We start from the raw sequence: 72,089 nt of genomic DNA, 5'->3' as shown, positions 1-72,089 counted from the left end.
ATTTAAATATAAGTAAAACCAATCAATTGCTAGAGTAAATCTGTTGTCACAATTCTTCTGAAACAAATAGCACCTAACATAAGGCTTTGCCTGGAAGACTTTTGATAAACATGGATTAAATCAGCAAACATTTTAAAATAAATGACTGTTAATGATTTTTGTATCCATCCAGGGTTTGGGTTATCTGTCATATTAGATTATTTTCACCATTTCTCCCTTCTATTGGTCAGGTAATTGAAAATGTTCTATAATCTGAGTTGCCCTAAGAGCACACAAAATGGTAATCAGAATGTCAGGAAGGAAAATGGGTTATCTGCTTTGCAAAATCTGTGTAAGATAACAGGGTTCTCTGGGTTTTTGTTATTGTTGTTGTTGTTGTTAATTTTAAAAAATTTTTATTTATCTTTGAGAGAGAGAGAGAGCACAAGCAGGGGAGAAGCAGAGAGAACAGGAGACACTGAATCTGAAGCAGGTTCCAGGCTCTGAGCTGTCTGCACACACTCCGACGTGGGGTGCTAACCCATGAGCTGTGAGATGATGACCTGAGCCAAAGTCTTAACTTACTGTAGGACTCTCTGTTTTTATGTTAACATGCAAGGTTAGATAACATTAGAGGGCAATCACCTGTAATATTCATGATTTCCTCTAACTTTTAGTGGTTCTAATTTTAAAAAAGGTAGAAAGGAATAACATTTACTTAATACATACAATGTACTTTTGCTTTCACATACATCAGCTCAGGTAATACTCAACCCAATTTTGGGAAGTATGTAATATCATTTCCACTTTAAAAATAAATGAATTGAGACTCAGAGAAGCTGTTGAGCATCAGTTCGCTCATTCAAACCTCAAAACAACTCTGTGAGCTAAGTACTATAACCACCCTCATTTTACAGAATCAGAAAACTGATTTTACAGTGTTAGTGGCTTACCCCAAACCATGTGGAATATAAATGATATGATATGAATAGAAATTAAGGGTTGGAAAAATTGATCAAAGAAAAATATAAGAAACAAAGATCCTTGGGCCATGAAAATAATATAAAAGCTCTAGGACCATGTCTGGTTTTGCTCACTATTTTATCCCACGGCCTGACTCTTAGAAGTAGATGCTCAATAAAAGTATGTTGAATGAAGGAGTGAATACACACATAGTTGTGGTTGCAGCCTATAACACAGAGGATTGTAGCCAATTGTCCTTCATCTTTGCTAAGAACAGCATGGGAGATTTAGATAAGATGAAAAACTTCCTGACACTGAAATGTATTTCTCGAGGATATTAAAATTTATATTCTGAAAGTATGTAAAAATAAGATTTCTCCTGATCAAAATTCAATGAATTTGATATGCTCCTACCTACAGAATAAGGGATTGATTAAGTTCATCCCTCATCCCTTTGAGATAATCATTCATTCTTCAATGTGAAAGACCATCTCTTAGCATATAAAGGAATGGCAAGCATTCCTGAACAAAAGCAGTTTCCAAAAAGAAATTCTTGCCAAACATATTTCATTCAGAGAGTGAGTCACAAAGAGGACGAATGTGTTCCCTAATTGCAGGTCTGTTGATTAAGAAGGTTACAGCAAATCATTTTGGGGTTATTCAAAGCTATAAATTTCACAATTCCTTTAGTTGCATTTATAAAGCTGTTTGAGCTAAAAACATCCATGGTCTCCATCTAATTTTAATGAGAGATTTCCGCACACTTTGTGATCCTCAAACAATAACATGGTCATTTACTAACACAGGTGACTCTTGAACAACACGGTTTGAAGGGGACTACTTACATATGGCTATTTATTTATTTATTTATTTATTTATTTTTGATAAATTCTGGAACAGCGCTATAAATGTATTTTTTTCCTTTTGATTTTCTTAATTACATTTTCTTTCCTCTAGGTTTCTTTATTGTAAGAATACAGTATTTAACACGCGCAACATACAAAATATGTGTTGACTGACCATTTATGTTATTGGTAAGGCAATCAACAGTAGGTTCTTAGTAGTTAAGTTTTGGGGAACTCAAAAGTCATATGTGGATTTTCAACCAGGCATCTTAACCCCTGCATTGTTCAAGGGCCAACCGTGCTGATTTGGAAAAGGTAATGCTTTCAAGGAAATGTGAATATAAAGTGCTGTTATCAAAGCCAGAATCTTCCAAGACTGAATGTGGTTCAGGCATCTTTCACCCCCTTCATCTGGTGCAACCTGGAACAGAGATCACATCTGCCCTGATAGCGATACATTCTTAGGCCTGGCATGGCATCTCCAGGGGGTAGAGCTTCCGAAAAATTTGCTGAATGCATGCATGCATGCCCTTCTGTTGGAAGCTTCTCAATCAGCCAAGCCTGAATCAGAAAAAAGCAGCTGAGGTGTTTCATTGACTTTTAACATATTGAATACGGATCTCATAGGTAATGGAAAAGCCAAGAAGCCTATTTGGGGACAGCCAAGAGACTAGAAAAGGCAAGAGGTGTTCAGGAAGAAGATAGTGCTTGCAGAACCAAGGAGCTGGGCTGCTTGGAGAAAGCTGGGATGACTGGGACCTGGAGTCATTCAGGAGACTCAGCATCTACTGGGCAAATGCCCATCCAAGCAAAGAAATGGGAAGAGAGATGGTGATTTATTCCCTCATCTTGCCCTTCGGTCCTCCACCGTGCCTCTGCACTGGCCTCCTTGGGAGACAGGAGACAAGGCAGCCTTGGAAATATTGCTCCCTGAGCCACAATGCAGGGCAGAGAAGGGAAGAAAATGTACCAGAGAGAAACAGGTGGACAAATCCTATACCTTCTCTTATGCCTTCTGACAGAGTTAGTGTCTTCCTCCTATGCACCCTTACAGTGCATTAGGCAGAGAATTCTTATAACACTCATGCTCGTGTAGTTATGTATTGTTTACATATCTGCCTCAGCTTCTATCTTTTGGTTCCTCTAGCACTAGTTCTGATATATTGCGATTTTTGAATAAAAGATTTTTTTTCCTTTCATAGTTTATTGTCAAGTTGGTTTCCTTTTTTTCTTTGACTAAAAGATTTTTTTAAATGTTTTATTTATTTCTAGGAGAGAGAGAGAGAGACAGCGTGAGCAGGGGAGGGTCAGAGAGAGAGGGAGTCACAGACTGAAACAGGCTCCAGGCTCTGAGCTGGCAGTCAGCACAGAGCCCGACGCGGGGCTCAAACCCACGAACCGCGAGATCATGACCTAAGCGAAAGTCGGATGCTCAACCAACTAAGCCACCCAGGCGCCCCTGAATAAAAGATTTTTGAATGAATGGATAAATAAATGATTGATTTCATTCAATTTCAGGAAACGTTTATTGAGTCCTTCCGTTAAGCCACAAAGTTCCAATTTATTCCACCTAGTTCATCTCATTCACAGAATGTTCTGAAGGCATACTGATCTCCCACTCTCTCCTGTCCCAAACACTCAGTTCTCACCAATCACACTATTGGTTGGCAGTATGTGTGATGATGGATCAGCACAGATAGCTTATTTCCATGGTTCTGAATATGAAAATCCAACCTATAGTAAGTCTGACATTACACATTACACTTGAGACTGTGCGCTTTACAAGGATGAAACATCATGCCCTGTCCACAAGGAGAGCTTGTTCTGGTAGTGACATGGAGAGACCATCAAGAGATCATTTCCATGCCTTTGCTAAGTTAGAGTTAATGTGGAGTCAGAGTCGGCATTTCACCCAGGCTGGAAATTCAGGGAAGCCTCTGGAATCTTGAAAGGTGAGTAAGGTTGAACCAGGTGAAAAGAGAACGGGAACAGCAAGAGCACAAGCAGAGTTGTAAAACTGACTTTGGCACGTTGTCCTATATGACTAGAGATGAAGTGTGGGCATGGAGGCTGGGACACGTCACAAAAAGTATTATAAACATTTACTCTGCAGGCAATGGGGAGACACTCAAGAGATGCTCATTTCTCATGTCTCACTTTGTGTGTAGTGTGGGAGAGAGATTTAAAGCAGATTGGATGCAGTAAAGGGTCATACAAATCCTGCAGAAATGCGCAGACAAGTACCCAGAGACCATTTGCAAGAATGCATTCACATCAGCATCACTTCTCATAATGCAAACCTGAAGATTAACTAAATGTCCACTTTTTAAAGTTTTTGCTAAAAACTTATTTCAAACTTTTATAATATTATGTCAAAAAGTGCTTTTGTGTTTGTGTGTGTGTTTTCTATACTATTTTTGTAACAGATTTCACAATTCAGCAAGGATAGATTCAAGGTCTACAATGCCCTAGGTGATGGATATGAAAGTCAAATCTTAGGACTGTGAAGTAGACAGACAACCCTGTGGGACACCCCATCCAGCTTGGGGCAACTCATTATATGAGACTGCTAGCAGCCAAAGGTTCTCGCTGGTCACAGAACTGCAACTCTTTTTGCCTTGAGATTTATAACATGTGCTTTCTTAAAGTGTAGGGACGTATATGACTTTATCTGACATTCTTTCTCTCATTATAATCATCTTGTGATGATGTGATTGCTTTCTCCCAAGTTCTCACAAGATTCCCCACATAATCAGAAGTAAGTTCTTTTCTTATTTCCAGATAGTAGGAGTTCAATCCACACTCACGGTCGCACTAACTTTTCTATGTAATGACAGAGAGAAATTTTTCAGCCAAAATAAAATTAAGTATTTATTATATATTCTGGAAATGGTGACTATCTTATCAATTTTGTATCTCTGGTGACATGCGTGGCATCTGGCCCATAATACATGGTTAGTTAGTGGTCAGTGAATTTGAAAATCAAGTTATATCTTATAAATTCAATTTCTTAACTGAATAGGCAGACCTCCCCATTTCCAACCATTTTATTTCTCATGTTTGTGCTAATTTTGTATTTTTAAACAATATTTTAAATCTATTCTTACTAGCTAGACATGCTGTGCTATATGCCACAATGATTCCAATGTTCTTATGAGCTATTATGAGTTGAATTGGGTCTCCTAGAAAGAATATTGAAGTCCTAACTCCCAGGACCTGTGATTGTGGCCTTATTTAGAAACAAGGTCTCTGTAGATGATCAAGTTAGGATGAAGTTATTAGAGCGAGTCTTAAGCCAATAGATTGATAATATTACAAAAAGGAGAAATTTGGATACAGACACGCTCACAGGAAGACTGCCATGTGAAGAAGAGATCAGTGATGCTTCTATAAGCCAAGGGTCACCAAAGATTGTCCACCAACAGCCAGAAGCTAGGAGAGAGGCAAGGAACAGTCTCTCCATCACAGACCCCAGTAGCACCACTCTGTCCATACCTTGATCTTGAACTTCCAGCCTCCAGAGACAACTGTGAGACAATAAATGTCTGCCGTTAAAGCCACGCGGTGTGTGGTACCCATTCCTGACAACTTCAGGAAATGAATGCATGGCCCTTTGGGACTACCAATTAGAGTTCTATCTGTACTCCTCACTTTACTTGAATACTTATATACCCATATCCACTTGTGATTGTGAAGTTTTTGATATCAAATAGTATGTCTTAGTCATCCTCATACCTCGATGTCCCCTGCACATGCTCATTACTGATTTCGATTAATCATGCTCTTAATTGACTCTCCCTGACCCCCGTCCATATCAAATGTATTTCCTTGGAACAGTGTGTGGTCCTCTATTATTTTTGGTTCACTGAAACATAGTGACAGCTGTGAGATAATTTCTGCTGCCTTGTGTTAACATTTCAAGCTCATTTTGCTTGAGCTCCTCATTGTTCTGCATTTACAGCTACGCAAGTTCAGCCACAAGTTATGGCTCTCAACCAGCTTCCCTGCTGTTTTCTCATGAGCATAACTGGACACCTCCTGCACTTCCATTTGTTGTTTTTGTTATGTTTTAGTTTTTGCTCTTACCTATTCTCATTACAGAATTGTGATTTATAGTTTCATTTGCTTAACAATCTCTTCTTTCTACTTTTTAAATTAAAGCATCTTAATTTTAAGTCCCTGCTACATGCAAAGCACTGTACTAGATGCTGAAGATGCAAGGATAAATAAAATATGGTCCTCGCTCTCAAGAGATACAGTCAACCACTTTCCTCAAAAATGTTTTCTTCCTAGTTCTCATGGAATGTGATATGCTACTTATCATTTTCCTATCAGAAACCACACACCAGAAGACCAAATTCTTTTATTTTTCTTACTTATATCCTGCTATCCAATTATGTCCTGTAATTTTCTATCTCTTTTTCAAAGTCATGACTTTGGAAGAAGAAATAACATACTATGCCTATAAGTCCATTAACTTCCTATTCAAATCTTCCAAGTCACTAGGAATACATCTCAAGTTCATTTTTGCAGAAACATGTATTTCCAGCTACGAATACAAAAAGCAAATGTGTTGGGTAGTTGAAAATAGGAGAGCCGTTGGCTTTTGTCACACAGCTTTTCATTCTCATCTTATGGCCTACATGTTTCTTGGTGTGGAGTCATCAACCATTATCCACCACTGTGTGTGTGTGTGTGTGTGTGTGTGTGTGTGTGTTTGAGTGGGGAGAGAGTAAATGTAGGTCACTTCCTCCTGAGGTTCTAGCAGGATTCTGCTCAGTGGTTAATACTTAGAAATTCCTCTTATTATTCCTAGAAAAAGAGAACATTGTTTCCTCTTCAAGCAGAGTTTTAAGTCATACTCTAAAGGTGATAATTTTTTTTCTTGTCTTTTTCCTCCAATGTCACATTCATTCATTCCTGCACCTCTCAACACTGGTATTGATTTTCCTGGTACTCCCTTGTACTTCTTTAGAATATATTTTTAGTTTTAGCATGCTTCCTGAATTATCTTCTTTTCATCTTCTCTAGGGATTTTTCATTATCCTTAATATGCTGGAACATAGAGGTACATTCCTGATATCTTTTAACCTTCTTTTAAAAGAAAGATTAGGATGTGTTTAGAGCACACATAATTGATGACTATCTCAGCAGAGAAGACAAACAAAGCACATATTCTACAGGTCACCAGAACAGGATTCTGTTTCCACACAAACCATAACCAGAGGAGACCAACTTTCAAGGCTATCATATAAAGAGATCTCAGAATGCCTGTGTTGAAACAGAAATACATCTGCTCAGCACAATACACATTGAAGGGAACTTCCGAGTAGATATTGTCATACTCTATCATGTAGGAAGACCCCACCTGAGAAAGATATTTTAAAATAATGACATCTCAAAGTCAGGATTTGATTGGATACATGGATTTATAATCCCAAAATTTTGCCTACAGTCCTATAACTTTTTTAACATGACAACATTCGTTTCTTGGAGAAAGGAGATATTTGCTAACTATTCATAATGCCTTCTGCATGAAAGATAATGTCCAGATTTCTTTCCCTGTGCTTCAAGTACTTCTCCCTCAGATAATGCCCTAAATTACTTAACTTCTTTTGGTCATATACACATTCTAGCACTTCAACACTCAGCTGGCCCAGCTGGCCACCCACTTCACACCTCCCCACCTTTCTAAATTCAGCCATTGCCTGAGTATGTGTCCCCAAACCATCTTCTTGAACAGAAGTCTCCTGAGGCTAGTACATGATGCTTTTTCCCACTGGTCCACATGCACAAAGCAATGACGCTTTCTGCTCTAATTAGTGAAGATTGGACTCAAACTATCTGAGTTTCTTCTACTCTTCACTCTTCATTGTCTTTAACATTGCAAAGCCCATTATAGTAGACCTATTCCCAATGGTTTTTCTTGTTTATTTGTGTCCTTTTATGGGAGAGTACACATTATATTGTAGGGTCTTGGAAAATGAAGATAATAACACCTCCAAAATATTCCTTACGTGACCCACACAAAATAAATTGTTAGAAGTAATGATGCCTCTTGTGTGTAGGAATGAGAAGGTCCTTCTCAAATGGACAACTATATTTTGAAGACCTTTTTTAAAAACTGCATTGTACTATCTCAACTATATAGTTTTCAGTCATTATACACAATTGTGCATAGGTGCCTTTTAAGCTAAATCTGATCCATGTACAAATTATAATTTACTTGATGTTCACAGGGTCCCTAACACTATCTATGGAACATGAGATAAATAAATACATATATCATATGATTAAGTAAGAAGCTTATGTTAAAACACTTGATCTTGAGCTCCAAACTCACTGAGACTCTCTCCTCATGTCTCCCATATATCTGAAATTGAATATGGTCATAAAATATTCATGTTTTGTGAGTGTGGTTTCCCTGGCTTGCCATATATTCCCCTGTCTTTGTTCAGCTCCACTAGGGAGCTCTTATTTACTCTTCAAGATACTGTTGAGACAGCATCTCCTTTGTGAATTGTTTCCTGACATTCCATATCCCTCCTAACCACTTGAGAACTGGTCCATCATTGGTACTCTGTAGTTTTTTCTTTTTTCTTTTTTAGGAACGCCTCTGTTGGCTCGCTTCTCTGTCCCAATGTGTTATGTTCTTTTTGAACACAGATACTATGTCTTTCAGCCCATCCATTCATTTATTCAGCTGACAATTTCTTTAGTACATAACCATGTTCAGACACTGTCCCATAGGAGGGAACATGTAGGGAGCAAGAAAGTCATTGGCCTTTGTAAAAGACCCTGTAGTCTAGAGGGGAGGGCAAATAATAAGCAAGAAATAATATTAAAGTGTATGATATCCTCAAAATCTGGCATTATAAGCTCTCAAAAAATGCTGATAAAATAAGTTATTTTTTTCCAGAATCAATAAGCACTTAGAAACATGGGACAGAAGGCACTGCATAAAGTCGATAGTCACATAAAGAAAATATTTTATCACAGGGCATGGTTGGTATGAAGTTATAAAAAGTGGTGATGGCTTCTTGGCACATCTCCTACTTGGTATCAGGCAGGGAAAGGTAGATAATCAATTGTCAAATGCTTCATTCATATTTTTGTTGTTGTTGTTGCCCAACCAATGGTATTTCCCACCAAAATTTAGGAATGTGAGCATGCCGCACTGGCTGCAGCTAGACACAGAACTCCAGCCAGAGAAAAAGAAAGACTCCAAGCCAAACACAAAAACACTTTAATTAGTCGTTTCATTTCAAGATGTTGAAACAGATCCAACTCAAGGAAACCAAGGCCTTCAGAGTCAAAACAGCTTAAAGAAGAGGAAAAAGATGTTTCATTTATTTAGGACTTTGATCTGAATCCAATTTGGAAAGAAAAACCTAAAACCTTTTAGAATAATAAACCTGGAGATAATAGAATGCTGTTTTCATTTATATGAGAAGACATAGGCTATGCATGAAATCTATTTTAAGATCTTTAAAATTTTATAATCAAGGTGGGTGATTAAATGGTTATATTAAATGTTTAGCTAATATTCAGCATTGATTCCCATGAAATATTCTGTTTAAAGTAAGCTGTTTGCATGCCCTTTATTAAAAGCTTGATTTTAAAAATCTTGGGGCTGAATAATTTTCTACTGGCAGATAGTTCTGAAATAGAGAATATATCTGAAAGAATTTGGAATTGGGTTTTAATTTTTTTAAATAGCAAAAAAAAATACAATTGAGGGAAACTTTTAATTCTTAGATTGCAAGAATGAATTGACACTAATATAAATAGAAACTTAGAAGGAGGGTGTTTAAAAATGATCTCCTTCTGCCTGCAAAACCTCAGAGTCTTAGTTTGAAAACTAAAAAATGATAAATATTGATCTTTATTATGCTTGAACTTGGAGAAGAAAAGAAGAATAAGAAAGAAGAGACCTGATCATAGAGGATATTTCAGGTTACTACCCCCCACTCCCCACCGAAAAAACAAAAACAAGAACAAAAAGCCTGAAAGCAATTTATAAAATATTTAGACCCAGGGCACCTGAGTGACTCAGTCAGTTAGGCATCTGACTCTTCGTTTTAGCTCATGTCATGATTTCATGATTTCTGAGTTTGAGCCCCATGTCAGGTGCATGGGGCTCTGGGCTGTCAGCACAGGGCCTGCTTGGGATTCTCTCTGCCTCTCACTCTGCCCTTTCCCCACTCGTGTTTTCTCTCTTTCTCTCAAAATAAATAAATAAAGTTAAAATAATAAATTCAGACCATTCTGATTATTTCATCAACATTCCAGCAGGTGTCAGATTTCAAAATTAATTATAAAAACCTAAAAGGATGATTTTCTGTCTACCCTATCCATTATGTAATTAATTTAAGTTTAAGAAATTATATCAAATACTTCATTTACAGCATCTCTCCTTACATAGCCAGTATCATTCCCCACACTGAAAGACAGACTCTAGAGAATGAAAGGCCTTCCAATATGAGATCTTCATCTTTTTTCACTCATAATGACCATCTTTCAATCATTTGCAGTTCTCCAAATATTCCATGTTTTAATGCTTGCTTACTTTGATATATGTTGTCCCACCTGCCTGGCCTAACTCTTCCTTCAAGCTTTCAATGGCCCTTCCTCTAGAAAACCTTCCTGATCTTTCTTCTTTCTTTCTGCTCTCACAGCAGCTTATAAAAACCTTCCATGCAAACTTATTGGGTTGGTTCATTTACATGATCATTTCTTTTAGTAGACTACAAAAGACATAAACTATGTTCCCTTCACATTTGTCTTTGCAGAGCCTAGGGGGGTCCTATAACTGAATTAATAAGTTGACAAGAGAAATAAGGTGGAATTGGAGACCTCAGACCTTGACCAATATTTTCACCTTGTAAGCTTATCTTCCAACCTGTTGGCCACAAACACTTTCTAAACAGAAGATCTCTCTACATGTTTTACAACACAAAAAGGAAAAGCATATCCAGGCAGAATAAAATTTGCTTCCTACATATCCATTCTACATACAGAATAGATGAAAAAAAAACAGTACCAAAAGAATACTAGTTTATACTTTTCTGAGGTAGAGATTACCTCAAGTTAAGCACAGACCCATTAATTTTCAAATTTTAAAGAATGAATCCTTTTTATCTTTTCATCAATTAGAAAAACACTTTTTAGAACATTATGTGCCCTTAAAGATTTTTGTTGACATGACAAAACATCTCCAAGAAACAAAACAACATAATTTATACCTTACAATCACATCAGAGAGTATTATAAAATAATGCCATGGCAAGTAAGGTATAAAATCAGTATTCTCATTTTCAATTACATAATCATTCCTAATGGTCAGTAAATCTTTTACAAAGCTGCATTTTGCTATCTTTATTTGTTTGTTTTGTAAAATATGGGTGCAGGGGGGAGTTCTTTAACAAAGCCCTGTATGCTTTTTAAAAACATGCTCTCAAAAGCAGAAAAACAATTTTACTCAAAGAAAGCAATTCTGGAGGAGAATTACATGCAAATATGGAAGCTGAGGTTTGAAGCCTCACATCTCAATTTTATGATCGAGACTCCCCACATTCAGGGCAGAAGAGCATCATATTCCATCATATTCCATCAAGCTTTTACGCCAGCACTCACATAGCTAGCATTTATCTGGCCATCATTAGCCTCTTGCACCTGCTGTTATTTGATTTCCATCAGTCTGCTTTTCATACCAGCAATGTTGCCTTCTCCATGGCTCGCAGCACACTGTCTCCTCTGTCTTCCCCTACCAATCCACTCACTGCCACCATCCCCTGTAGATGTGCACAAACATCTACAAGAACCAACCTCCTGGGATCTCACCTCCCCCAATCTATTCTTTCTTCTGCAGCAAGCATGATTGCTTAAAAATACAAACCTGACCATATCCAGGCTTAAAATCATTTAATGACTTATCTAGGACGTTTAGATAAAAACCAAAGTCTTCAATGATCTTGCAAGCTCCAATATGACTCTCCCTGCTGACTCTGGTGCCATATCCTACTCCAAGCCCTTCTTACTCCTCATCTCCAGGCACTCTGGTGACTTCAGTTCCCTGGAGGAGTCATGCCTGCTGCCGCCACAAAGCTTGTGCGGTACTGCTTCCTCATCCACACCTCTACACCACATCTAACTAACTCTTTTTCCTCCCTCAGATCTCAGCTTGAACTTCCCACCCTAACACCATGAGATGATGACCAGTCCCTCCAATACACGCTCTCCTCTCCTAATGCCTTATTCTTTGACTCTCCAGCATCATCCCGTCTTTGTAATTTTCTATTGACCTGTGTGCTTATCTCCTGTCTTTTCCTCTAGCCTATGAGACAGGGACTGTGGGTATCTTTACTCTCCATTTTTATCACCAGTATCCCGCTGGGCTTGCCATATAGGTAGTGCCGAGTAGAAGTGTGTTGAATGAAAAACTGGACTTATCCAAGTAAATATATCAAATCCAGTAGCCAAAGGGCATGAGATACCCAAGAAAATGTATCAGTCAAAAATAGATACAGTTGATTCTTGTTATTTGCAGTAGTCACATTCTATAAAGTTATCCTAAACACTGAATTAGTGAATACTAAACTGTTGTTCCTAAGGGGAATACAAATTAGGTTCCCAGGAGCCTCTGGCCATTTTCATCAACCAATCAGTAAATAACCTTGTTTTACATGCATTTAAGATACTTTAATATACATAGTTAATTCATTAATGTTGAACTCACAGGCAACAATAGTCAAACTCATGCCTGAACAAAGCTTACTTAACACACATCTTTCTCTGTAAGGCTCATCCCAGCCTTCCCATACTTGGGAGCACTAGATAGTACTTCGTATTTGGGGGCTATTAAACATCAAAATCACCAATGGTGAAAAACAGGGCCCTGACTGGATGTGAAAAGGATACTTGTCTGCAATATGGGAGCTAAAACAAGAAGGTAGTGTCACCTTGTTTAACCTCCACAGGGCATGCGCCCTTTCAGTGACTCTAATGTTTGCAAATGACTGCAAACACACTGCAAATATTGATTTGGGGGTGACAAATAAATTTTAGTGAGCAGGAAAATTTGCAAGCAAATATAGGATCCGCAAAGAATGAGGACCACTGTATTTGTTAAAAGGCTTATTGCCCACGTGGAGTGAGGTTATATGGGTGAGCACACATGTTCTGGAGCACAGAGAACTGACAACAATGTGTGAATATATCCTATGCAGTTTATTACCCTCTATCCGAGTACAACAAATATGAAATTACTATATCTAATTAGAAAGGATTAAGCCAAGACTTTTATTCAACTTAACCACTTAATAAAGGTTCTAATGCATCCAGTTAGGGGAAGACATTATATCTGATTCTTAAAAGTATGTAAGATGTGAATGTATGTGAATAGATCATTAGTTGTATCCATCTTCTTTGGAAGAACCTCGATGTTTTCTGATCACAAAATATGTTAGAAACAAATGAATATGTGATTCCTGAACAGTTTCAAACTAACAGAACAAACTCAGAATTCATTTGGTAAGTAAATAATCATGTTAATAGATCATATGTAAATAAATCTTAAGCCTAAAGGACGTTTTTAACACCCTGGTTACTCTAAGTAAATCCACATGAGAATTTTAGTATCTAGAGTGAAAATGGCAACTTCTGGGCTTGGCTCCAATTTCATTTTGGATGTGAAATTTCTGACTTGCAATCTGAAGTTCTTGGAATCTTATAAGCATTTTTTTTGCAGTTGAGAATGGTTTTCCCATCCACAAAATTACCTATTTCCCTTTACTTAACATTTACAGAGGAACAAAATGTACACACATGAGGAGGACCTTCTGAGAGTCAGGGCCTCAGCCCATATCCAGTCCCATGTCCCTCTTCTCATTGCTGGCTTCCCCGTTAGTGCATAATTACTCCATGGTCTATGGAATGTCACAGCATAACAAGGCAGGAAGCCAGTGCCACCAAATCTATATCCCAGGATACTTGAGGTAAAGAGAGAAATGGCTACCAGAAAGAGGGACAGAACCCTCTCCTTTGCTCTTCCTCCAGCTTGTCTCAAGGTCCCTTCCTTTGAAGGTAATCGTAGGGAACAATCTTCCAGAAGCTTCATGACCTCTCTCAAACTTGTTGCCTAAGCAACCTCCTAAGTTACTTTTATTTCTCCCTTCAGGGTATTTTTACCTATGTATCTGAGGAACAGAGGATAAACATATAAGGGAAGAAGGGTTATTTGCCACCATTACTTTACCACAGAATCATTGTACACCTCAGTAGGAGGAGAGGAAGGAGCACACAGCTTCTCCCTCCCCTCGATAAGTCTGGTCTCCAACCTCTGAAACTTCAAAATGTAGGAACTGGCCCTCCGTTCTCCTTTGGGGAAGCTGCAGAAGACTGTGGGAGGGGCCTGACACCTGCACTGGAAACCTAGAAAACAGGAAGGGGCTGAAGCACTGCTCTTGTGACTGAGGCTCCACGGCTGGCAACGTATGCCATGCCAGGGAGGGGCCGTGCAGGACAGAGGGAGTTGGAGTCAGTGTGAGTACCCAGATCCTGTTCCAGCCAACAGAGCTTCTACCTAGAGAAGCAAGAAGATGTTTGGAGAAAGAGGTTGGTTGTGGATGGGGGTTCAACCAATGCTACCAAGTGGAGGAAGGAGTCACAAGTGGCCACCCAGAGTACAGACTCATCTTTCTTAAGGCAATCCACCTGAATTCAGGTGAGAGGGCCAAACCTGGAACCTGCAAAGACCCCAAAATATGCCCCACAGACAGAACCAGACAGAGTCATCTATGAGTTCTAGTGTCTGAAGCCACCCAGCAAAGCAAGACTGGCCCCATCTACTTATCTCTCCCTCACCCTCCTCCCATCACAGGAAACAGATACTGGCGGGGGGGGGGAGGGGAGGAGGTCCCACTCCTTCACTGTCCCCTTGCTTCTAGGTGGACCTAGGCCTGTCCAGGAAAATGTCAATGCTTTGACATTAAACCACGTCAGACCTCTTGAATAATACCATGGACTGGATCTTACATGTTTGAAATTGAGGCTAAGCCTACAACACAATATCATCATAAGGATGTATGTTTTCCAAGAACAAACATGATGGGATCTCTCAGCATCTTCCTCCAGCAATTGAGAAAGAAAACCTTCACTGAATAAAGTTGAAAGGGGTCGTGAGAAGCTCAATAAAGTTATGCTTGTCTTAAATGCGATTGTTGTCTGTTCAACTTACCTGTTCCACTCACACATGCACAGAGACAACAGGAATGATAAGGTAAAGTAGGAAACCAACTCACGGATTGGCAGGCAGAGGTTTAGAAAATATTTTTGGAAGAGAATATTTAGAAGCTTTCAAATCAGTATCTCTATGCAGACTTTTTTGAATTTAAGCCTTGTAGCTTTCATCCTAAATGACCCACAGGCATCTCTGAAGGAGGATGTTCAAAGGGGAATATCCCCCACTTCAAACCAATCTCCCTCCAGGGCTCCACACTCAGGTTCTTGCACTAACTTTCATATTCACACTTTTAGTAATAAATAAATGGGAAATAGATAGAGTACTTAGTATTTTGCTGGGCACAAAATATAATTATCCTTATTATGAGCCACTCAAGGGAAGGAAGGAAGGAAGGAAGAAAAGAAGGAAGGAAAGGAAGGAGGGAGGAAAGAAGGAAAAAAGAAAAGAAGGCAGGAAAGAAGAAACAAAGGATGGAGGAGGGATTTGAGGAAGAGACAAGGTGCACACTTCACTCCATCATACATGCAGGTCTGTGCCAGCCCGTGCCCATGCTCATGGGCAAAGATCTTCAGGTTGACCATACATGAAGTCATGCAACTTAGTCCCAACAGGTCATCCTAAGAGCAGGTACTTTAGCACTGCAAGTGGAATCTGGTCTTCAAATTAGTAAGTAAGCACCTGTGGCAGGCAGGTGGCAGGTGCGTTATGAGATTGAGGAAAGAGTGTTGGCCCAATATGTTTGAGATCTAGATGCATCACCTCCAACCTTGGGAATTTGAGTAACCGTTCAACGTTTTTAAGCTTTAGTTTTCTTATCTGTTCAATGGAAATAACAGTCATAACTCTGGTTACCTCACTGGAAGGTACAGATGTAGATATAGTGGATACTGGTCCAGATGCTCATGATGGGACCAACTACTCATTTCTCCAGATCCCAGAAGTGTTGGCTGTTGATATCCCTTCAGGGAATTGTTCTTATCTTTTCCCAAGATCTGCCTCCTCAAGGCCTGCATACTCTAATAGCTTACTTATCCAGCTTCAAAATATCTCCAGAATCCAACTCTCCACCTTCACCACTTCTAGCATAAGCCATGACTTCATCATGTCTTATTTAGATTCTTGCAATAACTTTGTAATGTACCTCCCTCATTCAACCCTATGGCCTGAAAGATTTCTTTAAAACATGCCCTGTCATACCCTCCATCACTTCCCTCTACCTTACATAAAAGCCATAAAAGCCAAAGTCCCTGTGCATGGCCACCAAGCCTTACCTGATGTTTCAGCACTGACTTGCCCTTCTCAATCTAATCTCATCTCGAGACGAACAACTCTCCCTCTTGTGCACATAACTGCAGCCATGCCAGCCTTCTTCATTCCTTTTGCTCAAACCATGCCAAGAAGCCTCCAGGCTTAAGACCTTTCTGCTTGTGGTTCTCTTTGCCTAGAATATTCTTATCTATGTTAGATAGAAAGCTCGCTCATTTCCTTCCCTCAAGTCTTTGTGCAAATGATTCCTAATCACAGAGGTCTTCTTTGGCTACTTTATTCTTTTTCATTTTTATTATTTTAGAGAGAGACAGTGAGAGTAGGAAAGAGGGGTAGAGGGAGAGAGCTTCATCCCACCACCCTGGAATCATGACCTGAGCCAAAATCAAGAGTCAGGCGCTCAATGGACCGAGCCACCCAGGCACCCCTGGGACTCCATCCCCTTTTACCTCCTTTAGTTTCCTCTTTATTATCATCAAAATACTATATATTTACTTATATACATATTTATCATCTGTATCCTCTCTCTAGAGTATAAACTCCATGATTGTAAGAATTTTTATTTTGTTTTGTTCACTGAACACCCAATATAGTGCCAAACACATAGTGAGTGTTCAAGAAATATTTGCTGATGAATCAAATTAATTAATCAAAGATAATTAATAAAAGATTGCCCTAAGAAACTGTAATTGACAATATTTTCTGAATAAATATTCAACAGAATTCTGATCTATATGTGTGCGAATACATACTAACAAATTTGAACACAGTAGCAGTTGAACACAGTACAGTGATATTACACATTTAAAGACACATGAAAAAAAAATCTGTAGAGTTAGTTAAATCAAGTGGCACCAATAAATTCTGTGAACTGACATTATCAGCATCTAACTCCTACTTCATCTCATTTCTGTGAGACAGGGCCAAGAAATGGCACATTTAAATTATTGTGACATGTCTTCTTCTTTGTCAAGGAAACTGATGGGGAAAGACTGAAATTCTATGGGGAGATGGTACCTATTTTTTCTCTACCATTTCTGAAAGCACTAGGGTCTCTGAGCATCCAATCATATCATTGTTTTTCATAATTTACCCTAAGCCTGGGTTTCCTTTCCAAAAGATGAATAATAATGGAAACAATCCTCTGTTTTCTGCAATTTCCCTGGACTCACTGTCCCTCCTCCAGGTCCAGCTTCTCAGTATTTAGATTAGACTTTTCACCTAGTTGACAAAAGACTTGGCTGGATTCATTAACAGAGGCATCTCCAGCTTTTGCTATTAGCCAACAATTTGTTGTGCTGTATTTGCCAATGATTGCTTTGCCCTACCAAATTGTTGGAGTTCACATAGTTGGCAGCAGTTTGAAGGGGATGGATCTCCCAGCAACACCTGACAGGAAAACAAATACACCAGAAACTCTGGTCGCAGTGGCATTCAGTCTCTCCTGCTTTGCCAAGTCTCTCTGTTTGCTAGCCAGTCATTCTTTGAAAAGGGAGAGACAGTATGAGACAAGAAAGAGTCATACTCACAACCTTCCAGGCATTGTAAGAAATGTGACTGGACCATCACAGGCCCTACTGGGGCTTTGCAGAGACTCCTGGGATCAATCTCTTCTTGGCATGCGAGACAGGTCTGATTCAGAAACTGTGAATGGATTGTTCTCACAGGTCATCTCTCAGGCCCCATGAGGCCTTCATTGTTATATGCTGTTAAAGAAAGAGATTCAGTGATTTGAATAATAAGAAACTTCATGCCTGAGCCACAGAGGGTGTAGGGGACTAGGAGAAAAGCAAAAACTTCTAGTGTTAATGCAGAAGAAGGCAAGGCAATGGAAAAGTATATTCAGTTGCCTCTAAAAAAAAATAGAACACTGCAGTGTAGTAATTTTGTAGTCTTAGGAAGCCCTATAGAAACTTCTTATTGGAATAGTAAAGGATGTCTATAAAAGGCTGACAGCAGAAGCAAAAGTTTTCATGTTGGGGTCCCTCTCTACAATTTCGGAAGGCTCACAATGAATCTGGTCTTTCTAAAGTTGGCAGGTCTTCAGTGAGAAAGCAGCCCTGTCTCTCCTCCAGCCTCTGGACATGCAGGTAGCTTCAGTGCTATTTATGTTTTGATTGACAAGTATACACACAGTCTAGATAAGTAGGGAAGCATCTCTTGCAATGATGCTTCAAAAGGAGCAGCTGTCTGAAAAGATGAATCAATGCCAAGATAGTTCAAGAGCCAATCCAAATACCAGTAACCAAAGTAAACATTAACAGATGAAGTGAATACTTGAAGGAGGAGACTGACTCTAGGAGCCCACAGTGCACTAAAGATAGACAATTTGATACATATTTCTTCTTATTTATTTTTCATTAAGAAATCACCCAGTCAAGAATTATCACCTTTAAGGAATTATCTTGGTTTCTGTTATTTAGACCTGTCATATTATGTTTTCAAAACTAGGAAGAAAAACAATCACTTAACTTGCCCATTTTCTTAAATTCCTTCGCATGACATTCGGTGTTCCTAATGATTTTGTGACACATGCTTCCACCTTTCCATCTACCTCCACTCCCCTTATCCATACATGTTATCTAGTAAAATTTAGTGTCATGAACTGAGTCATTGCGTAAAAATTTGTCTATTCCCTGGGAAAAGATAGTTGCAAATGACATATCAGATAAAGGGTTAATATCCAAAATCTATAAGGAACTCACCAAACTCCAAACTCAGAAAACAAACAACCCAGTGAAGAAATGGGCAGAAGATATGAACAGACACTTCTCCAAAGAGGACATCCAGATGGCCAACAGACACATGAAACGATGCTCAGCATCCCTCCTCATCAGGGAAATACAAATCAAAACCACGCTGAGATACCAACTCACGCCAGTCAGAGTGGCTAAAATGAGCAAATCCAAGAACTCTAGATGCTGGCGAGGATGTGGAGAAACGGGCACCCTCCTACACTGTTGGTGGGAATGCAAACTGGTGCAGCCCCTCTGGAAAACAGTGTGGAGGTTCCTCAGGAAACTAACAATAGAACTCCCCTATGACCCAGCAATAGCACTGCTAGGAATTTACCCAAGGGGGGTACAGAAATGCTGAGGCATAGGAGCACATGTACCCCAATGTTCATAGCAGCACTCTCAACAGTAGCTAAAACATGGAAAGAGCCTAAGTGTCCATCAACAGACGAATGGATCAAGAAGATGTGGTTTATCTATACCATGGAATACTACATGGCCATGAGAAACAATGAAATCTGGCCTTGTGTAGCAACATGGATGTACCTTGAGGGTGTTATGCTGAGCGAAATAAGTCAGGCAGAGAAGGACAAATATCATATGCTTGCACGTATAGGAGGATTAGGAGGAACTTAACGGAGGACCATGGGGGAGAAGAAGAGGGGAAATGGTGGGGGAAAGGGAAAGAGGCAAACCATGAGAGACTCTTGAATGCTGAGAAACAAACTGAAGACTGATGGATGTGGGGGAGAGGGGGGAGATGGGCATGGAGGAGGGCACTTGTGGGGATAAGCACTGGGTGTTATATGGAAACCAACTTGACAATAAACTATTTGTCAAAAAAAAAAAAAAAAGAAAGAGTACATTGGATTCTTCATCCCCTTCTGGCGAAAGAAAAAAAAAAATTGTCTATTCCCTTCCCTCTGCCTGGAATTTGCTTTCCAGCAACCACACTAGCTAAAACTCTAATTACTGTTCAACCTCCAACATAATTGACATCTTCTTTGGGGAAACCCTCCCAAATGTCTTCCTAAGCATAATTTATTCCTGAAAATATGATCCTCTAGCATATTGCAATAGCCCTAGTATAGCATTTGCCATACTATGTAAATGTCTATTGTTCAAAGGCTTCTCTCTTCTACTCTATAGACTATGATTTTTTTGGTGGGCTTATCTGTATCTAACTCTTGTGATATACCTCTTGTTCTCTCATTAAATGTTTGATGAAAGAATGTATGAAGGTAAAAAGCCAGAAGTTTTCTCTTTGCTCTCTCACTTTATCACTCTTTTGTTTTACAGAAGAGAAAACTACAGTCCAGAGAGACTCAGAGTCCTGCCCTAGATAATATTATTAAAGGTGAAAATGCAGAATTAAATCAAAAGATCCTCGGTGGTCCATGAACATGTCCGATGTTAGGGCACTATAGTGTGTTTTTTGCCACTGAGAAGAATCAGGTATATATTGGAGAAGGACCACAGGTTGTATAAACAACAAAGAAACCGGGATGCCTGGATGGCTTAGTCGTTTGGGCGTCCGACTTTCGCTTAGGTCATGATCTCATGGTTCGTGGGTTCGAGCCCCGCGTTGGGCTCTGTGCTGACTGCCAGCTCAGAGCCTGGAGCCTATTTCAGAGTCTGTATCTCCCTCTCTCTCTGACCCTCCCCTGCTCACGCTGTCTCTCTCTCTCTTAGAAATAAAATAAAAATATTAAAAACAACAACAACAACAAAGAAACCAATCTTGGTCACTAAAATTCTGAACCTTTTGTTTAAATATCCAGTGAAAGCCCCTATAAACTTTGCAAACTATATCAGTCCCTAGCAAAAAGGAGTTTCCTTCTGTATCTGACCTCTTCTTTCCCCCAAACTGCCAACATACACTCAATGACAGACACTACCAAATTCAAGTGTTGATCAAGCTTTGATCGTAAGGATATCATCAGAGAGAAGCCAAGGAGTCAGTTTACAGGAGTGAGAACATCATCTCAGTGGTGGTTTCTGGGACTGGAAGGCGGAGACAGTGATGTTGACTCTACTTTTCTCTATTTCTGCATTATAATCCTTCAAGTCCATGCGAGTGATCAACACACAATCTTTAGCAAGTGGGCTGAGAAAAAAGGAATATTCTGATATTAATAATTCATATTAATTCAATGGGTGTAAAAATCTTGGAGGATTCCTTTTTTTTAAAGTTTATTTATTTTGAGAGAGAGAGACAGAGAGAGTGAGTGGGGAAGGACCAGAGAGAAAGAGAGAGAGAGAATATCTCAAGTAGGCTTATACTGCCAGCATGGAGCCTGACATCCATGTGTGAGGGCTCCATCTCACTAACTGCAAGATCATGACCCAAGCCAGAATCAAGAGTCAGACACTTAACCGACTGAGCCATCCAGGCTCCGCATTGGAAGACTCTAATAATAATGTGCTTATGTCTCTCACTGAATTAGAAACAAGACAAATGCAAAGATTCATTGGGACCCAATCCCTTCAGCTTCCAAGGCCCTAGACATTGAGGAGACTGGTGAGCAAAGCAATTTACTTTACACTAGGAAGCATCCCCCTATGAGTGACTTTCTGGAAGCTGCAGAAAGTGAAAAAGTGTAATTTCATCATTATCATCATCACATCAACATGCCCATTGATGTGTTTATAATGTACAGGAGCATTTCTAAAACATTTGGCCATAATTACTGGGTCAATTCACAGGGCAGTCAAGATTCTCCAAGAGTGCTATGGAACAGGATGCAAATGGCATGTAGCAGTGATAGAATGTCAAAATGATGATAGTTTAAGATATGTGAGACATCAGCAAGTTGGATGGCAAAAGGGGATGTGGAACTTTGCCTCCATAGGAAGACAGAACAGCTTAGTTTAGCTAAAATGCCATTTTATTCCATAATCATCATCATCATTATCATTCTGTCTCCAAGTAATCATTATCAGGAATCACAGGGTCAGGACTAGTTCTCTCTCTCTCTCTCTCTCTCTCTCTCTCACACACACACACACACACACACACACACACACACGTGGACTTAAATAATTTCAGACTCTGCTCTGCTCGGCTCCTATTGGAATTTGAGTAGGTGGATTTAGAAGTACAATAAATCCTTGAACAACAACAGTTTGAACTGCATGGGTCTACTTACATGTAGTTTCCCCAACCCCCACCCCCTGGTAAATACTGTACTGTAAATATATTTTCTCTTCCTTATGATTTTCTTAGTAACTTTTTTCTCTAACTTATTTTATTATAAGAATACAGTATATAATACATATAACATAGAAAATTTGTGTTGATCATCTATTTATGTTACTGATCAGTAAGCCTTCCAGTCAACAGTAAGCTATTACTAGTTAAGTTTCAGGGAAATCAAAAATTAAATTTCTCAAACATTTTATATTGCTTAGGAGGTTTGGTGCCACTCACCCCTGCATTGTTCAAGGGTCAATGGTAACTAGAAATTGGGCCATGGAATTGGGGTTACAAGAGTGACAAGGGTACACAAAGGGAAAATAATGTGTGTACATTAAAGTAAAGGGACTCTATTTTTCATCATGTATAAAGTCTTAATAGTATCAGCTCACTTTCCCCTGAGCTTTACATGTTTGGGCTTCTATTGCCTTTCCATTTGCATCCTTTAACCTAGTGTCTCAGCCATTTCTACGATTTCTATATATGGATGATATCCTAATATCTGAGGTCTAGATTCCTAATTCCAACTGCCTATTGATATTGGATATCGGTGTTCCACAGACACTTCAAATTCAACACATTCAAAAGCACAGGACTGCACGGAATCCAAGATTGTTAGTTTTGTTCTTAGCCGGTAGATGTGATTATGACAACAAATTTAGGTCAGTGTTTCTCAAACTTCCAGCACACTTGAGCTAACTAGTTCATCGGCACACACCGACTAATAATTTTTACATTTTTTAGGGATTCATCAGAATTTCGGAAAATTAAAACTAAAACCTTTTTTATTTTTTATGAAAAAAATTTTTAATGTTTATTTATTTTTGAGAAACAGAGACAGAACGTTCATGGAGGAGGGACAGAGAGAGACACACACACAGAATCTGAAGCTCTGAGCTGTCAGCACAGAGTCTGACATGGGGCTCGAATCCATGTCCCGTGAGATCATGACCTGAGCCAAAGTCGAATGCTTGACTGACTGAACCACCCAGATGCCCCAAAATGAAAACATTTTAAGTAGGTACTAACAAATTTCTTATATCAGGATGAAGGATGATATTGTCTCAAATTTGTAATAGGTTATTTGAAAAGTTTTTTTTAGTGTTTATTTATTTCTGAAAGAGAGAGAGACAGAGTGTGAACAGGGGTTGGAGGTGGTTGTGGAGAGGGAGACAAAGAATCTGAATCAGGCTCCAGGCTCTGAGCTGTCAGCACAGAGCCCAATGTGGGGCTTGAACTTGTGAACTGCAAGATCATAACCTGAGCCAAATGCCTAACTGACTGAGTCACCCAGGTGTCACTGTAATAGGTTATTAAAAAGAATTTTTTTGTCTCTTTTACCTGAGGTCACAAGACAATGATCAGTATTCTTTTATCCTGAAATGACATGCTAAACTATTTCTAAATGTGTTTGTTAAGGCTAGAAAGATCTGAGACTGAAAAGAAAATTTAATTGGAAAATATTATTGAAGTGTTGTAACATTTTTCTTCTTTACTCACAGAAGGAAATGGAGAGATATTCTGCTAACTCACTTAAGATCATGAGAAAAGAGAGAACTCATGGAACTCGATATGTGACTTAGAGTTTGGGGGATAAAGTAAACTTGCATATGACTCACAACAGAAAAATATAAAGAAAAGAAGGCTAAGTGAAGTAGAGTGAAGATTGTAATTACACATTTAAATTCCCATTTCTGGTAGATCGAGTGTTTCCAGTAGATAATAATTTTATTTTAAAGAAAACAGGCATGCAAGATAATGAAATAACGAAAACAAATGGGGAGGGGACAGAAAAAGGTTCAAATATGCAAGAAGATCAAATGACCAAAAAGCAAGAGAACTTAAAAAAAGAAACTGAGGGGCACCTGGGTGACTCAGTCGGTTAAGCATCCAACTTTGGCTCAGGTCATGATCTCACGGTTGATGGGTTTAAGCCCTGTGTTGGACTTTGTGCTGACAGCTACCTCAGAGCCTGGAGTCTGCTTCGGATTCTGTATCTCCCTCTCTCTCTGACCCTCCCCCTGCTCTCTCTCTCTCTCTCTCTCTCTCTCTTGTCTCTCTCTCAGAAATAAATAAAACATTAAAAAAATTTTAAAAACCCTGAAATACTTAAGGAGAACTGAAATTGGAGTTATCAGACATGGGTTTTAGATTATCAGTAATTCTTATTTAATAGGTGGCAAGACAGTGAAGTTTCAGCAGATAACATCATTTATAAGAAGAATCAAATCAGAATTAGAGACGTGAAAAATATAAAATAGCCTAAATTAAAACTTAGACAGACGAGTTAAATGATACATTAAACAGGGCACAAAGAAGAATTAGTGAACTGGAAATGAATCAATAGAAAATATCTACACCAACCCCACAAAGAGAAATAAGGAATGGCAAGTAAGAGAAAAAGCTGAGAGAAACATGAGATACTGTGAATCAAATCTTACAAGTGATTGTGTCAGAGGAGAGGAGAGATAATGGGTCAGAAGCAATATGTAAAGAGAGACTGGTTGTGAACTGCAAAACTGACAAATGACATAAAACAATAGAGACAAAGTTTTACAGGCTCTACCAATGTCAAGAAGTATAAATACAAAGAGAACCACACCAAAAAACAGCTGAAAATTCAAGCCTGTAAGACAAGGCTCCATGCCTTCAAACAGCAATAATAAGATCGATGGCTGACTTTTCAACTGTATCTATGCATTGCCCAGAAGACAATGAAATGACATTTTTTAAGTGCTTAAAGAAAAAAAAACCCAACCTGGAATCCTATAGTTAGAGGAAATAGACTTCAAAAATGAAATTTAAAAAAATAAACATAAAAATCAATGCCAAGCAGGCATGCAGGCAAGAAGGAAGGAAATTAACTTCTAAAAGTGAATTTAGGAGAATATCTTCATGACATTAAGGGTGGGCATATTTTCTTATACAGAACACAAAAGTTACTATCGAGGAAAAGACTGAAAAATTAGTTTCATAAAATTAGACTTCATAAAATTGGGAAATTTGTTCATCAAAAACACCAGTAAGAGAGTGAAAAGATGAGCCGCAGACAAGAAGATACAGTAAAACCTTGCTTTGCAAGCATAATTCATTCCAGAAACATGCTTGTAATCCAAAGCATGTGAATATCAAAGTGAATTTCCCCGTAAGAAATAATGGGCACTCAGATGATTCATTCCACAACCCAAAAATATTTGTATAAAAATGATTATAAAACTGTAATATAATACAAAATCATAAAGGAAATGCAAAATTTAAGGAAAAATAAACAAATTAACCTGCACTTACATTTGAAAACCTTCATGGCTGGCGTGAGGGAGACAAGAGAGAGGAGGGTTATTGTGTAAGATGATTTTCACCATCACTAACAGAATCACTGCTATCGGCTCAATGGAATCTTTTTTCTGCATGGGGGCCATTGTATATGCTTACACGGATGTTAACTACAGTACAGTATTAATAAAGTCTTGTCATGTACTGTATGTAAGGTTACTGGCAATAAGGCAGCAGAGGAAAGGGCCAATATCTGCAGGCAGCCTGACCTAGAATGAAGCAAAGTACTCCTAATCTCACTCTTGTTTGGAAAACCGAAGGACTGTCCATAGGTGCTTTGAAGTGACAAAAACTACACTAATGCCAGTTGTGGGCACCTTCCAATGTTCTGAAAAACCACTGATATCTGCCAAATACTGCACCTGAGACCAAGCATCTGAGTAGGGGAGATAATCGCCCACAATCCTGCAGCAAGAAAGAGAATAACCCTTGGTTCAATTGTGATCATGTACATGTACAAATGTGTACAATGTGCAAATGTGTACACATGTACAAGTGTGTACAAATGTACAGTGTGTACAATGTACACATGTGATCATTCGGCGTCATGTACTACTTGTATTGCAAGACATCGCTCATTTATCAAATTAAAATTTCTTAGAAATGTTTGCTCCTCTTGTGGGACACTCACAGAGCAAGTTACTCACAGTCCAAGGATTTGCTGTATTTGCAATCCATATGTGTGACACCACATTCATATCTATAACTCCTAATAAATTCCTACAAAAACAGTGAGAAAAAGTCCCAGAGCCTAATTTTTAAATAACAGTCAGAAGTCTTTTTTAAGTATTTCAGAAAAGATGATATCCAAACGTTAGTGAGCATTTAAAAAGGTGCTCAAAATCACTAGTTATCACGTCATTGTGATTAAAACAATAATAAGATATAAGCACTAGAATGGCAAAAAAATGAAAAAGACAAAAACATCAAACGTTACATGCACAAACGACAACTGGAATCATCAGTGCATTTAAATGGGTACAATGAGTTTGGAAAACTGGCAGGATCTTCTGAAACTCAACACATGCAATCTCCACTACCCAGAAAATCTACTTTTAGGTGTAAACTCAACAGAAATACCTATCAACAGACATACAAGGAATGTTTATATCAACATTATTTGTAATAGCCAAAAAATAGGAAAGCCCAAATGTCCTGCACTTCATTTGCTCTGCTGGAGCAGACTCTTGTTTCTGACTCTGTTCCCATCCCACTCCATCCCCGTCCCCATGAGACAATGATTACCAGCTCCTTAGAGATGCTATAGGAAACAAAGAGATGGATGGATTCATTCGAAGAGATCGAAGTTGAATAAAATGAAAGGCTAAAATTAAAAGCCTCTTTAAACACACATATTTTCCTGACCAGCTATTGAGCCATCTAGTAATCTAGCTGTGGGAACCTTCTGATGAGATTGAGAGAGAGGGGCGCTACATCTCTAAACAACTGAGGTGGATCTTTGAACAGTTTATCTGGGAAATGTGGCTTTCCAGTGATAATTATGCAGTAGAGAGCAGATGTATTGACCAAGCATTTCTACAATAAGCATACAAATTGTAGGAGATACATTGTCAGTTTATTAATAATAGAAGTTAATGAATATAAGAAAACATAAAATAGAAGTTGTAATATGTAAAGAAGCAGATTTTTTTCTTTTTATTCTGTCTAGACCACAGCACACCCTACAGTCATTTGGAAATAAGGTTTAATGCATAGACACATTTTAAGCACTGATGTTCTAAGTGTCTTATTTTTAAAATTCAACTGAATAACATTTCTCAAATACATGCTTCTCTCCTCATTTTATTTTTGCTCAGCACCTACTGGATTCTGAGCCTACAGAGAGCACAGCATCCATACCTCCTCCATCTCTAGCTACAAGAGTCCACTCAGAAGCATAGAAAGGGTCCCAAATCACCCACAGTGTCTGAACTTAGAATTCAGATGAAGTCTTCTTATATCCCCTGCAACTCTCAAGAGCATTTTCCAAAGTGCACATGAATGATGACCTAGAAAGTGATTCCTGATTCTCTTCAGCCAGGAGATGTCTTAAGTTATCTTCCATCAGTCACCAAGGGGAAGGACCTTTGCACATGCAGACTGAGGGTAACGTTCTAACAGAGGGCTGAAGAGCAGGCTCACATGCGTCAAGGACTTGGTGAAATCACAATGAATTATATATACCACCTTTAAGCTCTCATTCCACTCTTTCCAATTATGGAAGCTTGAGCAAGGAGATTCCTAAATTTTGGGGTTCACATCTGTCAAAAGGGGACAAAAAGTCTTGCTTTGAGAGGTTTCTGTGGAAATTAAATGAGACAACTCACAGGAAATATTTAGCCTGGTAGGGCCTGATACAGAGTAAGCATTGAATGAATTAGGAATATTATCTTTATTGGTTTTGTTGTTGTTGCTATTACAGTAAAGATTAATATTATTTTATGATCTCAGACACCTAAAGGTAATTTCCATCCTGGAGCACAGCAGTATTGTTCCATATCATTCTGAAAAGAAGTAAGTCCCCTGTATTCTACAGCTTTTCGTACTTATTTAGTAACTCACCGTGAATTTGTTTTCATTATTTTCTTTTTTACCATTTTATTTATTTCTGAGAGAGACAGACAGCGTGAGCAGGGGAGGGTTAGAGAGAGAGGGAGACACAGAATCTGAAACAGGATCCGGGCTCTGACCTAGCTGTCAGCACAGAGCCCGATGTGGGGCTTGAACCCATGAACAACGAGATCATGACCTTAACGGAAGTTGGCCGCCCAACTGATTGAGCTGCTCAGGCGCCCCAAATACTGAATTTGTTTTCAATTTCCACTGGATCAGAAACAGATTTTGAATGAAAACCAATAATGATAATTAACATGTACTAAGTGAGCCAAACATATGTCTAAGAGCTTTCCAAGCACTATCTCACAACCTCCTCCTGATACAGGTGCTTGTGTTAGCGCCACATGATAAATTCACTAAAAGAGTTCCACTTTATTTCTTCTGTCTTACTGCCCAGACCAAGGTTTGTTGTTTGGCCTCCAAAAATGAAAATCCCTTTTACATTGCTCTGCTGGTGGTATGTACAAGGTACACGGATGACCCGAAGAAGGGGGTGCCCAGCAGTGACTTTAAACGTCAGTGAAGGCGTCCTATAGAACATGAACCAGGTCTTAAAGTATGAGGAAGGAGCAAGCAGAGCAAAATCAGAAAAGGCCAGAGAAGCATAGTTTCTGTGAAAACTGGAAATACTGCAGGGGCTGGAGGTGAGGATGTAAGGGAGAGGGAAAGGCAGGCTTGAAGGTAAAGGGGCAGCCGGGCCAACTGTGAAAGACCAGCACGCCCCATGACAGTGCTTGAACTTGATGTCATAGGGATTGTTCCATTGGGGGGCACTGGAAGGATTGGAGGTGAGGTTTTACGTGACCTTTTCCCATATACCTCCTCTTAGATAGGTCATTGGAGGCACTGTCGACATTTGTAATAATAGACACCAACGTATACCGAATACAGAACATAGGAAATATAGATTATACGAAAGATGAAAAGGTCTTGCAGGAAGTCAGTGGTAGTGAGCTGGAAAAATGAGACAGGTCTAGAGAGAGGAGGTAGGAGGGGCAAGGTTTAGTGGATGATGGGATGTGGCTGGTGAACAGCACGGGAGAGTCAAGCAAGATTCCCCATCTCAGGGACCAAATGAATGGTGATGATGATAAACAAAATGAGAACACAAGAGAGGAAATAGACTTTTTTTTTCTTTTTGGTGAATGAAGAAGATAATGGTTTCAGTATTGGGCATGTTGAAAGGGAGAGAAAAATTCCTAACTACCAGGTTGGCAAATACTTGAAGATAAAAAACAATGTGGACGGGCTCCCATTAGGACTACAGAAGAGTCTCCTAGTGGTTGGAACCTTGCCTTGGGTTAGACGGCCTTGGGTGTGTGGCTTGCCACTGCCACTTAGAAGCCACACAGGGCTGTATAAAATTGTGGGTAAAATGTTAAGTTCCTACAAGTGTTGACTACAAAATCCTACTTCTGGGAATTTCATAAAGGCAAATCATCAGCAGGGCTCAGAATATATGAACAGGCAGATCTCTGTAGCATTGTTTGTAGCAGCAAAGTCTGGAATTAAGTGTTCAAAAATAAGACAGAAGTCATGGCACAACTTGGTAGAATACTATGCAGCCAGTAAAACGGTGCTTGGTCATGTCTACTGACAGGGAGAGATGTCTGCCATTTTGAGGAAAAGGCAGGCTTCCTGTCCACATAACAAGATCAGTGCTATCTCATTCATTCTCCCCTCAGCCATTCTCTCCAAATGCTGCCTCCCTGACATGTGTTTTCTCTGACCCTACCTCCCAAGTCACTATAATTTCAGTTTATATCCTTATTAATCAGCAAGATTCTTAATCATCATGAGCATCTATATACCTACTCTCAAATAGCAATCTTGTGGGAATCATGGTGACACTTAAATGAGATAATTTGTATTAAATGATGAGATAGCATCTCAATATATAATACGCCTGATGCAGAATGAGTACTGAATAATTGGCAACTGTAATTATTCTCCCTTCCTAATAAATTTGTGCTAAGTATTTGTTTTTCTCTTCCTAATATCACTTTGAGATCTCCCCGAAGTCCCTTGTAAATAGTAGGCAACACTTGTGGTTGAAAATAATGAAATATACACGAACATTTATAGAAAAACAGACTGTTAAGATACCCAAGAAATGGGCTATTAATCCCTTTCTATGATAAACATACCATTTATCATATATAAAGTATATATGTGATAAGCATATTAGTTTATTAAAAATAAGATGAATAATGGAATCTCCCTTATTTAAATATTTATATGTTTGCCGATCCTTAAAAGATTTGGATTTGGATAACCTGTGCTTTGAAATTAGTCTTTAAAATATATTTTCTGTTGATAAAGAAAAAAACTCAATCAGATTTTCTGGAAAGTTTGAAAAATACATGCCTATCTTCAAACTTGATACCATTCTGATGGGTCATGGGGTGCTTTACTAGTGAATGTAACATGGTTTCTGAAGCAAATTCACACAGAACCACACTCAGCCCATAATCTGCTACCTAATGAAAGTCTAAATGTATATGATTTAAAAGAATTTTTTTTAATGTTTATTTATTTTTGAGAGAGAGACAGAGTGTGAGCAGGGGAGAGGCAGAGAGAGCAGGAGACACAGAATCCGAAGCAGGCTCCAGGCCCTGAGCTGTCAGCACAGAACCTGACCTGTGCTCAGTCACAAACCGCTAGATCATGACCTGAGCCGAAGTCGGAGGCTTAACCTACTGAGCCACCCAGGTGTCCCAAGTATTATGATTTTTTTTAATTCTCAAAAAACCAAAGAGGAATACACACACACACACACACACACTCTCTCTCTCTCTCTCTCTCTCTCTCTCTCTCTCTCTCTCTCTCACACACACACACACATACAATTCATGCCATAAAAACAAATTAGACCAAATGCACAGGGTTCACCCCCCACTTCTAACACCCAATGAGGTCACCCAAAAATCACGAGGCTGGCTCAGCATCGTTGCCACAGCTAGCTTCTAGGACAAGAAAATGAAAGAGGATTTGAAAGCAACATTTGGGAATCTGAAAATTTCAAACTAATTAACTAGAAGTAGAATCTTTTCATACATTCCTGCCTTCTCCCTACTTCCTAGTAGCCTGAGAGCCAGTTATTTTCAGTTTCCATTTGAAATATTACATTGTTACAACGTAATGAGAGTCAGAGCTGTGTAGCAGTATGTAAACCCATCAACTAACCATTTCCCCAGGAAGGGGTGCGGCACCATGGTGCTCCTGTGCTAGCCAGAATACCTTGATAATCTTAATAAAAAATCTCTTACTCTTACACTTTGGGGAAAATTAGTTTTTCTATCTTAATTGTTCTTTACTTACATGCCCTCAAATTGCTTATTTCACAGTATTTTTAACAACTTAAAAATTAACTTAAAATTTTTTTAAAAATCATGTATCTTCATATAGAAAAGGTCTTGTTATTTCCAAAATAAAAAGATAGAATTAAGTAGCTTCCTGAAAGATGCTGGTGCAGAAAACAAGAAGTGTCATAAAGCAGTATCAACTGACATCAACACACACACACACACACACACACACACACACACCGATGTTAAAAGTGGGAAATGCTATAACTTGACATTATGCAAAAAAAAAAAAAACCTCAAAAATGAGAGGATTTACTCTGTGATACTTAACACTCTTTCACAAATTTCCTTCACAGATTCATTTTGCTTTGCTCTCTTCCTTTTTTGAGGTCTTAGTTATGTAAAGACCAGCGTTATTCAAATGTGATTTTGAATAATGCACATTTCTTTTCCTGTATTTTTCTTTTTCTATCTCCTTTGTGACTCTCCTATTTTTGTGTATCTCTTCTATTGTAATGACATGAATACCTAATTGTTCTCCTATAAGAGAAATGACATGTTAATGAGAGTGTGCCAAATATAAAAGTATGCGTGCAAAATGTTCTTTCTATGGAATTTGGGGAGTCAGAAGGGCAGTCCCTGTTAGGTAGAGGGGAGAAATTCTGATTCTGGTTTCAGAAGAGAGGTGCTTACATTTTGATTTCCTGGAAATCTATCAGAAGCCATTTTGCATGGCCAAGGCCAGGCCGCTTGATAAGGATGCACTTGAAAATGCACTCCTTTGGCAGAATTTCCGATACACTATGACAATGAAACAGTCTGCATGAAATTTGGGGAAGAATTGGCAGCCACGTGTGTATCTAAGAAAGCCCATCCTAATTTGGGGACAGGCTTTGTTAATAAACCAGGACATAAAGGTTTATCTTCCGCTTCCCAAATAAAAAATAACTACAATGTCAATAAAATGCCTTTGGTTAAGCTCTGCTTGCATTAAAGTATTGCCCACAGCAACATATCTTTTATGCTGGTAGATAGCTATGCTTCAACTCCTCAAGATCTTAAGCAACATACATTTAACAGCATGACACGTTAAAGGGAGAACAAATTTCTTTTCTTCACACCAGATGGGAATAAGGAACGTGAGTGTTGTGCACAATGAAACACTATCTATAAATCCAGCATTTTATCATCCCATTTCAGACGATAAAATTAGAAGGTTCATCAGCTACACCTCCACTCATGAAATATACCTGCTGAGGTATGGGGTCCCTGCGGGAAGACTGATATGGAGAACACATTCAGAGGGGTGAAGTCGTACATCAGTGAGTGTGATGGGTTAGCAAGAGCTATGACCCTTGTAGCCAGCTGCATTTGCGTTATGCGGCAGGATGTCAGGAGCGTGCCAGGAAACAGAATTATTAGAAATCCGCTTATTACCAACTCTAACTCATGGGTCTTACGGAAATCTGATTTCCTAGTTTCTCTATATACAAAGATATCCCCAAACAATATTAAGGTAATATTCAAAATTGACTAAACAATACTTTCCCATTATTAGGATGCCATTGTATTAGGGGAAAAATAAGCAGTCTTTCCTGTATTTCATCTCTCCCTCTTCTCCTGTTTCCCAGTTTCCAATTCTAATCCACATCCACACTCTCTGTCCTCATGATTGTAACAGTGACATGTGGTATTTGTAAGGTGTTGACATTTTTAGAGCGCTTCCACCTTCATTAGCTCATGTGATCCTCGAGCCACCTGGAGAGGTTGGACAGAAATGGCTTAATGACTTGACCAAAAGCTGAGATAAAAATGCAGACATTCTCAATACTTTTCCGGTGTTGGTTTTTTCTCTCTTGATGTGCATCCAATTGTTCCGGTGACATTAGCAAACTAGGTAAAATACATGTCAGAGATTCTTTGTTTTCTGTGTTCTTTTCCCTTTTTCTTTTTGACAGAATATCTGTAGAACCCAAAGAAAATACTACAGAGGTCTCTTGCTATTTCCTCTCTGAGTCAGAGTAGATAGGCTTTTTGGCAACTTCAGGCCTGGAAAATTTACTCTGATTTGGCTGGTTAGAGAACATATACAAATTAATTAACCATACACAATAAACTACTCCAGAATGTAGTAGCCTAAAATAATAAGCACGTGCTGTCTTTGATAGTTCTCCGGGTCAGGAATTTGGGAGCAACTGAGGCGGGCAGTTTGACTTGGAGTAGCCTTTCACGAAATTGCAGTCATATATCCACCAGAGCTACAATTACCTGCAGACAAGTGGACCAGCTTCCAAGATGGCCTGCTGGCATGACTGCCAGTTGGTTCTGGTTGTTGGTAGGAGACCTCCAGATCTGGCCGCATGAGCTTCTCCCAGGGCTGCTTGAGTGTCCCGACAAGCAGAGCAAGTAAGCCACAAGGGCAGGTGGAAGCCACAGTGCCATTCAAAACCCAACTTCCAAAGCCACCCCCCCTCCCCCATCATCTCCACTGTGTTCTGTTGATCACACTGACCAGCCTAGATTCAACATGCGGTCACTCCTCATGTGGAAGGAAGCACTGGGTCCATCTTGGAGGCTGGTATGATTACTGTGGGTTTCTCCACATGAACCGCTGAATATTCCATTGCTCCCAAGAACCCAGAATGTCCTCGAGAGTATACATGCTGACACGGTTGATGTCATCTCACTGTCCAACTGATACTTTCTTTCAGCTGATACTTACTTTCTCTCTTTCTTACTTTCTTCTGGGAACTGTCCTTCCAATCGTAGTTATCATGGAGATCATCCTGGATTTACATGTCCCTGACTCCCAATCATGGTTTGTTGGTTTGAGAGTAGACAACTGACCCAACAGGTAGAGGGGCATTGAAAATATCGTCCCCAAGGCTACTCCTGATTGGTCCAGTGGGACATCTGACTCGAGCTATATCCAGATAATCATTCCCTAGGACTTTGAACTCGAGATCAAAACAAACTTGACGGAGATCTCCTTTCTTCTAATGGTTGAAAAATAAAATATAAAACGTCTTTACATAAAGGACCTGGTCAGTAGTGAAAAGAAGGTCAATAGTGAGCAAGCAGAGATTACTGAAGAAGGCAGAAAGCTGGGCTTCTGCCTCCAGGTGAGCCCTACCCTCCTCATAGCTAACCTTGCCTCCTTTACCATCATTTGGATTCTGCAAACCAATGCATTTCTGCTGATGCACACACTGATCTAACAGACTTGCAAAACTGTTCATACTTCAACTCAGATGCAGAGAAAAATCTAACTTTTGTCTGATCTTAGTGGGGAGAAAATGTACTTTTCTTTCCCTGATTTGGGACAATCGCTCACTGTCTCCTATATCTGCAAGGCTCTCTTCTAGTGGGTTTGGGTTGAATAAAGGAAAGAGAGCTCACGGGGCCTTCTGGATCTGAAACACAGAGGTTCTTAGAGCTCAGTAACGCCTCTGGCTGCTGCTTAGGTGTCCCTTGTCCATCTGATCACTGCTTACCCTGACAGCATCCACAGCTTCAGCCCCTGGAGGGCGTAACTCATGACTTAGCCTCTCTGCTTGCACTCCAGTAATGCCCCCACCTTGCCGGCCAATGACAAGCCCTGCGCCCAGCCCTTGTTGGCTGTAGAGAATATGGAACCCTCTGCTTCATTCTTTCTGAGACCTCCTGGACGGAGGATCTTTCCACAGCCATTACAGCCTCCTAAGATATCAAACAGAAAATCATTGTACTCAGCACTTCCCTCCACTCAGCTAACTGGCATATGCCCAGCCTGTCTCCCCTCCCCTTTCTGCTATGGACCCAAAGCAGGAAGGAGTGCTTTCTCCATCTCTCTTCCACTTGAGGCTTCCCTTACATAAAACTCTAAGATCTCTTCCTCATGCCTGACTTTCAAGCCTGTTATGTGACTAATAGGGTGACAAGTCATCTCCCTCTTGTCCTAGGACAATAAAGGAAGGCTTGAAGCGGAACAAGGGCTTGAGAGAACATTTAAAATAAGCTTACTATTTTAGGGGTGCCTGAGTGACTCAGTTGGTTAAGCCTCCAACTTCAGCTCAGGTCATGATCTCACATTTTGAGGGTTCGAGCCCCACGCCGGGCTCTGTGCTGACTGTCAGCTCAGAGCCTGGAGCCTGTCTTTGGATTCTGCGTCTCCATCTCTCTCTGACCCTCCTCTGCTCGTGCTGTCTCTCTCTTTCTCTCTTTTAAAAATAATAAAACATTAAAAAAGTTTTTTTAAAATAAAAAATATTAAAAAAGAAAATTAGTTTACTAATTTAAAAAACACCTTCTTTAAGCGATTTGAGTTTTATAACATAAACCCAGAGTTCTAACCAAATGCCATCATGTGGTAGTAAAACAGTCTAGTGACATTCACTCAGTCACTCAATTAGTCAACAATCTAAGAACTCTGAGTATGACTTATCTCTCACCATTAAGTTGCTCATGGTCTAGAAAATGAAACAGATACTTGTAAAAAAGAAAAAGGAAAAGAAAACTACAATGCATTCATTCGGATCCTTAAGAGAAGGGTGTTCAAAAGGCCACCCAGAGACAGGCAGGTTATTCTATGAGGAAGGAGTGATGTCCCCATCACAGTACTAAGATAAGGTGGCTCAGCTCCATAACCTGTAAAGCTATTCCTTCCCCAGGCTGCTGATACCGTTTATTAAAATTAAATATTTGCTTCATAAGCCTGAATCCTAAGTAAGACAGGAATCATAAATGATTTTATCATGCCTTGTGTTTGCCTGTACAGACATACAAGCACAGCACAGTTCTACCCATGATCCTGAGTTTTGTTTATTTTAATATAAAATGTAAGCGAAATGGTAGAATGTATTGGCAAGGACTCAGGGCACAGGCACACCCATACACTGCTCAAGATGCTGGTGTGGCTCTTCTAGAAATTCCAGTAGCTCCTGGGCTTCCCCTTGTATGACATTCAACACTGCGGCTTACAAACGTAATGGCCATCTCTTTACAAAACCAAAGGACATGATTTGTGTCATCTTATTCACTGCTTATCTATCCATTTCACAGCACAATCTTGGCCACGGACTGGATGCCAGTTACTAAATGCGTGTTGATACACGATGAATGAACACAAATTTTAGGATGGCAGCTTGGCTATATGTAACAGAAGTTCTTAAAGTCCTTAGAGATTTATCTGGAGGAAATCATTGTGGGTGTATGCAAATAATTGTTATAGAAGTGCAGGAAAATGTGGTTTATTCTAGGAGAAAGTCAGAAACAATTGAAATTTACAGCAATAGAGTCGTGTTTAAATGAATTACGGTGCCAGCTTAGAAGGAGCTACTAGGCAAGCATTAAAGATGGCAATATTTATAATAAAATTATCACAGTTTGGTAATCTATATTTAATGTGTACATGTGAAGAAAAGAGATCAGAAGAATGGATAATTGTATGTGAATTGGGGTTATCTTAGATGGAAAGTTTTCAGTCAACTCTTATTATTTCCTTTTTGTTTATCTTTATTCCCTCAATGTTTTAATCAAATGACATGTATTTCTGTTGTGTAAGAGTAAAGTAACAATAGAAAAAATAGACTAATATCTCACGGCATGTCCTCCATAAAGCTGGCGAAGTGAATCCATCAATGTGTCAGCACTCTTAACCCATAGGAATTCCAGAAAGATCTGTATCCAGGCATTTGGTTCATGGGCTAAGAGAACAGAGTGACTTCCAAAGCCACAAACATCAGTTACCAGATTGCTCCTCCTGACTATGTGGGGAGAGATAAGGGAGGAAGGAAGGGAACATAACAGCATTTCCTCAGCAGAAGGAATAATCAGCTAAAGCACAGCCACCGATAAGGGAAGCACCATGTCTACCATGGAATCCAGTCTGAATGTCTCCCTGAGCCTCCACCATGGCCACCGCTACTGTCTCCCCGGCCTGATTTATCTGTGTATTTCTCCTCACCCTGACCTCACTGGGTTCTAATTTGGGAACTCATTTTTTGGATCCGTGCCTTCTTATATGAAAACACTTTTAACTCATCCTTTTCTAAAGGATTCATTTTTAGAAATTGAAATTCGGGATAAAAGTCTTAATGAAATGATTCCTTCTGTAAGTGATAGAAATGAAATGCCCTGACAAACCCTACAAGATAATTGTTCCTTCGGTAATGTTTACCATCATTACCTATCCTGAATTTCAGACACCACAGCTTTCACCCCCAAAACAGAGCAACACAATTAATCTGATTAAAAAGGAACCATTTATAGTTACAAATTGCCTTTCATCTCAGGTTGATCAAAGCACTCCACTGATGATAACTTGTTCTGATTCACTATAATTTTTGTATTGCTCATTACCATCAAACTAAGAGCTTTAATCCTTATCGTCCTGGTTTTTTTTGTAAAAACTGAATTACAAATCGAGGTGTCGCACAAAAGTTACTTACGAATGTATCCTTTGAACACTCAGCTTCCAAGATGATAATCCTTTTTGCCAGGGTTCTAATTACAATTCCCTTGATGGGGCCAGGGCTCATGAAAACTTGTGCAAGGAAATTATAATGTGGTTTAGGAAGTTGGGGAAGAGAGAAGGAAGAGGAGGTTATTAAATTAAAATCTGTGTGGAAGCCTTGGATATAGATTCTGAGTCTTTTTAATACAAAATGACTGACTTCCCTACACAAAGACAAAATGCAAAAATTTTGTATTTTTGTACAGAGACAAAAATACAAAAATCTCCCAACTTAACCTTCCACGCTTGTTTTCCTTGCAAACTCACTATCACTAGGTGCATGCTTGTCAGGCCGCTGTCAGCCTGTTTCAGACAAATTATGTTGTATCGATCGCAGAAAAAAAGGGCTCATGACTTTCTGTGTATTCAATCTACCCCATAATGCTCTCAGGCCAGTGACCAACTTCTCCAGGAGCTTGGTTAAACAAACACTGAGTTGAAAAGTATAGACTAGAAAAATTACTTCTATCCTATGCAAATAAAAATAAGCATGGAGAGGGGTGCCTGGGTGGCTCAGTTGGTTAAGCATCGATTTCAACTCAGGTCATGATCTCGTGGTTTGTGAGTTTGAACCCTGTGTTGGCTCTGTGCTGTCTGCTCAGAGCCTGGAGCCTGCATGGAGCTCTGTGTCTCTCTCTCTCTCTGCCCCTCCCTTGCTCACACTCTGTCTCTCAAAAATGAGTAAACGTTAAAAAAAAATTTTGTATTTGTAAAAAAAAAAATAAAGGTTAAAATATTTTTTGAAGAATACCAAAAAACAAAAGAAAAATAAAGAGAACTTTTGCATGTTTATCCAACTGAACATGAAAATAGAAGCATAATATTGTTATTCAATGAATAAATATACTAAAATGATGTGACATAGAATATTATTTCCATTTATATATCCCTCATTGACTTTTTAAGGAAGACTGAATAGAATTTTTAAATAAAATTTTTTTTTGTAAATAATAAGCATGTAGATTTCAGTGCATTTATTTTGCCCCTTGTGAAGCCTAAGGCAATTCCTTTTTTCTAAATAAGAACCCCACTTTCATCCCATGACTCAAATACCTTCTTAGAAACTGACTGCCAATTCAGCTACATTTGGGGATTCTGAGTGGTAAGAAGGGAACTGAATTCTCCTTCTGGGCTGGAAGATAGCCATTAGTATGAGCAAAGAGCAACAAAACTTCCTTTTTCATTCTCTCTGCGTTTCCTGACCCAGCCTAGAAAATGGCCAGACCTAGAAAATGCTTCACTTTCCACCATATCTTGTTATTAAATGAGCCCAGGTTAAGAAATACCCTTTTGACACACTGATTATTGGAGCCCTAGAGAAATCTCCACAGCTTTCTGGGTACTTTTTAGATCTGTCCAATTCCCTAAGTCTGAAATTCCTTTGGGCTCAAAATGTTGAGGGGCAGCAACTGTAAATATTATTTTAGTAATAACTTTATATTTGTATAGTGATTTAAAATTTAAAAATCTTTCCAAAAGCATTGTATCAGTTTGCTAGGGCCACCAGTAACAATGTTTCATAGACTGGGTGGCTTAAATGAAATAAATTACTTTTCTCACAGTTCTGGATGTTAGACATCTAAGAACAAGGTGTTAGTGTAGTTGGTGTCTTCTAAGGTTTCTCTCCTGAGCTTGTAGATGGTCTCTTCCTCAGGTTCTTCACATGGTCTTCCCTTCATGTGTGTTTCTGCCCTAATCTCCTCTCCCTATAAGGACAATAATCATGTTGGATTCCTGCCACCCACAGAACCCCATTTCACCTTGATTACCTCTTTAAAGTTACCTTCCCATACAGTCGCATTCTGAAGTACTGAGGATTAAGACTTCAGTATATGAAATTAGGGGAAGAGGAGATATAATTCAGCCCATAACAGGCATGGTTTCATTTTCTAGGCTAAGAGCCTAAAATTTTAAAAAGAAAACCATGGTACCAAACTCACCCAACCATTTAGGTGCTTTAGCTAAAATTCGATCTCTGGGACTCTGATTCCAAAATGACATACTCCATCCATTACAGTCTGCAGCCACTCTGATAAGGAACTTGTGTTTAACTAACTGAAATTTAAATATAATATAGTATCTCATCGAATATCCTGAGGATAGCAAATTACATATTTCCCAAGGAACCATCTGGCCATCCTTTATACATCTCTACTTTGAAGAGCCTGGCAGCGGGAGAGAAGCAGTTTCTTCTAGAATTCTCCAGCAGTACTTTACCCACAACCCTTCTCCACTAGAGCCCTTGACATTGGAGATGCAGTAAAGAATCATTTGACCAAAGCTTGACTCTCAAAGGTGTCCCACATTTTGGCTGCAGATCAGAAGCAAGTTTGTTTGAGGAAGCAGGATAAGAAACCAACACCATTGTTGATCTCGATCAATCTCTCTGTTTAACCTCAGGTACCAGGTACATTTGAAAGCAGACAGAAAAATCTTAGGATGAGGTGTGCAGTGTTCCTGAGTCCCTTGCAGAGTCAGGCGAAGATCAAAACCTCTGCTCCCATCATTCCAGAGTCCCTAAGTGGTTCTTGTATTTTAAATACCAAGAGTACTATTTCTTTGGAAGGTTAAAAAATGTAAACAAAGGTATTTGAATGCTGATTGACAATTACTTCTAAAAACAAACAAAGAAAATGAAATGTGTGTTGCTAATGACTGTGTTTGGCACATGTAAAAGCTTCCATGTACACCTACACAGAAGTCAGGAGACCTTAATTCAAGTGCCCAGGACCAGTGTTAGTGAGAAAATCAGTAGATCTTTCCGGACTTCAATTCCCTTGCTTGTCAAATGCAGGCTGGAATACATGATCTTAAAGGTGCCTTTTGCCCTAACTTTTTATGCACAAATTCAACTTTGGTATTTTTTTCAGCTTTGTCATTACCCATTCCTCAAAGATGCAGCTAGTATAGGAACCGACCTAGCAATGTGGGGAAAGCCCTTTGGCAACAAGGGCTAACGCAGCAAGCGCTCACACAAAAAACACCAAGAAAAGATGGCTGAAACGGACCCCATGCACGAGCTGGTACCCAGTGCAAGACAGACAGAAATCCGGGAAGAGCCAGGAATCACCGCTCCCAGGTTTGGATCCACAAATTCATAACCAGGAAAATGCAAACAACTCAAAGCAAGTTGGGATCAGAAAGAATAGAGGCAGAAGAGGTCAAGCACAGAGGGTGTCCTGACTGCGTGGAGAAGATGTGTACCACTATTTATTTGTTTGTTTGTTTGTTTTCTTTTTTGTTTTCACCTGGTCATCTGTGCGAGACTTTACTTCCCAAAGGTAGCTCTAGGAGTATCTCCTGTTCTTAAGTTTTTCTAGAAAGTTGACACTCCATCAAGAAATGGATTCTGTTTCTTTTTCCTTTAAATCTGGGCAGGTTTGTGACTTAGGGGTAGAATGTGCTAGAAGTGACAGTGATTTCTGAGTGTAAGTCATACATCTTGACATTCCTAGCTAGCTCCGCTGAGCCACCATGCTCTGAAACTGGTATGTGTACGGAAGCCCAGACCAGCCCGTGTGAAAAGACCCTATGGAGAAGCACCGAAACTGTGTCATGAGAGCTGTCACGGCTCAGCCACCGCTGAGCTGCTCCAGTCCTGTTTTCATCACTATTTCAGCTCCAACCACTATCTGGCTGCACTCACATGAGGCATCCCAAGCCAGCAACACCTAGCTGAGTCCTTCCTGAATTTCCAGCTCACAAAAGTTATGAGAGATGATAAAATGATTATGAGTTTAAGTCACTAAGTTGTGGGGTGATTCATTACAAAACAACGAAAATCTGTGACGTCATCCTTGATTATCCCCCAGATCCGCTCCCCGGTTATGCTTCCAATCTGAGTTCTTAAAGTTTGGTCTATAAATTCAGTCCTTTCCCTCAAGATAGGCACTATACTATAAACTGAAGCATCCGCAAAAGCTGATCACAAGGTCTTAGTGTCATTTTCTGCTCTCTTCATCAAGAAATAAATAACCTAGTAGGTTCATTTCTCTTCCTGTTTATAAACAAATATTTTAAGCACTGAGCTGTCCCAATTGTTTACATTTGCCTCCATGTTATCCCAAAGCAATTCAAAATTCAAAACATGTAATAAATCAGTTTTTTATTTGTCTCAAATTTCTCCCCTCCCAGAATCCATTTAGCCAACCGTATTTTATTGAGTTTCTCATTTGGAGGAGGGCATAGTATGTGTTGTTTTATCTTTGCCTTTGTTCTTATCTTGGCTATTAAATAGGATCATTTGCCAGCTTAATATCTAAAGGCACTTCATTCATTAATAAAATAAAATGAAACAATAATGCTTCATCAGTCTAGGAAAAATGCAAAGGAGAAAAGATTAAATTTTATATCATGATCGATGTAGGTAGTTGACCTGGGATGTGTTTATCAAATCTCTAAATACCGACGAATGCTCTTAAAAGCTAATTTTAAGATGGCAAAACTGTTCCTTATCCTATTTGCTGTTAGGGAAGCGACTGCACGTGTTTAGTAAGATGAAGTGGGTGTGGGTGTGCAGGGTGACTCCTCCCTGTGACATCCTGACCCTCTTTTCAGCAAAATCAACTGAAATCATAGGAGGAAAGACATCCTGCCATTGAAACCTGTCCACTTTAGCTCTTTATAACTCAGAAAGGCACCATCATTTAATGTAGTAATTTTAGCCTCAACAACAAAAAAAATCCCCATCCTCAAAAAATGTTCATTTATCCTTGAAATTGTTTTTGCTGTCACCACATGATTGAATTCTGAAGAAAGGCTGAAATATATTGTTGAATCGGTGTTGATTTAAACATAGATCGACCTCCCACATAGCCACCATCTCTGAGGTGTTGCTAGAACTGAAAGAAGCTGGAAAGAAATGATCAAAATTCCCCAAAAAGAACTAATCTTCTCTCTGCCCAAAATGCCCTGATATGGAAAACCTCAGTCCCTCCTCCACAGGATATGAAGGACTTCAGTCTACAGTGATACATAAAAGGTACTGCTAAGGGAACTTGTTCTAATTTTTAGAAGTCTATTTTACTGCTATCAAAAGCATCTTTCTACAATAAGAAAGAGACCAGAGTTATGCCTTACACTACTCAGGATCTTTCTCCCTTGGCCTCAGCATTTGGGGCTGGAGATACTATTTGTGGAATGAGGCTGAGGAAATGAGCCAAAATGAATTTCAGGCTTGCCAGAGCTTACAATCTTAATGCAAATTCAACAATTAGCAATGCCTCAGCTGTGAAAGCTGGAAAAAATTCCACACATCAGATGGTGAGAGAGGGTGGTTGGGAAAATCACTTCCATTTTACTGTTGTCATTCTGTCATCTCGCAACTCAACTCATAACCTTGAGAGCAGACCTAGACCCTGTGGGTTATAAACTCCAGAGAGGTAACCCCTTATTAATCCAAACTAGAAGTATATATCTATAAAAAGCCTAAATGGGGAAAGGGTTTTAAAATATGATATAAGAAACAGGACTGTATCATCAGCTTCAAAAACGGCCTAGGTTAATGGATAACACTGAATGCCAAGAGGATCCAACTAAATTAAGATGCTTATAAGAATAAATAGTTCTAATGTAACCTTGTCAACTTGATCTATATAGCAGATGTTACTCTGTAATAAGGTATTTTTTTGCTTGTTTCTTCAGATGTTTAAAGCAAACAGAAAACACACACACACACACACACACACATCACACACTCTGGGGTCATTTAGCCCTGAGAACATTGGAATCTCTGCCTTCATTTCCTCACCTTGGTCTTCTTTTTCTTTTCTTTTCTTTTCTTTTTTTTTTTTTTTGAAGAGAAGGAGAAAACGTAGTGGTGGATGTGCTTGTGAATATGCTCACGGCTCCTATGTGGAATTCCATGATATGACAAACCGAAGGGAAAGACCTGAAATTCCAAGGGCTTCACATGCTAAACACATTTACTCCCTGTGCGGTGTTCCCCCCAAATCTTTTCTTCCTAATTCCATGGTCAATCGTTTCAGCTTTGTGACCATTCCCAAAGCTAAGAGCCACATTCCACCACAATTTCCTACTCAATTACATAACACAACCAGCCTGGGAGTAAATCTTGCTACTTCCTTCAGATATTCCTCTTTGTAACTTTCCCTTACGTCCTTCCATCCAAATATCTTCAATTCCCATTAAACAATGTTCTAAATGCAAATTTAAGAAGAAATCTATTTTTTCATTCAAGTACAATTAACATAGTACAAATAACTAATAACATATTAGTTTCAGGTGTACAATATGATCCAAAAATTCTATACATTTCAAAGAAACCCAGTATATTTTTTGATGTTTAGTTAGTTTTAAGGGAGAGAGAAAGAGGGAGAGAGAGAGAGCACACAAGTCAGGGATGGTCAGAGAGAGAGAGAGGCACAGAATCCAAAGCAGGCACCAGGCTCTGAGCTGTCAGCACAGAACTAATGCTGGGCTTCAAGTCACGCACGGGGAGATCATGACCTAAACTGAAGTCAAACGCTTAAGTGACTGAGCCACTTAGGCACTCCAAAACCCCAATATTTTAAAATAAAAATGTCCCCCTATTTTTCTTCACCAAACATGTATTCAACATATATCTTAGTTTGGATTCTTCCTAATGCAGAGCTTGAGAAAAAGTTTGGATACAAGTAGTTCCTTTTGGAAGTGATCCAAAGAAGCAGAGGAGTATAGCTTCTGGGAAAGCGAGTCAAGGAAAAGAAAGCAGCGAATGAAGAGCCTTTAAAGTAAGCATGTTACCAGTGTGGGCAACTGTGCCTCACTCCAGTGGGGGACCTTCTGACATAGTGCACTTCACATCCCAGAATTGTCCCACTGCGGACCAGTTATCCACCAGCTCACATCCCCCAATTGTTTGAGGCTTATGTCTGAGATTTTCTGAACTCCCTAGAGTTTCTGGCTTGGCAAGTACACAGAGAGGGTACACTACTGTAGCCAGAGAACAGGGTCTGGCAGAAAGACCCAGATGTTTGAGGGAGAAAGTCCTGAGTATGGTTGGGAATTGCCTACCAAAGCTGCAGGTGACCTTCTGAGAGGCTGAGGGGATGTAGACAGGGCTCCCACAATGGTGTTCCCACAATGGTGCTCCCACAATGGTGGTGCTCCCACAATGGTGCTCCCACAATGGTGCCAGCTACCACATGCATCTGGATCACCCCCAATGCTTAGCTTTCACACAGTAGGTAGCTGTATTTACCAAACGCATATTCAAATATTCTTTCCTCTTTCATGCTTTACTGAATCATGATCCCTCCTTGTATGTTTTCCGGGATACAACCTTTAACCCAATCATTCATTTACACATCTTTTAATCTGTGCAAAAAGCTTCCTGTCTCCATTCTGCAAACACTTGTTGTGAACCCAATTATCTCAGTGTTCTTCCCTCTCTTATGCACTGTCAAGGCAATTTACTTCAAATGAGCAAATAGCTCCAGCTCATGGCCTTGCTTTTGAATCTTGGAAAAAGAAACTAGGATATAGCTCTCAACCACAGGGCTATATCAAGGGGTTTGTTCAGAAGTTTTAAAAAATGTTTTAATTATTTCAGATTCACTTTATTATTTCCTACATCTTCTATTTACATAAGAAAAAAATGAAATGTGTTCTTTTATACATTAGCCTCTTACTCGGTCAGCAAATAGGAGGGCAAGAAATTTCATCAGAGCAAATTCTGTTGGTTTTATATTTAAATCACAATTGCCACTTTGCGAAAGAGCTCATAGTAAAGTCCATAGAGAACTAGAAAAAAAAAATCAAGCATTTACCCCAACTCTGAGCTATCATCTAGAAGCTCATTTTATCTTTCATATTAGGTATCGCCTATTGACCTTCCTCTATCCTGCCCTATTATCCTTGTCTTATAACCCAGAATGGGTTATTAACCCCAGGTTTTGGGGACTGTTCCACTGCATCAATCTTCAAGACATTTTCCCACCTAACAGTGGGTTTTTTTGCAATGTAACTATTCTGTCTAAGAATTTGGGGGTGCAAGTGTGTGTTAGGGATTCATAGACACCATTTCTCACCTTCCAGTACAGCCCAAGTTCTTCCTTTTCTCAAAGATTGGAGAGATAACCGAAAGGCTATTGATGGGAGTATACTATAGTGCCTCCTGTCCGACTCATATTTGTAATGAACCTGCTTCTGGATTGCTGGCAATAAAAAGGACATAATCCTTAAGTAGGTGTCAGAGAAGCTCCACTAATTTATGTGGCAGGACCCAATCTCATGTGAAGGTTTAATGAGAACCTCACATGGTATAAAGTGTGCCTGGCATCTGTTACAGAAAATAGCTCTGGAAAAAAGCAGAGAAATGCCTTATGTGAAGAATATATATCTGGATATATATATATATATATATATATTAACTGACAAAGATGACCCTAACAGAGAATGAGGGGTAAAAGAAAACAACCACCAGAAAAGAGTACTGTGGCAAATATTGATCCATTTTATACTTTCTGGTTATTGTAGATGCCTCCAAATATTCCCCAAAAGGAAAGCAGGACATGGATAATTTATGTGCCTATTGAAAGTAATCTTCCAAGCATGAATGGCTGAAGGATTATAATTTCTTCCCCCCCCACCCCCACCAATCATCATAGGTCTCCCAGAGGTCATACAAATGACCAGCAGCCTTTCATCCTAAACATTACTAAGCCAAGGTTGAGATATGAGCCTATTAAAATCTGGTCTAAAAAGAATTTTATTTTGCCGATGATCTCATTTATTAATTGCTGACTGCCTTTTAAAACCTTCAGTGGAAGACAAAGAGACCTTCAAATCCTTTCTCTGAGAATTAAAGCTTTTCATTTAAGGATTCCAGATGGGCTGTACTTAAGTATTAAAGTTCAAATGCTTTAACCACCAACAGATGAAAGGAAATTTTACTCAGTTTTGTTCCACAATTGCCACCCAGTCGTTCTTCAATCCTGGCCAAATTAAGCATCAATTTAAATTAGATTTACTCACGGGACCCTCCACAATCACAATCAACACAAGATATTAGGGAGTTTAGGAAATGGGTCTATTAAATGACAATTAAAGCTGTCAGCCTTCCAGAGCTTATTTTCAGTTAATTTGATCCCTAGTACAGTCGTATTTGACTGCTGTAAACAAAGAGGTCTGCTGGAGCACACACGCAGAGAGCCGAGCTGATCCCTTGAGCCCTGGTGATGGCGTGTTTCGCTTTCACATTGAGGTGGCTTCAGCTGCTCCGCAGAATAAGTGACTTCAAAATCGCTTCCAGTACAACTGTTTAAAGCCACCCGAAAGTCCTAACATTCACCAAAAAAGAATTTAGCTGGCTTCTTTCAGAAAAGTCAGCCAAGATGTCCTAGGCAGTGAGCCTGGCTTTTCCTTTTTGTGTGAGGGCTCATGGAAATTCTTTAGGACCAAGTGCTCCCAATCTGGCACATAGTAAATAGTGCTTTTCATCTAGGATGGTCTTGAAATGGGGGATCAAAAGTCTTAGACCATTTCACTTCTGGGGACTTTTCCTGTAGAGACAGATGCCTGCACAAAGATTTATGAACCAGCATGTTGGCTGAGGCATGAGGCATGGGCAAAACGTAAGGCAGATTTCTTTTTACTCGTTCCCCTTGCCTTGTTCTCCTCATCCATCTTCATGGGCCGGGCCAGCTTGCCCTACCTTGAAAAAGCCTTCAGTGCTGCTTCCTCTCAGACATTTACCTCAAGAGCTGGTCCAGAATTTCCAAGACCTGGGCCTTTCTTCATCAAACCTTGCCTGTGTTCCCCATTCAAGTTCATGCTCTCCGCAGTCATCCGGGGCTAGAGAATCAGATACATTTTTCATCCTGAGGTGTTAATGGATTAATGTTGCCCTCTACTAGGTAGAAGTTCATATTTTAAAATGAGACCCTCCTGAAGACAATGGTTTCAATAAAAATGGGATTATAATGGGAATTTCAGGCTCCACATAAACTCAGCAGTAAGTATAGTTTAAAATCCTCTTTAAAATATACTTTCAGTATGTGTGCATGTGTGTGTATGTGTCTTAGTTTATTCATTATGTTTCATTATGGAAAGATATTCAAGCTTATTATAGAAAGTGTTGGAAATAAGAAAAAGAGAAAGGAAGACAAATTCATCCATATTCTCTCATGCAGAAATGGCATTTTTAACATTCTATTGTGTTGCTTCCTAGTCACAGTAATATGCACAAATTTGTTTATTTTCTGGAGTCACAATTACAGTGTGTGCAATTTCTGTGTTCTTTTTTCACTTTGCACTTTTATTTTAAAATGTCAGAATAGTTCTTTCTACCCCCCCAAAAGGCCTTCACTGCGGCCATGCTTTGCAATCGCACACCCTTTCCCTCACTTACTATGTTTCCTGCTGAGAATACATTAAAAGCTTGCCTAGTCTTTCTGGGCTTCTTATCCCACTACAATCTCTAGCTTAAATTAGAAACCTTCACCATATCTGGCTGGTAAATAAACTTCCCAAAATAAAAGCACTCAAATCCACTTCTGGAACTGGTATGTGTTAAAACAATGGGGATGTAATGGCACCAACAGGATGTCAAGGTCATAGTCCGTGGTAGCAGAGAAGAGCCACCAAGCCACAGCTCCCCTCCAAGACTTCTTAAGGAGATGGGCTGCTGCCCTCACCGGACGCACCCTCTGCACCCATTACTGAAAGCATCTCTGAAAGCAGTAGTAAAACCCACGGGGCACAGAAACAATTCTCACATGCCCCTTGGAAAGCTCCTTCCTACCACCAAAAAAGGTACCTTCTCTCTGCTTTGTCTCTCTCTTTACTCAGGGCATCAACTCTGTTTAGCCATATCCACTTCCTTGGCTCGCAGACAAAATGTATACGGTAGACTTGGGGGCTCTTCTGGATTTTTATTATCTGGTGAGCACATTAACATTTCTACCTTGGCTCGCTCTTTCTCCTCTTGCCACTGACCATGTAGCTAACGCTAGCATTTGCCTTGTAGATTCTTACTTGATAACTGATAATCATTTTTATTGCAGCTTCAGATTAAATTTTAAAAGTACAGCCAAATGTTTCTTAAGGAAACAAGATGGAAAGATCTAGCATTGTTAGAATCAGACCAATTAGTCATATTTTTTGAATAGTGTTCAAAAAAGACATTACACGGAGAAAAGATGAAAAGGAATGGGGAGAATTCTTTAGACTTCAGTTGATTTGAGTATTTTATTTGTAAATATCATGTCGTTTTACTAATGGAGTTGAATTACATCTAAATTTCCTATAAATGTTGGTTTGTATTAAACTGAAACATGTTATAAAGAGCTTTTTACTGTTTCTGAGCAAGCAAGACTGCCCTGCTATTAATAAACACTTACAAGAAGTATCAGATCTCCAATAACTAACAGTATGATTATCTACCCAGAGACTTGGAAGGAACTAAATTTACAACGTCTGATGATTGGCATGTTTGCTGTCTTTTATATGGGATACTAAGCACATAGCAGGTGAAATGCTAGGGGAAAAGAGCTGCTCTTCCCCATCCAGCAACTGCTAACCTGCTCAGCAGCAAGTGGGGTGCCCTTGTGAAGCAGTACCTGCTTTTCAAAGGGGACATTGGGAGCTGGGAATAATGGGATTCACAGAAAATCAGAGCTTTTTCCTAAAGCTTTGGCAGTGACATCTATGTGAGTCATTGAACTGGCCATCATTATTCTTATTGATCTCCAATCCAGGTCTATTCAGCCTTCTAACAAAAACAGATGAAGGGGTTGACCAAATCAGAATAAAAATGCAGAGATAGCTGAAATGGCAGAGAATATGCATTATTATCCCCATAAATGGCCATACTTAGCCTGGTAGAATAAAATGAGTGGTATATTTCCTTTTTCCATATTCTTATGTAGTCAGAAAAAATACAGGAAATAGTAAAGAATCTCTATTTTCAAAACAAATAGTTATTCCATTCCATGTTTTACAGAGGTCCTTACTTATTTTTTCCTGTTTCTATAAGCTTTTTCTCCATAAAGAGTTCCCTTATTAGAAATGTTACTGCATATCTATCTGATGAAAGTATTAATTCAGTGTTTTCATTATGCTTCATTTTATGGGATGAATTGACCTCTTCAGTCACTGTAAAAGTGATACGCTTATATATTTTACCACAATAAAAAAAAATTAATGATGCTCTGAAAATGCACGAAGGGATGCCTGAAATTTTTTATAGAAATTCTGGGAAATGAGGGATTTGGAGGAATTATTTAAATCACAAATGGTAAAAAGACCCATCATTTACTGGTTAAAAGTTGGCATGCTTTAATAATGTCACAAAGTTTATAGGGTCAGAGAACCTTTCACTGCCTTTTTAAAGGCATAATGTATGTTCAAGGGTTGCCCTTTCCCAAATGATTCAGGATTAAGTAGAGAAGAGTAAGCTTCCAATCATGGTCAGACTTCAGAGGGTCATCTTCTGGCATCTTCCCTTGGCACTGGTACCTAGATATTTCAGTGTCTCTCAAAGGACCCCCGGTCAATCACATATTTTTTCCTTTGTGATTTTTTTTTTCTTTGCAGAAACCAGTAACTATTAGCTCTTAGTCTAATACCACACCAAAAACCAGAAAGCAAGATAGATGAATTTGAACCCCCTTCATCTAGCATTGATTCTGTCAAATTTCAATCTTCATACTGATTTCTCCTCAATCCTTTCAAACATTTAGGACACTGGTTTCAGGATAAATGGGTCTTAGACCAAACCCCGCCAACCAACACTCCCAGCATTCAACCTAAATATTTGCCATTCTGTTATCCCTAAAAGAGCATTATTGTTTAATTCACTTTTGTAAATATCTGTGCCTGCCATAGAGTAAGCTTCAATAGGAGAAAGGAGACTGGATCTACACATATAGAATAAGTAAACTTAACTTCATTCAGTGAATGCTTGGAATAGCATCTTGGTTCATGTACTGCATGTTGGATTCTTATTTCACCCAAGAGGCTAATACTGTGTCGAAGACCATAGCATTGATGTTGGGAGAAAAAAAGAACAGTACTAACAATGATAAAGTGGGATTTAGACCTCAAACTTCTTTATTTTCACCCTTATATTCTTATTTCTTTATGTATCTTTTAATTAAAACAGTTGTAAGTTCACAGCAATATTGAAGGGAAGGTACAGAGAAGGCCCATATATGTCTTCTTATACTCTTGGCATTGTCTTTTGCAGACAAATTTTTGATTTTAATAAAGCTCAGTTTATCAAGTATTTCTTTGAGGGATTATCCCTTTGGTGTTGTATCTAAAAAGTCATCTTCATAGTCAAGATCAACTAGGTTTTTTCCTATATTCTAACAGTTTTACAGTTTCTAATGGTTTTATAGTTTCTCATTTTATATTTAGTTCTGTGATCTATTTTGAGATAATTTTTGTGAAGGATGTAATGTCAATGTCTACATTCATTTTTTTGCATTGAATATCCAACTGCTCCAGCACCATTTGTTGAAAAGTCTATCTTTGTTCTTTGTATTGCCATTGCTTCTTTGTCAAAAGTCACTCAATTGCGTTTATGTGGGTCTATGTCTGGGATCTCTATTTTATTTGTCTATTCTTCTCTAATACCACATTGTGTTAATTACTGTAGCTTTACAGTAGGTCTTAAAATTGGGTAGCACCAGTTCCCCAACTTTGTTCTTCAATGTTGTATTGGATATTCTGGATTTTTTCCCATTCTATATGTGCCTTTGAATCAGATTATCAATATCACAAAATAACTTGCTGAGATTTTGACCAGGACTACATTGATTCTCTAGAACAAATTGGAAAGGACTAATGTCTTGACAATACTGAGTCCTCGTATCCATGAACATGAACTATCTCTTAATTCATTTAGTTCTTTGAGTTCATTTATCTACTAATAGATAGTTTAGTCTAATAGTTTTAGTTGCAAAAATCCAAAGATATAGTCGTATTTTCTTTTTTAAACTAAAAGCATCCTCAACAAATAACATTACTATTATTTTTTAAAATTGAAGTATAATCGACATCTAACATTATATTGGTTTCAACTGTACAATATAATGATATGATATTTGTGTATATTGCAAAATGATCACCACCATCGGTCTGGTTAACATCTGTCATCATATAGTTACATTTTTTTCTTGTGATGAGAACATTTAAGACTACCCTTTTAGCAACTTTCAAGTGTACAATACAGTACTATTTACTTCAGTCACCATGCTGTGCATTACATGCCTATGACTTATTTTCTTTTATAAATGGAAGTTGTACCTTGTGATTCCCTTCAAGTTACTACTATTTCTTGACATTTCATTTTGTAATTTATTAACTCTTCATTCATAAAGATATAATGGAGATTATTTTTAAATTGAGTTTTTGACTATATTAAAATAAAACAGAACTGCCACTAAGCAACTATGAAAAAATTCACAGATATAAGTAGATATGATGGGAAATAGTATGTGTGTACATTCTTGAAGTATCTCTCCACAACATACTTTTTAATTTCAGAGGGGATAACAGTCTACTTATAGTGGCAGACACTATCTTAACCAGGTGATCAAAACCAACATCACCAGAAGTGAGACATACCAACATTTCCCCAGTATGATGCAGCAAAAGGGACACAGTATCACAATTGTGATATCCTTGCCAAAAATTCATAATCTGATTTGGGTATGAAGAAAACACAGACAATCTCAAATTGAGGGGAATTTTACAAAATGACTGACTAGTATTCTTCAAAAGTGTTAAAGTCATAAAAGATAAAGAAAAACTGAGAAATTGTCCCAGATTGGAGGAGACTAAGAAGTCAGGACAACTAAATACAATACATTACTCTAGATTGTATTCTAGATCAGAAAAAAAAATATTAGTGGGCAAATTGGAAAACTTTTAATAAGATCTGTAGATGAGTTATGTTATCTGGAGTTTCCTATGTTAATTTCCTGGCTTTGATCATTATACTAAGATTATGCAAGATGGATGTTAATATTTGGGGAGCTGGGTGAAGGGTATATTGGATTTTTTAGTACTAGTTTGTTACTTCTTTTGTAAGTCTGTAAGTATTTCAAACAAACGGTTAAAATTTCTTTAATAAAAATATTCTAAAAACCTAGATCCTGGATTTCAATGCACATTTGTGAGCATTTAATGCATTTCTGAGAAAAGGGAAATAAAATTCACAAAGTTGCTTGCATTTACTTTAGATTGGTGGGCAACGTGAACATTTTGTCATTTTAATTAAAGAGAGAACAAGATACAGAGAGGCAGAAAGACAGGCAGTGAAAGACATCCTAAGTTGGTAGTCTGTATTGATGAAGTATTTCAAACAGAACCACAGCTTCATCTTGGAGCCACACCAAAGAGGCCATTGCTGTCCCTGTCACAGCCACATCTCTGCTACCAGAATCAAAGGCAGGCTTTTCTGATTGGTTGGGTCAGGCTGCTAATGAGGCAAAGGTCACGGATTGGATCTGCTATCAGAGTGTCACTCTGTCTCTTGGCATTTTGCTGATCACAAAGGAGCCAGGTGAGAAAGCTTGACTACACCAGTGAGAAGCCAGCTCTACCACAGAGAAATAATTAAAACATACGCCCTCCCTAAGGTTACTTTTAAATATAATGGACACACTTGAATAGAATCTCTGTCACCTAAATATGCTTCTAAAAATAACCACACCAGGAAAGGTATCCCTCATTAGATTCACTTTTCCCTGTTGAACCTATGATTAGGAAACCTGGAAGAGTAATGCTGATTTGGCCTCCTATGCAATCTACAGACACACAGAAATTCTTGAGAGCCCTGTAATTTTAGCAGAAGGATGTGATAGCTTTGAAGGTATGCTCTCTGGGTTTAATATCTCTTAGGCAGATACCAAACTACATAAAGAAAGAGGCTTGCTCCTGACAGACATCCTTCAACTTTCACGTTCCAAAAATTATTGAGAAGGGGCTTTTTTCAACATGCTTTTCCCCCGAATTTCATGTTTACTAGGCGAGCTTCCATGAAGTAAGTACTTGGAGGTAACTACAAGATGGGAAATTCTTAATTCCAAATATCAGTGCATTTCTAGAGCCAAAGGCAACTACGGAAGTAGAATGGGTTTAAACATATGATTAATCTGGGAACCAACACAGCAATTTGAAAGTAAATTTACTAACATGGTAAATTACAGCTAAAAAACAAAGTTGGTGGGCTTCACTCACTTCCACTTAGAAGAATTCAGTCTATTTTATGTCAAGACCTATTTCTTTGAGATTCTTTCAACATGAGGATTTGTGAAGGTAACATGGTCGGTGATAGGGAAGTGCTTCTGATAGGTGATGCTGCTCCACCCTGTGCTTTCCCCACTGAGCTGTGGGTTTTCAGGTCTTCTTGGCACTTAGATACAAGGTGAAGTTCAGAAAAACAAACAAACAAACAAACAAATGAACAAACAAAAATGTTTTAATCCCTCTTGCTTCTCCTGATATTAATATACTCAGTAGATCTGAGGGAAATCAGCTATTTCACGAGGCTGAGACTTGTTGGAAGGGCCTCATGATAAGAGAAATAAAATAAAAACTAGAAATGCATTCTCCATCTCCAATTTGTGAAACCACAGTCAAATCACTGTTCTGAGTAATACTGAGGAGAGCTACTGAAATCAATGTTAGAAAAACCAACAACTGTGGAATAGAAGGGAAGTAAAATCCCTCAAGACTCCAGAACCACTGGGTTGTAAATATTCCTAAACCCAGGCTTAAAAAACAAAGATGCCATCCCCTATTATACTAAAATGGTTGTGTCATTTTTAGATGAAGCAATTCACATTCGACCACTCCATCTTGATCTATGTTTTCCCCTGGGCAGGCTTGAGCAGACATCTCTTGTTCCTTCTTATAGACTTTTAGTGTCCAAAGAATAGACTTATTTTACATTTCTATCAGCTAGTTCTTTTACCAGCTATATCAAACACAGGAACAAATAGTTCGAATTATTTTCCTCTTTGGAAATAGCTATAAAAGTTTATTTCAGTACACATACATACGTTTTTCAAGGAATGGTGGAGAGGAACATTACATATAACAAATTGGTCCATGAAATAAGATACAACGCTGCGTGTCTGAGAAAAGCATAGACTATATTAAAGAAAAAAATTATTCATGACACTTGTTAAAGGCTGTTAAGGCAAACTTTATTCAGGACCATTGCAGTAGGTGCAGGGATCACTGGAATGGATTTTGCAGTGGCGAATAGCTATTGGTGTCAAGTCAGAATACTACAAGGAAAAGGAGAAATTTTATACTTGAGGAGCCAGGTGAGTGAGGGGGTCAGTGAATGAAAAATTACTAAGAGGGTAGGATAATTCTTGCTAAACTGATCTCACAAGATACATGCTAAAGGTATGCCAGGGTGCTCAGATATGTGGAGGGTAAGGAGGGTAAGGAACCCAGTTAAATACAAAGGCTGATCTGATATCCAGGATGGGGGGTTCTGGCTAAGCCAGTTTAGCAGGATTCTTGCTAAAAGTGGGTGATGCAAAACAAACACAGAAGCCCTAACGTTGAGGCTTAGTTGGGAAGAAGATTCAGATCCATTGGATCCTGACAGAAGTTTGTTCAAGGAGGTACTGTGTCAAATATAACAGGAAATTACCCACTGGTGAAGACCCAGTCTCCCTGTCCTGTGGGCTGAACCATGAGGACATGTGTGGAATTACATCTCTTTTTTGAAAGACAGAGACAACACCAGTGAAGACTACCCCCCCCCCCCCCCCCCCCCGCCCCCCCCCCCCCCCCCCCCCCCCCCCCCCCCCCCCCCCCCCCCCCCCCCCCCCCCCCCCCCCCCCCCCCCCCNCCCCCCCCCCCCCCCATTCAGGGGCTGAACAAATCCTTCTGAATAACTTACGTGACCTCTTTTTGACCCATCTTCATATTTGGAAATCACGAAGGGTGTCTTTTCATGGTTTACTTAGCACACTGGTGTACATTATTTCATTTAAATAGTATGATTCCCCCATTACAAATGAGACAGCTGAGACTCAGAGGCCACAGGGACCACATAACAAGGGCCTCCAGAAAGCAGAACTGTGCATCCACTTTCTGGTATCCCGGGTATCTGTTTCTGCTGAACATCCTTACAACCATAGCCATGCATGTCTATTCAATATTCTCCTCATCTGTGTGTGCCAGCAGCTTCGATCACTCCTTTTTTCCTCTCAAAATCCAGAAAATGGATGTTTGCCCAAAGAACCCCCATCCATCACATTAAAATATCACCTCAAACTGAATGCACAGTATCCTTCACTTCCTAAATGATCATCTTAATATTATAATGGCCTTTGTTGGAGACGGAAGTGATTTTACAACCTTACTTTTAACCACAGGACCAACCAGCTAAGAGCTTACATGTTGACACAAGTACATACATTACATTCAAGCTTTGAGAACAATGGTGAAGCATCAGGGGGATCTAATCAATTTCAAGCCTGAGTGGACAAATTCTGTAAATTTGTAATTTCTGTAAATTCAGGGAGCCCCCAGTGTTAGGTAATAGTAATAGGTCTGTATGCAAAGAGTGCTCCATGAGGAAGTGACACTTCCTCCTGGAGCAGCTCCAGGCTGGCGGGTGTTTTTATAAGTGCAGATCACAGATCCTTTCCCTCAAATCCCCAACCACACACCCAGACCCGCAGAATCAGATTTGCATGATGAGCTCCTGAGAATCTTTAGTATTATCATGATCCCTGAGGGGGAGGTGGTTCTGATGACTGTGCTGAGTGACAAGGTTCCCCCCACCACAGAAGAGAGCCCAGGGGAGAAATGCACTGCCCCACACTGCCCACCTCCCACTCTGAATGCATGGTGGGCCCTTGTCACCGTGAGACACAGAGATGCTAAAGGGACTCACAAAACCCACCAAAATGGCGTAAAGACTACTTCAAAATGAAAACACCTGAACAAACAGTAGCTGAGAAAGAAATCTGCTCTAAACTTCTCTCATTTCAAAAGAGTTTTCTGAAAATTCAGCCTCCATTGAGCAGAAAGCCTAATCCTCAACACCTAGAAAATATGAAGATTCTGCTGCTGTAAATCCCCCTCCAGGGAGCTCCCAGCCAGGAAGGAGAATGACCAGCAGCACCAGCACTTGGATGAGAGAATGTGTAAATGTATAGCAAGCCTTATCAGAACGTCCCATACTTTCCCACTGAAGCTCTAACCACCAACTCCCAGCCGATTATGCTGATACATGAACTTTTTTACCCCTGGCTGCTTGGAGAGCTAGTCTTTCTGGAAAGCTGTTACATGCATGTGCAATACAACTTTCTCCTGTCCATTAAAATGAAACTGAATTAAAATTTCAGATTGTCAATTAATTCACAGACGCTGACCACTACCACTGAATGAGGCCTTGGTTAGCAGAAGACATGTTTTCCTAACATTTTCCCAACATCACCAAGCCGCAAAACCGACCTTGCAACCCCTCACCTGCAAGATTCCTACTATAAGAGAAATATAAACCCCAACTGGTTCAAGTCTCTTAGTTGGATTTTCAGGAATTTAAATCAGAAAGCAGAGCTATTAATTCACCTTGCTCATTCTTTTGAGCCAAGACACAAGATTACTGCTCCTCTCTCCAACCGAAGTAACAGGAAAAGTCATAGTTCTGACTTGAATCCTGGAAAAACTGCACAAGAAAGCATAGAAGCGTGTGCTCTGATCTGTTTCAACTCCTACATATCCCACTCCATGAACTAATACAGGTTAGCATCTCACACTTGGTCCTTGAATAACCCCTAGCAGCCCTGGATTGATCTGAGGATCAATGGACAAGAGAGTTTTAGAACACTGCCATGGGTATTAAAAACCTCTTTATTTATCTGTTCCTATTATGAAAGAAAATGTTCAGATAGTGGGGGGGGGGGTATGTGTTTCCATGATTAAATGGCACTCTCTCTTCCCAAGTCCTCCGTATGTTGGGGGAGGCTCAGATCTAGGGGATGGTAAAGAATGGATGGAAAAACTAAAAGAAGTCCTCGAGCTGAATGCAGGTTTCTTCCAGAGTCCGCAGGAGAGGAGGAGGCAAAGGTGGGAGTGAGCTGAGTTCCCAGGAAGTGGATTAAAAGAAGCAGGATGAAAGGATGGAAACAATAAGCACCACACCCAGACCTGTATGCAAGTGGGAAGGGTTCATGAACTTTGAGAAATTAAATGTGAACTTGAACTACAAAGCCCAAACCTCTAAATTAACCTGGCAGTTGGCAAGACTAAAAGAATATTTTCACATTATAGAGCTGTATGGAAACTATTTGAATCTTGGTATCTTCATCCACAGAATAAAAGAATGGAAATAAGTGGGTTTTAAGAGTCTTTCAGTTCGGAGATCTCATAATTCTGTAATTTGTCTTCACAAGAGGATTCTGGTCTTGGTTGTTCAAGTTAAATCCACATCTCTTCCTCTAGCCTGAAAAAGGAAATCCATGAATTTGAAAAAATAATTCTCAAATTATCCCCCAATAGCATAGCTAGTACATTTACTTCTAGCTCAATAATTGAGCCTCATAAATCAACAGGTTTAGTAATTCACTCTGTTTAAAAAGCACCTGCCAGGTGTCAGACACTGTGGGTGCATTCACGATGCAAAGAGAGATAAGATACAGCATCTGCTCTCAAGTTACTCGTTTAGCTCAAACCACTAGTTTTTCCAAAATTCTATTCCAAATATTGTTAAATAAATGAATGAGTAATTATCGTAACTCTGTACTAATCATTCTAAGGGGAACTTTCTTTCCCCTTGTCAGCCCCTTCTAAGATTAGAAACATAAAGGAAAACATTCTTATCATTTCTCTGTCTGTCTGTTTGTATCTTGGCACTCAATTGCCAACAGTGAGAGTGTGGACCAATGTTTGATGAATATCAGAGCAGGGCACCCCTCCCCGTTCCAAATGCTTTGCTACCCCCCAAACAACTAAACAGTAATAAAGGTTTAAGTAGTTCTTTGTTGAGGCATTCAGGAAATGTTTCCCAAATTTGACAGAGTAGGAGAGTGATGGTGATGGATGGGATCAATTACTATGCCACTGGACACCTCATTCTCTAGAACCCCCCCCCCAAATAATGGCTCTACTGCCTAGTCCATTCAAAGGTGCCCTGGACGGATGGTTCACTTTCTCCTCCCTCTCTGTTTCTTCCTGTTGTCTTCACCTTTAAAGTTGCATCCCTAACTGGTGACCTAGAATTATAGTCTCACTCCCTAGCCCAGGATATGCTGTACATTCTGATAAATAAGTAAGTTCCAAGACTGGTTAATCTCTGTTTCTGGCAGATTTCACAACCCTTAGGCACCCACTAAATCGTTAATGTTTTCTGCTAGACATAATCTCTGTTGGTATACAAGTGAGGAAAGGGTTTGTTAGCTCCACTCTAGCAGATGATGAGCTCATGACCTGTGGATTTAGGTAGGTGCTGAAGGGAGAGAAATATTAAAGTTTCCCTTATCTTAAGGTATCCATATGTAACAGTAACAGCAACCTTCAGGAAAAGAAATATGGTGGGTTAATTTCCTTCCATTGGCAGAGTGTATTTTTCCCACTAACTTTAAGAGTGAGTGCTTATGTTCATCCACCACACTGTGAGAACAGAAACGTATGATCGGATATTGATAAACAGCCTGGGAAAAGAGTGACTCCATTTGGTGAGATCAAGAAAAACTTCGTAGACAATGTGATGTTTACCTTGACATTTGGAGGAAGTTCACCAGGAACAGATGTTGTATAAGGGTAGAAAAGCTTAGGGTCATATTTCAGGCAAGGGGAAAATAAGAACAAGGCACAGAGAAATAAATTTGCCTGGTATGTTGAAGACACTATTAAAAGTTAACCATTCTAAAAGTGTTTTGGAAATCTTAGGCCTATTGTTCCCCCACCCTGTCCCCAGCCACCAGTCACTGCTCTATGAAAAGACTTCTGAAGGTCCATACAACTTTTGAGAAATAACAATAGGAGATGCTGAGATGATCCCCCGCTAACTTTATAAACAGCCTCCTAGTGTTCAAGCTGTCTAGAGTGTTACAGATGCAGAGTCAGGAAGAAAAGAACAAAGCCATGTGCAACACTCCTTATACATTCTATGTCCCAAATGAAAACCATGAAATACAATTCCATATGTCATTCCATGGCTTATTTTATCTTTTTTACATTTTTTAAATGTTTATTTATTTTTGAGAGACAGAGAGAGACAGCACAAGCAGAGGAAGGGCAGAGATAGAGGGAGACACAGAATTAGAAGCAGGCTTCAGGCTCTGAGCTGTCAGCACAGAGCCCAAGGCGAGGCTTGAACCCACAAACCGTGAGATCACCACCTGAGCCAAAGTCAGAGGCTTAACCAACTGAGCCACCCAGGCACCCTTCCATGGCTTCTTAAAGTGAGTAATTCAATCTGATCCTTTATTTTCTCCAAACCACATTTAAATATAAAGAGAGAGAGACAGAGACAGAGAGAGACAGAGACAGAGAGAATAAAAGAAAGAAGGAAAGAGAGGAAGGAAGGAAGGAAGGAAGGAAGGAAGGAAGGAAGGAAGGAAGGAGAAAAGAGAAAAGTTGTTAAGGGGCTACTCTGTAAGAAGTTCAAGATCAAAGTTTCTATAATAACAGCAGGGAGGAGGAGATCATGGAACTAGAAGAGAGACTATGATAAGTACCATAACAAAGGTATAATCTAAGAAACTAGGGATTATATCTAAATAGAGGAATCAGTGAGGGCTTCCTGAGGGAAGCAGCCAACAACGTCCTGAAGGCAGGGTAGGACTTTGGCAGGTGTAAACATGAGGCGGGGAGGAGATTTGAGCAGGAGCACCATGTGGTGGTCAAACCCAAGGCATGTATAGAGTTGTCCAGTAAAGTTTTCTGAAGTGATGGAAATGGTCCATATCTACACTGTCCAGTATCGTAGCCACTAGCTACATTAGACCACTGAGCATTTGAAATTTGGCTAATGAAATTGAAGGGCTAAACTTTTAATTTTATATAATTTTAATTAATTTAAGCTTAAATAGCCATTGTGGAAATAAGTGAAGACCAACCAAATGAAAATAGTCTAAGGCTATTGATTTACTCAGAGTTGGCTCTAGCAAGGAAGTCAGCCACTATCGATTGTTTTGGCAGAGATTCAAAGAGAACCGATTGAAAAAAAGGAAGTAGGTGTGCCCTGATTGGAAGCTGTTGGCACAGAGAAGCTGTAGGGAAAGTTAATTAGAAGTGTGGCAGCCTGTGTGATTGGTTAGGAATGCATATTTGGCTTTCTCTGATTTGTCCTAAGTTGGAAGTGGGGACAAAACTCAGAAACTATCAGGAAACTATCAGGTGTGAGTCAAGCTCTGGCCAATGAAGGATGATTGTTACAGAGCTTATTGTCTGGCTACCTGTAGACTTGCTAGAGATAGTGAATGGTCTGAGTTTCACTTTCAAATAGCAGGCTGGCTTCTTGGGTTGGTTATTATACATCATGGGTTGGTTTTTTAGGCTGTTTACTCCACATTATGGGCTAGAGTTCTACTTTTACATATGGTTTATCTATTGTCTGTATATTTGCTCTTCACTGCTAATGGCCGGTGGCTACAACATTGGACAGTGCAATTCTATAGTCACAAGAAATCCAGTTTGGTGGAAGATAGGGTGTGTTTCAGGAGAAATAAAGCTAATTGAGATAAGACCAGAATGTCGAAACTGGTGTGCTAATCTAAGGAATTTGTATTTGTTTCAATAAGGATAAAGTATCATGGAAAATTTGAGGGCAAGAAGCTGCATGATCCCAGTGTCACTTTATAAGGATGAACCCACTTTTAATATGCAAATTGAAACCAAGAGGGAAGCTACTGGAAACCGAGAGACCAAGTCAGCATCTTGTAATAGTTAAGGGAAGAGGAAATGAAGTTACAGGACACTGGGAATGTAGATGGAAAAGAACAGGGGCAAAAATAATTTGAATGTATAATATGTTCTTGAATTCTGATTGGATATAAGGAATTTTTCTTTAAAAAGGCCTCCAAAGGACTTTTGAACCCAAAGTAGGTGGAAGATTATAGATCTTTTAGGGACTCAGGAAGTAAGGAAATAGCAAGGTTAGAGAATAGAGCAGAGGGAAAATAATGAGTGTGAGTTTCAGAGGAGTAAACCTCAGCATATTGAAAACAAAGAAAAAGTAGGAAAAACAAGTCAGAAGAAACCAAAAGGAAATATGCCTTCAAACAAAAAAGACCCTAAGAAGATTAATAAAGGGATATGCCAATCCTAAATTACATATTCATTTAGTAAGAAATTATGCATTCTAGTTCAAATCAGTTTTCAGATGGTCACAGTTATATTAGAAGAGTTCTGTTCAACATAAGCAGTAATACCAGATATCATTTTTTTTTTAGAAAAAAGACCTGATTTTGCTCTCTGCTCTGCCTGAGCTTTATTAGTTAATTAAAATTAATTTACGAAGGTCTTTTTATTATTTTTTTTAATGTTTTATTTATTTCTAAGAGAGAGAGAGAGAGAGAGCGTGAGCAGGGGAGGGTCAGAGAGAGAGGGAGTCACAGACTGAAACAGGCTCCAGGCTCTGAGCTGGCAGTCAGCACAGAGCCCGACGTGGGGCTTGAACCCACGAACCGCGAGATCATGACCCAAGCGAAAGTCGGACGCTCAACCAACTAAGCCACCCAGGCGCCCCTAATTTACGAAGGTCTTTAGTAACATGCCTCTGTATTGATTAACAAAGTCTTTATAAAAGGAGGCTGCTCACTTTTTAAGAGATTGTAATCAAAGAAATATGCTCTGGCTTCACAAAAAGAGAGATTGACTGCTCACCAAGGCTTTGGGGTCAACTAGAATCTTCCCTTCCTGGTTAATTAGTAAAGTGTAGTTCACAAAAATTTTCTTTTCTCATTTCATTGTATTCTTCATGTGGGTACTTTTGTTTCAAAAGTTTTCACATTCAAGTGCATCACCTCACTGATTGGATGATATCCAAGTAGTCAGGACCTTTCGTACTGCCCTCCTCCCCCAACTGTGGCTGTCATGCTTCCAATATCTCAAGTGGAATCTAACCAATGACGGATCCAATTGCTCAAGACAATTGACAAGATTGTCAGAGATGTTCCCTCCCAATGGCCATTGCAGTGTGAAATCTCTGAAGGCAGGGACCTTTCTTGATTCAAAGCCACCTCTGAGGTCCCTGATACAAAGTATTCCCTCAAACCACCTTAGCTGAATGAATGACTTAAAGAAAAACAGAAAGGAAAGAAAGGCTACAAAAAAGGGTGAAATACCCAATGTATTCTACAAATCCTCAAAGATCACTACCCTATTCATTTATTCAAGTATTTCCTAGGTGCCAAAATAGATCAGAGAATATGCTAGCCGGGTGCCTGTTATACAGAAATAAATATTATAGAGCCCCATTCTCCAATGGGCACCCTGCTACACTGTTGGTGGGAATGTAAACTGGTGCAGCCCCTCTGGAAAACAGTGTGGAGGTTCCTCAAAAAATTAACAATAGAACTCCCCTATGGCCCAGCAATAACACTGCTAGGAATTTACCCAAGGGATACAGGAGTGCTGATGCATAGGGGCACATGTACCCCAATGTTCATGGCAGCACTCTCAACAATAGCCAAACATGGAAAGAGCCTAAGTGTCCATCAATGGATGAGTGGATCAAGAAGATGTGGTTTATCTATATCATGGAATACTACATGGCAATGAGAAACAATGAAATCTGGCCTTGTGTAGCAACATGGATGGACCTTGAGGGTGTTATGCTGAGCGAAATAAGTCAGGCAGAGAAGGACAGATACCATATGTTTGCACGTATAGGAGGATTAGGAGGAACTTAACTGAGGACCATGGGGAGAAGAAGGGGGGGAAATAGTGGGGGAGAAGGAGAGAGGCAAACCATGGGAGACTCTTGAATGCTGAGAACAAACTGAGGACTAATGGGTGTGGGGGGGTGGGGGGAGATGGGCATGGAGGAGGGCACTTGTGGGGATGAGCACTGGGTGTTACATGGAAATCAACTTGACAATAAACTATTTGTAAAAAAAAATTAAAAAATAGAGCCCCATTCTCCAAAAATATATTAACTTAAAATCATTGTCATCCATGGTTTCATGTAAAATTGACAATATATCATGCCTTAATTCCTGTGCTGTTTAATGCATAGCATTGCACTGATCAAGTATTCAAAACTCTTTACTGGAAATAAACAGTGCTGAAGGATACCACTGTCATTTCCTAAGAATGCCTGGCCTCTCCTGTGTTCCAGATCTCTCACTTCCATGGTTTCCACAAGAAGATTTGATTGAAAAGGTAAAATCACAATTTACATATCTTATGATCAGAAAGTAAAGGTACCAGTTTAGAGAGCATGTCTTCCAGTAGGCTCTTAACAAAATCCAAACAAGCTAAAAGGCAAATGGAAACTCCTCATCTGACTAATCATCCAAATGAATCTTTGGAGACCACACATGTAATTTCACTCATATTGTTTTCCAGCATGATTTCCTCCAACATCATCCCTCCTTAAATTGGGATCCTCTCCAAATACACATCAAAAGAAAATGGAATATTTAACCAATTTTTATCAAAAATACATACTTCAAGAGAAATAATTAAGATATACTGATAATAAATGCAGAATAATACAACTGGGGTCATTTATCTCCAGTTGCCTTTTCTTTCTACATTCTGAATAATTCACCGATTGCAAAGCACTCATAAACAGGATTGGGTTTGAAGCTGTCACCACACATTTTCAGAGCAATTTCAGTTATCACTGGGTATAATATATGCTAATCTGGAGTTGAATATGGCCTCAGGTGTTATAACATTCTTGTTCTCAGCCTGAAGGAAAGGCATTAATTAACCACAGTTCTGATTCCCAAAGCCAAAATAGAATATCTCACTTCTGTGGTGATCCGGAAATCACTAGTTTTATCTGAGCATTTTCAAGATTCCAAAGGAGCTTCTAAAAATGGATATGATTATGAAGGCAATGACCCCCAGCCTTCCTCAGTGGTAAATTCTCTCCCTGGGATTTTTGCCAGTCTGGCAAAAAGATCAATACAACATTCAGATAGATTTATTTCCAATCGACAAATAACTCGCATATGGGAAAGTCATTTAATGCAATTCTGAGCTTTCAGACTCCTCCACATTATTCTGCTCCCATGACTGCATTTCTTGGAAGCAGGACAGGCCTTAAGGGAAGTCTCTGAAGCCCTTAGATGCCCCTTCTGCACTTCTGTTCTACACTGCACAATGCTCTGCTTCAACCCTCCTCGAAATCCCGTCGTATGAATAAATGCTTATCTTCCCTCCCCCCGGCCCCCCCTCCCCGGGAATGAGGTAAGCACTTTCAGGAAGCAGCATTCCTGGTAAAACCATGTTAGGTTCCTTCTCTTTTCAAAGAGCCTATCTATTACGAGGTTTTTGGCAAGCGAAACAGCCCAACTCAGGCTAATGTAAGGGGAAAGGAGATTTAATCAAAACACACCACAGGATCAAGGAGACCAGAAAACCAGGCCCGGAAGATACATACAAATAGAAAATATAGATCCTTTCTTGCATAGAAATAAATCATCATGAAAGTAGCAATGAGGGGATTGCAGAGAGTTCACACCCCCCCCCCACTCCCCCCCCTCCCCGCCCCTCCGCCGTGGCCTGCTAATGTGGGCCCTGATTCCTCTTGGCTGCATTCACTGTTGTGATCCCAAGCCAGGGTGGCTATCATACCAACACCAGTCCCAGAAGAGCAGGACAGTGACAACATATAAGCCCAAGGTGAGGCATGGAGGGGGCCATACCACAAGCCTAAAATGAAAACAGACATAATGACAAGAGCAGAACTGATGTTGTCAAAAGCACAATGAAGTCCGAGACAGAATTAACAAAGGCTGTTTACTCATTAGCTTGCAGCATGGGAACATCCTGCCCTTGCTTTTTGTTGCAACAAGGGTTCAAGGGTGTCAAAAGGAGAGTAAGCGTTATCAGGTAAAAACAGCAAATACCCAGCACATGTCTGATCGGGAAGCATTCTATTCTGTTAAGGTGGGATTTTCAGAAGTGAGGAGATTTTCTAATTGGTCTTTGGTACGTGTGATGGTCTTTGGTTGGCTGCAAGGGGACGAGGGACATTTCACAAAAGAAAGGATTGTCTGATGTTAGGGGCAGAGGGTTTTCTGTGCTAACTTTCTGTGGAACAAGAGTGGGTCCAGGGAGTTGAGGGAGTGCTTTTATAGTAATGGTCCTCGTGACGAGTTGAGTGCCAGGACCGGCAGTTTCTCAAAGTTTAGGGGAGAAACTCGGTCGGGAACCAAGGGTGTTGTCATGCGGCATAGACACAAACTACAGGAAGCAGGTGCAGGGAGGCACTGAGGATTGTTTTTCAGCAGCTGTCTGCAACCTCAGCCAGATTTTACTCATCCAGCCATAGAGGCAGCAGCCCTCCTGAAGGGACTCTCTTCATCTTCTGTGTCTTGCCTGGATTTCTAGATACTCCTAATGCAATAGTTCCATTGCATGCAATTACGGGCTCTTGGTCACCAGAGCTGCAGATCACCTTGTCATTATGGCGTCCTCTCTGCAATCAGGTGCAAAGGACTCAGATATGGAAGTAAGGATGCTACACAAAACTTGTTAGGGCCTGCATGTTTGTATCCTAACCCCCACCACAAAAAATTCTGTTGTTATCCCAGTGGGATAGTATTAGGAGGTGGAGCTTTGGGAAGTAATTAGGCTTAGATGAGGTCATCGTAAAAGAGTCGTGAGAGCTTGCTTCCTTTCCACGCTCTGCCATGGATGGACACAGGAAGAGGTCAACAGCCTGCAAGTCTGGAAGAAGAGTATCATCAGCACTTGACCATGTTGCACCCTGACCTGAGACTCCCAGCCTCCAGAACTGTGAGAAATAAACTTCTGTTGTTTATAAGCCACCCAGCCTATGGTACTTCTGTTACAGCAGTCTCAGTGGACAAAGCCAATGTGTGTGGACTAATGCATCACTAAAGCTACCATTCAAAGGATAAAAGACATCATGCAGCCCCCGACACTGATCTAATAATACAAAATTATATACCATCGTTCTTCAAATTGGCCCACGGGCACTAAAGTCTTTCAAGTTACTAGTTTACCCTCTACCCCTTCTTCCAGTACTATCGTATACGCACATGTGCTGTGTCTATGTGCACGTGTATACTGAAGTTGAGGATCAAAGTTGAAATGGATAGAACAAAAAGAGAGAAAAAAAACAAGAGCTTTTTGGAAAATAACTTGAATTTAAAAAGTCTGTGCTTTCTACATAGCCCAATGTAAATTTTATGTAAATACATATATTTGGTTCCTGTTTAGCTTTCAAGTAAAAACCAGGTGATGACCATTACCTTTAACATCCCATTAGCTTTTTACCATATTCCTTATGAAATTTCCCAGTCAATGTTCTCATGCATAATTTATCTTAAATACTGAACACTAACCTCTTTGATTAAGTGCCTCCTACAAATACAAAAAAGAAAAAAAATAAGGAAAAGTTCAATCTGTCTGCTTGTGTAAATTAAAATTCAAACTTCTGGAGAAAAGAAGTATCCTAATAAGATACTCCTCACACTGAGAGTTTTAAATATATGTGCTGCCGAAGCGAGCACCTGAGAGTTTTAAATAAATATTAAGTATCACTATATTTGAAACACCTTTCTTTCTTTGAGAGAAAGACCAATAAAAGCCCTTATGAATCCAACTGGATTTAATATATAGTTTGAATGGCATTGTGTATTTTCTCTGATATTTTCTGAAAATGTAGAAGAGAATGTTAATTTTTTCCAAATACATTTCCTTTTGCTTACCAGCAAAAGTTAGCTTGAACAAAGCAGCTTTCCCTCTTTTACTTTATCAAATTCACATCTGTACACAAAATGTCCTTCTCATTTGGAGTTTCGATGTTTTGATTATTGTTGCTGTTTCGTTGTTGTTTTGCAATTGCATAATGTGATGGTTGCCTTGGTAATAGAAAAGTGGGCTCAAACCTTTTCAAATCATAACCATCTCTATTCCACGTTATTTATTGGATTTCATTCAGGTATATTCTCCTTTCTATTTTTTTTCCTCTTTATGAATTTAAAGTTACTCCTTCCTTTGTCATCTTGATTTCCATTTCCTAAATACCTCTCAAGCTGCCAGTATTTCTTACCTATTCTATTCAAATGGAAAACCAAGTCCATGATTTTATATGCAATTGAAAAATAGACATTTGCGTTCGCGTTTCAATCAGTATTGTGACTGAGCACCAATTTCCACTCGGACACACAAATATTCACAGCTATCATCCCTGTGAGCTAGTCTGGTGTGGGGATTGTAGGACTATGATCTGGGGTGCAGGGTAATCAGGAATGGTGGAGTTGGGAAGCATCTGGTCAGGGGACTCCATGGAGTCCTTAGCTAGCTTCATTCTATGGGTCGGCAGACTTGCTGGGAGCAGCTGGCCTCTGCTTATAGCTCCTGTGTGACTAGAAGTAAGGCTCCTGTGGTGGCTGATAAAATCTCTCATTTTCATGGGCAGCTATGAAAGGAGCCTGCACCTTAAGTGTAACGGAATAAAGCCCCTTACATGTAAAGAAACACCAGATTCTGTATTGCACCCCAGGGTGCAGCACTTACAGTGGTAATTTCCCAGAACCAAGCTCATACTCATGATTATCAGCATACCAGAGTGATGGATTTATAAATTTTACTGAAGAAGGAACTTGGGATAATTTTGTCCAGGACTTTTTTCTTTTTCTTTGTTTATATAATGCTTATTGATTTAGAGAGAGAGAGAGAGAGAGAGCATGAGCAGGGGTGGGGGAAGGGGCAAGAGAGAGGGTACAGACGATCCAAAGCAGGCTCTTGAACTCATGACCTGAAGTAAGACTTAACCCACTGAGCCACCAGGTTCCCCAGGACTTTTTCTTAATCTAGGAGAGTAGATCTCCAAATTTCCGTAGAGTAACGGAACTGGGTTCACAGACCACTCAAATTGCATGTGAAATGTAGGGTTCATGCGTGTGTTTCTCTAAAGATAAAACCTTGGGCTTTTTTCACAGTCTTGCACAGGCCTATGATAAGCATAACATATGTCACAGTTTACATGGGACAGTCAATAGTTATGCCCATCTCCTAGCATAATTATTAATAAGGCCCCCATTTCACTTTCAAAAGTTTAGTTTAGTTGATAAATTGTATGGTCTCTCCACTTCCACATAAAAACTCTTGTTTTTGTATGCTTGAAAGTTGCTGTGAAAATAGATCTTTACATTTCTCACCACACAGCCATACACACGATAACTGTGTGAGGTGATGGGTATCAACTAACCTTATCATGGTCATTGTTTTGCAGTATATGGGCATATCAAATCGTCACATTGTTCACCTTACACTTACACAATATTGTCTGTCAATTATATCGCAGGAAAGCTAGGAGAAAAGTGATTAATTGTGAAAAATAATTTTTTCCACTCAGAGAGTATACTCTGAGTCAAATTTCTCTGCTGATGTCAGGAATTGGCTTTGGTTATAGTTATTAACATATAAAAAAAGGAAATCTCATGTGTCTACTATCTTGGAGGTTTCCAAGCACTTTCTCAAGATTACTGGAAAAATAATTGGCTATTGGATGATGTCACTCCCCTGATTTAAATCTTTCACTTGTTCTCCAAAGTCTTGGGAGTCAAGTTTACGTTCCCTTCTTAAATACATAGGGCTTTTGTTACCTCTCCGGCTTCATACTTTGCCATTCCTTACCCATACCCTTCAAGGCAGTCCTTCCCGACTACATATTTCCCCACAACACTCTTTCGAGCCTCTCTTGCCTACAAATGAAGTCACCACTATGCTGAGTGCCCTTCTTATTCTGTCCCTTTCATGATTCATTTCAAGCATTCCCTCCTCTAGCAAACTTGACTCTCCAGTGAATGAAATACTTCATTTTGATATTTATATAGCACCTCTTACATAAAATCATCATGTTTAATATTATAACAGTTACTTGTCTGTCTTGATAAACAGACTACAGATTTCTGAGGAAATTGTTCATTGTGATATTCCCAGCAGCTAAGATAGTGCGCAACATGGATTTGCTCTTAAATGTGTGCTGAATAAATGAATATATACTTGTTGACCAAACAGATTAAAAGGAATGAGGAGAAATTGTGGGGAGGAAATGAGGAAGCACCACAGGTATGAGAAAAGACGGATTTGTGAAGACAGAAGCAGAAGGTATTAAGAACATATATCCTAGGAAAGAGAAGATATGAGATAGCCCATTTTCACACATGGAACACACTATCACAATTATAAGGAGGCATATTTAAAGAGATGTATTAGAAGTATGTAAAAATATTATCCTTAAACAATAAGAAATACTTTTATCATAATGGTAACTATACAAAGACTTCCTTAATACATTTTTTTAAAATGTTATCCCTAGAAATATTAAAAAATAAGATGAAAAATCATCTTGCTCAATAGTTTGGGGAGGTGTGAGATGATTTCATATGGCCTCATATAACTGTAGTGGCAAATCTCAATGAGTCCACCTACTGAATGTAGACAGCACAGTGGTAAAGAGCCCAGACCTAGGGTCAAAGAGAGCTGTTTAATCCTAGTTTCACATTTACTTCTTACTTACTACTTAGTAAAGAAAGTACTTACTAGCTATGTGGCTGTCGTCATTCTCAACATTATTGTTTCAGATACCAAAAAAACTATGGTCCTGGGAGACACAATGATGTACCCAGGATCATATAGCCAATAACGGGTCATGCTAGACCTGGAACCAGGTATTCAGATGTGCACCCACTGCTCTTTCCAGGACAGCAGGGCTAGCGGCTAAATAAACCACATGCTCCTTGGTTCTTAAATAGTACAGCACATAGAATGAAAACCTGCATTAGGAATCCAAAACTAGAATCATGTAACCTATAACCTTTATTAATGAAAAGATTAAAGCTCCATTTGTGTTAGCTCTAACTTTTTAAATTACAAAAACGAAATACCCTACCACTTTCTTGGGGTAGACTGTTCAAAGCCCTCCTTTAAAGGCCTCACAGTTTTCATATTGCTTTCTTATTTAATGTTGAGACTTTTTAAGGCACTTGGATGGCACAGTCAATTGAGCCTCCAACTCTTGATTTCAGCTTAGATCATAATCCCAAGGTCATGGGATCAAGTCCTGAGTCAGGCTCTGTGCTATACATGGAGCCTGCTTAGAATTCTATCTCTCCTTCTGGCCCTCTCCCCGACTTTCTCTCATCCTCTCTTAAATAACTAAGAAAAAGGAAGGAAAGAAGGAAGGAAAGAAGGAAGGAAGGAAGGAAGGATGGAAGGAAGGAAGGAAGGAAGGAAGAAAGAAAGAAAGAAAGAAAGAAAGAAAGAAAGAAAGAAAGAAAGAAAGAAAGAAAGAAAGAAGGAAGGAAGGAAAGGTAAGAGAAGGGAAGAAAGGAAAGAAAAGAAAAGAAAAGAGGAAGAAAGAAGGAAGTTGAGATGTTTTAAGGCAATTGAAAGTTAAATTGTCATTATGACCTCCAAAAGAGAACTGAAAGATTTTTGGCCTTCCAAAGTTTATTACCTGAAAGAAACTTCAAATCTATTATTAGAAAAAGCTGATTGATGGAGTGTTTATGCTTCCACCTGCATGCTTGTTGTCAAATAGATTGAGGGAAAGCCATGTGACCATAGTTCTTACCGTCTGCTTAGGAAATGTGTGCTTTGTTAGACAGTCGGAGGCCCAGAGCTAGAAGGTTTAATGTTTATTATTTTTCTTTTGCTGAATACATTTGGAAGTTGATTCTTAGCCATCGTTCTAAATGTCATTTTACTTAACATTTTTTTCTTCCAGAATAAAATGTAGCTAGAATTTAACTACAAGGTGAAGCCTCAAAAAATTATAAAGATTCATGAAATCATCAATCCATTTGTATTTATAGAATTTGTGTGTCTCTAGCATGTTTTAAATGATTATTTCACAGCAAGGGTGGTGATTTCTTCTCAGTAACCTCTGCCCTCTAAAATTCAATTCACAGTCATCTTTTTCTTCTTGTGTTGTATGGATTAAGTCTTCTCCAGTGTGAGGAACT

This window comes from Hyaena hyaena, unplaced genomic scaffold (assembly GCF_003009895.1).
Source record: "Hyaena hyaena isolate Hyena2069 unplaced genomic scaffold, ASM300989v1 scaffold_163, whole genome shotgun sequence".
In the NCBI taxonomy this organism is placed as follows: Eukaryota; Metazoa; Chordata; class Mammalia; order Carnivora; family Hyaenidae; genus Hyaena; species Hyaena hyaena.
Note: the sequence above shows the minus strand (reverse complement) of the source record.